Genomic DNA, 71,525 nt, shown 5'->3' with positions numbered 1-71,525 from the left:
GCTTTGCCGGTGACTACAATAGCATAGAGCGTTCCTTTTCTCCACTCAATGTTCCAATTTCTTTGTTTCGCCGTCTATCCAGTTACGCCTTATTGGCTGCCATTTTGCTGTAACACCCCTTCTCAATGCTGGGACAGCAAGATATACAAAAAGGAAATCGAGTGTAACACCGTTCCTGTTTGCCGCAAATCCTCAAATGTCGTCAGAGCTTCCTTGCAACTCGGCGTTCGTCGTGCCGAACGCCTTTTTTCTCTCGAGGTCTTCCGACGTGCGGCCTCATGCGGTGATGTCAAACGCGATTTCGTTCTTCGGCCGCTTGGCATTGAAACTGTGCGCTGCGATCGAGATCCCTCAGCCGGCCACCGTATAACAAGCGGCTGTAACGAATCGAGCACTCACCGCGAGCCGCCGTCTGCTGCTGCCCGGCTTGCGTGCTGCGCCATTGCTGAATAGAGTCTGGCCGGTGTTGACACGTGACGTTGCTGGGATGCGAATCGATCAGGCGCGCGCATCGGCGCCCACTTGCGGCACGCGCCGAATGTGACCCGCACGGTGAGCCAGCCTGGCCGTGACGATTTCTTGGGCTTCTGAAGAGACAGAACATTCTTAGCGAAACAAACGAATGGTGAGCAAGAAAGGTAGCACCGAAAAAAAAAAGAAAAAGGAAACCTCACGCATCGTGAGAAGCCGTGCTGTGCGGAACATTAAGGGGGCATTCCCACCGGGCCTCGAAGGAGGCGGCAGCGGCAAAACTCGCTGAAATTATGCCCTTTTTTTTTTCGTCACCTAATCGGTCGGAAAGCCACGCAGAACGACTTTCAGCGTCACGGGAAGCCGTACTTTGGCTGAATTGCCATACAAACCAACTTTACAATAATAGAGGCGTGAGCTAGTTGAGAGTATTCACTCTAAAAGACAGGCCGTGCAAACACGGGCACGGGAAAGATGCAAAGACACCAACAGATTCTCTGGTTTCCGTACGGGTGTGGTGTGTAAGGTTCATTTTAGCTGCGGCCGCTCCTGCGTTTACGACAGACGGTCCGCAGTGTTAACCGAAGATAAGGGAGTTTTCTAATAGGGGCCCCAAAAAGTTTGGGGCTCCAAAGAAATAGCATCAAGGCCACTGCGCATGCGCAAAACCTGAACCGCGTGGGTTTTGTGTTGGGGACGCAATTTCTCAAGTTTAGCGGGAGCCCCAAATCCCGCCCCGAAAAGTTTTGGGTCAGACAAACGTGACGGCACCCACTGAGGCGATACTCTCGGCCAAGATGCCGAGACACCTCGCATGACAAGACATCTCACGTAGCTACCGAAAAAAAAGTACAACGAAATTTCAAGATCATCTACGCACTGAGCGTATTATATATATATATATATATATATATATATATATATATATATATATATATATATATATATATATATATATATATATATATATATATATATATATATATATATATATATTTGAGAAGCTCCCGCCTGCTGTGGGGGCACAAGGCGCGCGCAACGATCAGCGCGCGCCTTGTGCCCCCACAGCAGGCGGGAGCTTCTACGGGCTGCCTTCTCAGTACGAAAGAAAAAACGGTGCCAAAGTGTATCTGGAGCGGCCGTGTAAGCGCGTTTACACTAGAGAGACACGGCACTGATTTTGGTCTAGCGATTGTCTTTGGGAGTGTCTTTTGTCTTGTCGTCATATTTACACTTCAACGACACAAACAGTCCGCCGATGGTCTCTGGAAGACTACGTCCGTGCGTTAATTGTCGTGTTGACAGCCTTTCGTTGGCCAATTCTGTAGTCACCCTGGAGGCACACGCAGTGACACCAACCTGCACCTCATTTTCAGCCATGCTCCCTGCTCTGCCGTTGTCCCTCTTCGGCTACGCAGCGCAGCCGCCGTCATAAAAATCCATGGCGTCGAAGAACGGGCGTGGGGACACACGAAATGGAAGTGAAGAAAATACTTCCGTGGGGCGCCCAAGATGCCTATTCAAACACCGTGGAAGCCCCGGAGGGAGCATTGTTATCTCCACCAAGATTTCCTCCTCCGTGGTCGTTTGAAGGAAAGACATGGGCAAATTTTCGCTCAGCCGCAGATCTCCTGACGACAGGTCTGTCGATGCGTTTTGCTGGTGTTTTTGGTCTGTCGTTACGTTACACTACGACGACGTGCTGTGTTTTGATGTGGCGTCATCGTTGTCGTTGGCCCAGTGTGACCATGGGGAAGTATGCGCGCTTGTCGGGGCAATGATCAGCGCGCGCCTTGTCCCCCACAGCAGGCGGGAGCTTCTACGGGCTGGTCTCTGAATACGAAAGAAAAAACTACTTCGTAGGCGGGCGACTCGTCGGCCGATGGTATGCGTCTGCCTCGTGTCTTCATCGTGGTCGTGTCAGTGTCGTGTCGTTCTAGTGTAAACGCGCCTTTACACTAGCGTTTTGTAGAGTTACGTAAAATCAGATGCTAGCCGTTCTCCGTAACACGTTCGAATATGTTGCTATCGCATTCATTGCTTCACCGTTTTGGTGAAACTGACTTTTTTAAATAGCGTATCTCTTTTGTTAGTCTCAGTGTAGATATCCTTGTACATTTTGTGTATTTCATTTACTCTGTTTGAGGAGGCATTCTGTAACTGCCTTCTATGCTTGCACTTCTAGCGTTTTATTATTACTTGCGTTTAGTTTCTTCAGTTCCCAGTTTCAAAGTATGTTGTAGTTTGAATTTATTTATTTGCCATTGTTGTTGTCGTTGTTGTTGTTTTCTGATCGAATGTATACCAGCCAATTGTCAAGATTGTATTTTTTTACCTTTACTCTTACTCAGTTATTTTTCCGATTTATTATTATATGTCATCCTATGTAATACCCTCGTCAAGGGCCTTTAGGGGTATTTTGAAATAAAAGATAAAATAAAGACTAATCAAAAACTTTTCGCTCCTGCTTGACCCAAAGCGTCCAAACGCAAATAGTTTGCTTTTCGAGAACTACCTGTTATTGGAACTCGAGATCGCTACCAGGAGGCGTAACTTCTAATCCTTCTTTAGATTCCCGAGAATGTTATTGCACGCCAAAGTTCGATGAATTCGTAGTTCTGTACCGGCACAGGAACGAATAAACACGTTCAATGGTTGATGCATGCCATATCGACAATAATTGTGGCGCATACGTGAGTCAACCGTCAATCAACTGATGCAAAAAGAAACGAAATGCCCTAACAGTTATCTGTCCCGTCAGTGCCTCTCTTTCGGCGCCATCCAGATGCGCCTGATCCAGCCGTTCACCATCCTCTCCTCTAGCCATTTTCTGCTCTCGCCCATCGCCTAGTCTTCACGTGTGCTTTGCGGTCATGAGGGAGAGAACCCATCATGGGATGTCTCACGACGGAAATCATATGAAGTAATTTTTTGTTCGGTTGTGTACAGATCCTTCGGGCGGCGTCTTGCACTCCTCGTGTTCAAAAGTTGGCGGTCACGCTGGCTGTTGTAAGAGATACGGCGTTTTGAGATAGCACGTCGCCGTTTGTGGCTTTATGCAGGCCGCCTATGGGGAATCGTCAATGCGACGCTGCTGCATGAGCGCTGTGAGGCGGCGGCAGCATTGATTCGAGCCACAAAGAAGTAAGAAGAAACGTATCTGACAGACGTATCATTTTGGAGAGTGAAACACGTCTATCGCATCAACGTGGGAAAGCACTCCGACGCACGTGTGACGCAAGCATACTCTATTAGAGTTACTCTATATGCTACCTGTACCTGTAATATGCTACCTGTCCCTGCTACCTCTGCCTGTACCAGAGTTGCTGTATATGCTACCTTAAGGTAGCATATACAGCAACTCTGTACTCTATATACATGTGGCGCCGCGTCACGACCACTTCCTGAACTAAAGCGGACTGACGGTTCCCGCGTTCGTGAGCGCGCGTTTGCACTGGCATGGAAAGAAATGAAGAAGGCGTTTGTCACGTAGACCCACATCGATCCGTGCCGGATCGATAGGTTCGCCAACTACGTGAGCATGCGCGGATACGTTTTTGTTTGTTCTTTCTTTACCGCAGTTGCGCGCCTTGCAGTTGTTAGTAGGTACCTGTGGTGTTTCGCCATCTTTGTTGTCTCTGAGTCTCCACGCCTTGTCTTTCTTGAATAAAGCACGTGATGTAAACATCTGGTCGCACATTAAAAATGGCGTCCAAGGAATCGGCGCAATTGAAAACTACACGTGCTGCGCGTCGAAACTTGCAGCATACACAAGGAAGTGTCCTTCAAGAGCCTGATTTGGATTAAGATTGCCGAAAAGACTTCAGTAGTGAGTTGTGACCCCAACATACCTGTTTTTTGCACACAGAGAAGAATCCTATTGTCGCCACCTCGCGTTTTGCTCATGTATAGGTTCTACTATGTGTATCTCTAGAAACAACGGCTTAAAAAGGTGAAATAGAAGAGAAAAGTTTTTATTTACGTGTCCTACATGTTTAAATTGAAATCAGCATACCTATTAAAGAGCGCACACGTTCACAAATAAGAAGCGGCAGCAGCATTACTGTGAACGTGTCCAACGCGCGCGCTAATATGGTTTTCCAGCCGCTCTGGCGTTTTCACTCTTTCCGCTTCTCAACTGTGAATAAAAGCTTTATATGCGCAATGTTTTATGCAAGTGTTAAATGAAGTGATCGCGTCATTGTATAAGCTGAGTATAAGCTTACCTCGGCTGCGCTGCGATGAAATCCATTTCACCGCGTCAGCAGTCTCATTCGAGCTCTGACGTTACTGTCACTGAGGAGAGCTAGGGGCTCCATCGTGCAAACGTGCGTATAACAAGCGGCGTTCGTTAGCGCCTTTCTGCAGGGTCGATTTGCGCTGGACAATAAGTGACTCAGCCGGAGTATTGCGTCCTCATTATAAACCACCGTAAAGGCCCCTTGCATGCTTTTCCAATCAACTGTGCTTGCGGCGACCACGTTATTTTCGCAAACTAATAAAGATTGACAGCATAAATTTTGACCTCCCCTTATGGCGCGATTGCCTTCTCTTGCAACGCACTATGTCCCTCTTGGCTCCTCCCTACATGCTTTGCACATGCGTTTTAGATGCGAAGCAGCCCTTTGACTAGTATGTGTATCGTTGTCCATCCGTGTCTCCGTGCCAACGCGCTGCACCGCGTTCCATAAGCCGCAGTTGTTGGAATGATGCCAAGTAGGTCTAGTCGCAGCTGCGCGTTGACATCACTCTCTGATCACCCGCAGCAACTGCCGGCTCCTCGCAACACACCTATTCGTCCGCTCACAAAACACTTCTCTCTCGCTTCACCCTCTCTACTGCCCGCAACGCTCGACCGCGCGTCAAGTGGAAACACTCTTTCGGCTCGTTTATTTGATGATGAAACTTACATGAAGCCCAACCCGCCTCCCGTGTCTTTGCGTTTCAAACAAAACGTTTACTCGCGTAAACGCCATATTACACTGAGTTTCACTTCAAATCGTTCTTCCAGCACCCGCGTCAACGCCTGTTTCAACCGGGTCAACGCCGTGCTCACCGCTGCTGCTTCGCATCCCATCATGCTTCACTTTGGGAAGATGGGTCATAATTTGTTCTTTTTGATTTTCGACTAAGATATCCTTAACGTGTGTCCGATTGCTCATGTATAGGTTCCACTATGCGCATCTCTAGAAACAACGGCTTAAAAAGGTGAAATAGAAGTGAAAAGTTTTTATTTACGTGTCCTACATGCTTAAATTGAAATCAGCATGCCTATTAAAGAGCGCACACGTTATCTCATTCGTTCACAAATAAGAGGCCCATTCACTCTGCTGTCATCTTGTCACTTAATATTACACCTATGTCAGGCATGCTCACGATGACGCTGGTAACGATGAAGAATAAGAGTGGTCCAGACCACGCATTGTCTTTCTGCTACTGATAAAAACGAACGTGAATGAGCTCTCGCCCGCGACAGGCAGCGCCGACGAACAAAACAAGCTATCTTGGAGGCGAGAGTGCGAGAGGCAGCGGCAACGCCAGCACAAGCTGCTACTCCTGAAGTCTAATAGTAAAAATTAATGCTGCAAGTTAGCCAACGCTGACAGTTATCAAATATGAGGAGATAGTCAACAAAAGACGAGACGTAAGTCAGTGCTAGCCACCGAATTAGCAATGTCAACCGGTGCATGGTAGTCGACATTAGCCAAATTATCCACGAGCTGTACAGAAGACCGGACACTCGATTGGTGCACGTGTCACCAGGGAATTCCATGCGTCCGTCGAGCCTTTCTTAGGCAACTTTGGGACGGCCGGTGATGGCCGGGGGCGTCTTGAATGTTTAGTCAGGTGATGCGGCGTCGTTGTCTATAGAAACCAGCACTTCAGGTAGAAAGGCAACGCTTCGAAGCTTGTGAACTTCGCCAGCCCTTCCTTTTTTGTTATCAAGTTGTGTCATAACCGTAGATGCCATCCTTCGCGCACACACACAAAACAGCGGTGATGCACTTTTTTTTTTTTTTTTTATTGGCGCTAGTATGCCCTACGGCATCAGTTAAATAAAAAGGAAAAGTTTTGTTTCCTGTATGAAGGCCAGGAGTTGTCGATGCAGTGGACCGTGCGTCCAGCGCGTCAAGTCAGGTGGTCGGCCGGGGTGGTGGTGAAGGCCGCGTAGGTGGCGAGTGCGAGCCTGGTGAAGGCCCGGGCAGGTTCCCAATAGGTGATCAAGCGTTGCCTCTGTGGCTGGGGCAACGCAGAATGGGCACGTCGTTGGGGGAGGCTGTGCACCAGATGTCCATGTAGCCCGGATTGCAGGAGTCAAGGCGGCGCCCACACGAATCCTCCTGAGCGCAACCTCCTCTCGGCGAGTTAAGCCGCCGGGAAGGTCAGATCCACGCGGAGGAATGAGAGCACGCGTGGAGCGCCGGAGGGTTTCTTTGTGCACAAGCAAGCTGTCCTTCGGGGACAAACGAAGTAGAGGCAGCGGGTGTTGAACAGTCGCTGGATGGCAAGCGGCATCTGCTTCCACTTGAGCCGGTGCAGACCGGCGGGTCCACAGAACGCGGACAGGACAGGCACATGAGTGGATCAGTCGGTGTATATCGGAGGCTATATCGATGGAGCTGGTCACTTTTCGCAGCTCTCGAACTGCCTGCGTGGAGTCCGTATATACAAGCAATTTATCGTGTGACAAAGAATCCATTTTGGATATCATAACTGTTAACCCGTCCCGTATAGCAGTGAGCTCCGCTAATACGGATGGGAACGGTGCCTCTGTTACGTAAGAGCAGATATGTTGGATTTCAGGTTGCGCGGGGCATACGAGACTGGTGTGCAGAACGCAATTATCGGTAGCTGCGTCTACGTATACCGCTAGTGAGTTCTCGGTGGTAGTGACGATGCCCTCCTGCGCCGCTTGTCGGGTGGATTGTCGCAGGCGGGTCAGTGGTCGGTTGTCACTGGCCTGTGCCTTGAGCCATGGTGGAACTTCTGCCACGGGTGCGTCAGGCTGTGGCAGCGTTGAACCATAGTAGTGAGCTAGAGCTGCCGCCGCAGGAACAGCTTGACTCTTTAGGTAGCGAGCGACTCGACGCTGGTGTACAATTTCGTCGATGGTGTTGAGCTGCGCTTCCGCCTGGAGGGTCGTGATAGGTGTCATACGGGGAAGGCATGTAATCGCCCTCATGGAATCTCGGTTGGCGGTTTCGAGCAAGTCCCAGTCTCTCAAAGTCAGTCGTTGAAACTGAGCTTGATAAACGAGCCGAGGTTGTAGGATTGATCGCACCAAGATACGGGCCATTCGAGAACAGGCACCCCCCGTCTTTTGAGAGATGCGACGAATGAGATGGAGGGTATTAGCACTCTTCCGGCGAGCAGAGCGAACCCACGCATTCGCAGAGCCAGATGCGTCCAATTCGACCCCGAGCACACGTATAGTGGATACAGGGGTGAGGGTATGGCCATTTAGGCTCAAACATATCGGCGTCTGCAGGAGGCGACGGCGACCTCGTCTGTTGGTGATAGACATGAATGCAGTCTTCGTGGCAGATAGTGTCAGTCCTATGCGCGCACACCAGTCCGACGCCTTGTCGAGAGCACTCTGGAGTGCCTCCTGCTGGCGTTGAAGGTCTGGATGTAGTGTCCACACAGTCAAATCATCGGCATACAGGAGGAAGAAGGCATCTGGAATGCGTGCTAGTTGCCACGCGAGGGGCAACAGGGCAATATTGAAGAGTATCGGGGCTAGAACCGAGCCCTGCGGTACACCCCGCTTCATTACAAAGTGTCCGGTTCGTTCCTTGCCTACTCTGATGCAGAAGGTACGGTGTGCCAGAAAAGACTCCACAAAGTCGCAGACGCGAGGCGGAAGTTGAAGCCATTGCATTATGTGATTGATCGCAGAGTGGCTGACGTTGTCGTAGGCCTTATGAACGTCCATGGCGAGAAGGGTTCGAATGCTGCTTGATCTTCTTCCCACAAGCACCATGGACGTCAAATGATCTAGGCCATCTTCCGTGCCCAGGTGCGGTCGAAAGCCAATCTGGGCCGGATGGTACCAGGCGTGCTTTTCCAGCCACCAGGAGATGCGCGACGCCAACATGCGTTCAAGAAGCTTGCACAACGTACACGTTAGAGCAATCGGCCGAAGATTAGAGAGGCTGTTCGGGTGCTTTCCCGGCTTAGGTATCGGCACAACTTCGGCATGCTTCCACGATTCAGGCAGCCCTCCGGTCGTCCAGACTGCGTTAAGCGTGTCCAGCAGCCACTGCAGTGCAGGGCCATCCATGTTCTTGAACACTTCATAGGAGATCCCATCTGGTCTTGGTGCCTTGCGTACTTTTGCCTGGTCAATTGCTGCCTGGAGCTCCGCCATCGTGTATGGCGCTTGCATGCCTTCGATGTCCGACGGACTGGGAGTCACGCCAACCTCCGGAGGCAGGTTACACGGACAGTCGAATTGTGGTGGGGCCAGGTTGTAGGCCGGGAAGAAAGCCTTAACTATTTCTGGAGCGAACTGGCTTGGCGTGCATCCAGAAGACAGACACGCACTGGCCGCTGGGTCCGGCGTACGGGCGCCTAGTTCCATACTCCGGAACGTTCGCCATATTGAGGCGGTTGAAGACGATGGACCGAGTGACGCACACCAGTCCATCCACCGTTCGCGGGCGAGACGCTTCTCGCAGCGACGCGCCGCAGCGGTGAGTCTGTTGAGGTTATCACGAAGCTCAGCGGCTGCCGGATCTCGGTTTAAGGCCAGCTCTGCACGACGGCGTGCTGCCCACAGACGCAGAAGATGTAAATTTGGATGTGGTCGGTTCTCCTCTACCCAGCTTGACTGCGTGGCGGCTTGTACAGCTCTGGTTAACACCTGCAATGGATCAGACGATGTATCAGCAATCGAGTCGTTCAGTTCATTGCGGAATAAGTCCCAGTTGGTTGTGTAGCATCGACGTCGGAGGCGGCGCTGGTTATACGCGGCCAAACCAATTTTCAACGGATGGTGATCACTCCCCCAGCAGTCTGGTTCTAGGTCCCACGAAACGTCACACATGCCCAACCACCACGAGAGATCGGGCGCATAAGGTGGAGCACAGGGATGATCCCACCGACGTGTAGAAGTAGCCGGGGCATTCAGAAGGACAAAGTGCGCGTCTGTAAATGTGTCTAGCACGATGTTGCCTCTAGCACTGGAAGAAGGGTAGCCCCACGACTGATGAGGTGCATTGAAGTCTCCCCCAACTAGTACTGGGCACCCAGGATAGGTTTGACGCAGGTGAGCCAGCCACCCCAAACGCAGTCGGGGAGCGCTGCCACTATACGGGCGCACGTAAACTGAAACCACAATCACGTCAGTACGCGGAAGTCTAACGAGCACTGCCACCACTTCTTGCCACTGGTTACACCACTGCAGCAGGGGAACCTGCGTTTGAGGATATGTAGTCACAACATACACTGCAGCCTTGCCTGGAGGTCCCAACGCATTGGTGCAGCGTCGATCAGGGATGGTTGGGGAATCATACGCAGTGAATCCAGGGATGCGTGGAAGCGAATTCGTTTCTTGTAGAAGCAGGCACCAAGCGGGGAGCTTCCCCAGCGCAAGGCGATAGCGAAGCTCACCAACTTTATTTGCAAGTCCCCGGCAGTTCCACTGCAGGACACAGTGGTGGCGCGTTGCTTTCAAAGGAGTGGTCATTGCGGTGGAAGGTTGGCGAGCACCACCTTTGAAAGCTCTTGCAGTTGCCGGGCAACAAAGTGGAGGAGCTCTGCCGGAGTCATCTTGACTGGTGCTGACGCGCTTGCGCAGGATAATTCAGGCACAGAAGCAGCGTACGGCACGTCTGTACCGCGCATCGCAGTTGGTCCAGCGGGTCGAGCGAGATGGGTTCTGCGTTGAGCGAGGCGCTTGACTTCCATTTGGAGCTGCTGTATCTGTTGGTCAAGCTTCGCCAGATCGTCTGTACCCGTAACGCTCAATTTAGGCGTATTCGCAGGCTGCTGAACACGTTTTTTGCCCCGCTTGACGGCGTCGCTGTACGTGGGGACTTCATAGCAAGCATTTTCAGGTTCTACCAACGCTGGTGTGTCCTCTTCGGAGGGGGACAACAGTTCAAACCGGTTGCTAGTCGGAATGTCGGCGTCCCTTTCTTCTTGTGTCACCGAACGCTGGCGGCGCTTGCGTTGGCGACGGGCTTTGAGAGCCTTCTGTTTAACTGGACAATCTTTGGACGTTATTTCATGATCGTCCGTTTGGCAGAGCCCACATTTGTACGTGCGCGTCTCGACGGACTCCATGGAGGTGTCTGCGGGTTGGGGACAAGAATCTCGCATGTGACCGGTACGAAAACACCGATAGCAGTGTACCACACCGGGCTTGTACACATGAAAGTTCAGGATGCATCCATAGTACGTAATGCGGCTTGGTGGCGTTCGAGGCCCTTGGAGAGTGACAAGGCACGTGCGTCCACGGCCCATATAACGAGCTGTTACAATCTTGTGTGTGGAGCAGGTCAAAGCAGTGATAAGGCCCTCCGGCGATTCCCCTGGGTCAACCCCAGAGACCACATACCGACGCAAGTCCGAGCCGGAACTCAAGTACGCTTGCACCTGTACAGTACAATCAGCTGTGACTGGCAGAGTTTGCAGGTGGGTGAGGCGGTCAACGTCTGCTAGCGAACGCACCCATACGGATACGCTGTTGGTGGGATGGTGAATGGAGAAACCTTGAAACGCGGTGGTGTTGAGGCAGGTGTCGAAGGCTGACTGAAGGAGGCGATTTGACAATTTTGATACATCGAAGCACTCACGAGGTTTTACGACGACTTTGTACTTAGACTCGGTGCCAGGCGAGGCGACAGCTGCCGGAGAGGGGCACTCCCGCTTGCTTGCCGGTGTGGCTGAAGCAGACAAATCATCTATTCCCATTTGTGAGTCAGCCACGCGTTTCGCACTGCGTTTCGGAGCGGATGATGGTTGTGATGGCTGCGTCTTAAGCTCCGCTGCAGCCATCGTTACTGGTTCACATGAAGAACACGGGAGCGTTGCCGCTGCCAGATGCAACCGGCGAGACGCCGGAACTGTCCTGGCGAGCGTCCCACGCACAATGTTGAAGTGAACGGCACCAAGGGTGGTTAGTCCATGTCGTCGATGGTGTCCGGAAGAAGAGTGCTTGGGGGCGACCCCACGGCCTCGTCCAGGGCGTCCGGCAGGTCTGTCCTTAGCCGGTGGGGCCAGAGAGCTGGGCGGCGTTGCGTTGAGCCAGGGCGCAGAGAGTGGGGGAACGCCGGTGGGGCGATCCAGCGGTGATGCACAATCACTGAAAGATAGCATATGTCCTCTGCAAGCGGAGCCATGCAATACAACCACAGACGAATCGTAATCAGTTTATTACATATTTTATAATGTATGCGACGCTGCCATATCGGCTATGGTCGAGCTCCTTATTCAGGACATCTCGGGAAGGATCTGATCGAAGTCGCCCATTTCAGCTTCCGAATGGCCACTGCGTGTACAAGGCGCGGTTTTCAACATCAATCGACGGTCAAAGAATAGTAATAGAAAACGTTCATTTGATATTTCACAGTGCTCCTTTCTAGGAAAGGAACTTGTAAGAGTATATATATATATATATATATATATATATATATATATATATATATATATATATATATATATATATATATATATATATATATATATATATATATATATATATATATATATATATATATATATCGACTAGAACCCACAGCCAGAAAACGGCCCTTATATTGCGAGAGGTGCACAAAACCATTTAGTGAGAAAAGAAAGCCTACACAGACTGGGCAGCCGAGAAAAGAAATACGTCATCGCATTTCACTAATCCAGTAATAAATGTTACTGCTGGCAATTAAAGCGAGGCTTTCTGTCGGTGCAATTAACGTGGTCTCGGAATCGGGGTCTGCACGACAACCTAGCAACGCTTTCTGGCGAGCCTAATATAGAGCTATCTTGGGGTGTTTTTGTTTTCCAATCCGCATGAACTTTTTCGTTGCGTCACTGTTGTAACACAAAACTACGCGCCTTTTTGACCTGCTGCACTGTCAGTGTAGCGTTATTTCGGTTTGTTGTTTTCAGTAAACACGAGACCACCTACCTGTGTGGCGGAATTGACAAGTGCAGGGTTGTGTACCGTATAGATGTTAAATATATTAGAAATTCTCAAAGCTTTTTATTGAATTTCTATGGCATGATAAAACAGAAGATCCGATATCGACCCATGTCACGAGACCTGCGTCTTTCGTGTCCTTCTTGTCTCTGTGTCATCGTTTTGTTCTCGCGCTATAACTATCGTCCAGAATGACGTCACTGAGCTGACACGCACGTCAACACTTACAATTCTAAGACGACCTTGATATATATATATATATATATATATATATATATATATATATATATATATATATATATATATATATATATATATATATATATATATATATATATATATATATATTGCCACGCTGTGTTGGTGGCAGAAGACGAGAGCGAAGAAGTGAATGGCAGCTCTGGCTCAGTAAACAGTCCTCCACTTCGAGTTCCTGCCTATCGTTTCCTCTCGCGACAATATATATATAAGAAAAAAGCGGATGCTTAAGGGCTCGTTTTTCCGTGTTTTGACACAATGTTAATGAAAGCTAATAGACAATAATGCCAAGGAAAGTATAGGGGAGGTTATTAGACCAAATTGTAAAGTAAATGCGAAGAAAGAAAAGCGGGTGAAAAGATAACATGCCTTGGTCAGGAACCGAACCTGCGACCTTCGAATAACGCGTTATTATTTTTGTCTGTTAGATTTAATTGATATATATATATATATATATATATATATATATATATAATTTTGTGGTAATTGGAACATTTCATTTTTACGATTCATTTTACTTACAGTCTGGAGATAAAGTCCAACTTCAAACTTTAAAGTGAATTCTGTACTTCAAGCGCTCCAGTAACAAGATATCCGGACGGCTCTGATCGCTATTTGTATACTAGCTAATCTCAGTTAACATAACCACGGTAGTTAATTAACCTTGGGCTAAAAGTAATCGCAATGTCGTTTTGTTAAGACCTCTGAACATGCTTTTCAAGTTCGAATATAATGTTGCGCCATTGTATGGCTGTTGCGATAATGGCTTCCTTGCTATTTGAAAACTGTTTTAGCAGTGCACAATTGCTATTCGATTTGGTTCTGTAATAATTGTAGGGGTTTTACGTTGCAAGACTATATTATTGTGAAAGACGCTGTAGCGGAGGACTTTGAAGATTTCGACCACCGGGTGTTTTTTGACGCGCACCTAAATACAGGCGTCAAGGATTTTCGTTTGTACCAAAAATGCGGCCACCGTAGCTGGGATTCGATTCCGAGCGACCTTTAGGTCAACAATCGATTACCCTACAATGATTAGACCACATTACCCTACAATGATTAGACCACCAGGGCGGGTTGATTCGGTTCTGAGTAAACAGGTTTAGTTGAGCATCGACAGCCTGCGAGTTATTGCCAATGGCGGGCTGCGTATACACAAATCTGTTACCAAGGTTCTTTTTTTTAACCACTTTGGCCGTTGTGGACATTGAATAAAATCTATATAGTCATCATCATCATCAGCCTGACTACGTCCACTGCAGGACAAAGGCCTCTCCCATGTTACGCCAGTTAGCCCGGTCCTGTGCTTGCTGCTGCCAATTTATGCCCGCAAACTTCTTAATCTCATCTGCCCACCTAACCTTCTGTCTCCCTCTAACCCACTTCCCTTTTCTGGGAATCCAGTTAGTTACCCCTAATGACCAGCGGTTACCCTGTCTACGCACTACATGCCCGGCCCATGTGCATTTCCTCTTCATTTCAACTATGATATCCTTAACCCCCGTTTGTCCCCTAATCCACTCTGCTCTCTTGTTGTCTTTTATATAGTATTGGTATTTTATACACTTGTACTTTAAGCTGTGCACCAGCTTCTGCTACGTCCAAAATTTATTTTATTTCCGAATTAGCTAACCTTGCCGGCGGCTTGCCGGAGGGAGCGACAAGCCTGAGCACATCGTCGACCAGTGCTTGCTTGAGCAGGGCATCGGCACGCGTACTGGCGGTCAAAGACGGTGACGCATTCACCTCCAGGAGCCAGGGGCGCAGCTGTTCATCCAGGAGAACGTCATAGCTACGCATCGTCACATGTTCGTTGCACCTCACAGATCGTTTCAACTGGAACACTCCAACCACTCGTTTCTACATTACTTAAGTACAAAAAAAAAAGGAGAGTACATCAACGACGCTGTGCGAATAAGATTTTCTGATGCTGTCAGTGAAAAGAAACAATATTTACTGAAGTAGCACGCAGTTGAATTTGTGTTCTGTATCGGACGAACCCCTTTTTGTGCCGAGGAACTGTTCACTTCGGCGAATGTCATTTCACGAAGCAAGTCGTCTTTGAGTCGCCAATGCAACTCGCGGAAGCGCTGCACAAGGATACTCACCCGTAAAGTTCGAAGCAGTGCCTGTCGGACATCATGGACGGCTGCGGGTGGAGAGAGAGAGAGAGAGAGATAGAGAGAGAGAGAGAGAGAAACGAGAAAGAAAGGAAGGCAGGGAGGTTAACCAGATGCTAGTATCCGGTATGCTACCCTACACTGGGGTTGGGGAATAGGGGGCTGAAAGAGAAAGGGAGAGTTAAAAAAATAAATAAGAGAAAAACACCGGCACACACGCACACACAAAATCAGTCCACTCAGAGGCGTTCCGACTGGCCAGTAGTTCGCAAGAAGCCCAGTAGCGCTTGTACGGCTTTCTTGTGTGACGATGAGTCATGACGATGGCGCAGTATACTTTCTTCTGACAGCGGCTGGTCATCTAACCTGTTTAGTTTATTAGAAAGGCTGCGGGTGAAATGCAATAGTAACCTTAGCCAATGCGTAAACGTATACACAGAGCAAGAAAACTGAATTGGAGTGACCCATGGGCAAGTAGCAACAACTCCAGTGTTGTTGCGCGCTTTTTTCGTACATTGCCATAGATGCATGTAGTTATTGGCTTAGTAATGCGCATAGAATAAACCGAGGAGGCTTAACTGTGTTTTAATTTTAGGCACGAATAGTTCTGCGCCGGGACAACAGCACACTATCTATACAGCAATCGGAAAGACTCATTCTGTAGATTTCTGTAAGTATGTCTGTCTGTAGCGACGGCCTATACGCACCGCAACGGCAGTTAGCGAGTGCGCCACCAGGTTCTTGAGGTCTTGGCGCAGTCGAGCAGCGGACGCAGAACCCCGCGTGCCCCTCACGAACATCTCTAGGCTGGACAGGCTCCACTTACCGCCGTGTGACTGGTTGTAGCGGCCCTGCAGGGAAATGGTTTATCAATGCGGGGCACTCTTACGGGTGTCTCTCGGAAGATGAGTATAAAGACGCTTTATTCGCTCTCGGCGCTTATTATTCTCGTGGCACAATTCATGACGTCATCAGCTCGTTCACGTGACGTTAGAATGAAATAAGCTCTCGATTGGTCGATATACGAGAGATCTCATTCGTCGATTGTTTCTGTGCTTCAACATGCGGTGTTATGTCCATTCTGCCTTGTGTCGCATGACCATAGTGCGCGATTAAGTGCATTTCACTTCTTTTTCTGCCTTTGCTACTGCGAAAGCAGATATAGTGGCCTGTAGTGAAAAGCGTCAAATTTTGACAGGCTCAATGCTCAGTGCTTGAATTCCGCGTGTCTGATGAACAAATAAGTGACGGGTAGGAGATACCGCTTGAAGAAAAGGTATTGAAGGCGAGAAAGCAACCAATGTCGTCTATAGGCCTTTTAACAATCATTTCTTCGGCGCCACACTAGACAATCTCGTGCGCATGTTTTCTTTCACATTTCTTGCACTACCGGCTTTTATTATGCATTGTTAATATTCTCATCCATACATAAGTTTTTAGGTTGCTAAAAATACAGCAGGTGCATCATGTCTATTCGCCCCAAGCCGCCATAGGCACATCGTTCAGAACTATAGCAGGCTCAACGAGAGAACACAATGCAGCTAAGCAGGATGACTGCCCATTCCATGGGAGCCTGTCGAAGAGAAAATGGTTTCAACTGCTGATGTGCTATTCCTGAGCATCACTGAAAATCAGACAACCCACGTCACAACCCTTCTGCACGGCGCTTCACGATTTATTATGTGGTACTGCGGAGCATTTTAGCATTGCCCAGTTATATATTTGCGCGAAAGAATACGCAGGCTTTAGCATGAACAATTCGAGAAACAATGGACTCGCTTGCTGGGTTCCGTGCCGAACGGTTGTGCCCTCGCGATCTACGACTTCAGCGCAGCTCTGGCCGACTGGGCTGGCTCTACGTCATCTCCTGACGCCGATCTCCGACGACAGAGTAGCTCTGACCCACTGGACTTGTCCTACGCCACCTCCTGACGCCGACAAGAGCTCTCGCAAGTGGTGCCCCGTGCTCGGACTCCTGTGACCGTGTTTCCATCTTTCCCATATCTCCTATCCTCTCGATTTGTCGTCGCTCTCTCTGGCTTACCACCTCGCGCTTCTTCCTCTTTTCTACACGTTTACTCCTACCATTTTAATCCCTCCTGACCCCTATCCCTTCTGAGCTACTGTTGAGGTGTCGCTCACTGAAGCAGACAGTTACGGGGCTCTCTTTTCTCTTCCTTTCTCTATTAAGAACCACTTTTTTTTTTAAATGCACTCACTTCGTGTGCCAATAATGCTTTTGTTTTTTCATTTGCAGCGAAATATTTCGCTGCGTTTCTTTTCGAATTTCACCGCAACATGCATTGGTGGCATCCTCGTAGAAGCGAAGTATACATGCTTCCGAGTATTTCACGGCCGATGCATGCAATTCTGATTACCGCACTATTCTGAAATGCCTCGTTTGATGCAATAATGTCAGTCGAAGTGTGCGATCGCCACGTACCCCGTGCCTCTGGACAGAGACGTTGGTGAGGTGCACGAACGGGTTGTCCAGCCCCTTTGTTCTGTAGTGCAGCTGGCAGAAGCGGCAGAAACCCTTGCGGTACCTGTGTGCCGACAAGGCTTCAGATGACACGTACTCGACTACTGGTTTTCGGAGAAATCATAAACCGAAGAAGACGGCCAGATTGGGCGAGTTGGTTGGGTTGCATGATAAACATATACAACAACGCCAATAGTTAGACACGGGACGAAGAAAGTGACACACACGGCACTGTGGGCTATTTCACATCAGCGCCGTCTGTGTCACTTCATTATTTCGTCCTGTGTGTAAGCGCTGTTTTACATTTTTATCATGAGAAAAAGTCGGCATATCCTACGTACCTTGGCAATCGACGTCATTGAGAAGCATCCGAAGGAAAGGTGACCGTGTTGTAATTTTTGTTATTGAGCAACACGTTACGAAATGACACTAAGTCTATGTAAAAATCTACGCACAGACATATGTTGAACATAATAAACCAGCAGATCGGGCTAGTTTGTATGAATCCATACTCGTGGGAAGCGCAAAATTGGTGCAGCTTAATTTTGCGCCTCGCACTAACATGCATGTTGAACGATCGCACATGTTTTATGTGATTGTTTATACAGTTGTGCAACAATGTCAACAGCAACATAAGTATTCGCAACGCGAGACGCAGTACGCCGATATGTATAACGCTTGTGCTCGTGAGGATGGTAGCCCTGGACTACTGCTAGATAAGTTAACTTCAGTGGATCGCACTTAACTACAATTGACGTTAACCCGAAGAGACGGCAGTATCGTTGGAGTACACATGTAGTGCTTATATTATTGGGGCCAGCATTGCTACCAAAATAGATGTTTCACCAACATTGCACCGAACGTGTATTTTTCCAAAGCAATACCGAGACCTGGCGTGGCTTTGTGGTAGAATACTTGATTGTCACGGAGACTGCTGGGGTTCGATTCCTGCTTGGACTCTGATGCTCAGTTTTTCTTAAAGCTCTCGCATTTAAATTAACAGTATCTGTTGTCGCCGTTTCTTGGTACTTATAAACTGTAAACCACCTGAGGCGCATATCCGAATACCAGTGGCACATACCCACTCACAGGTATGTGCCATTGTCTGGCGGATAGTGTTTTACGACGTATGCGACGGGATTATGACATTATTCAAGTCTTAACCAGCACGTCGTATTCGTCGGACCATCTTAACCTCTCATGCTAATTTCAGTCCATGCCAAGTTAGGGGGTGACCATAAGAGCACCTAAACGTAAGCGGATATATATATATATATATATATATATATATATATATATATATATATATATATATATATATATATATATATATATATATATATATATATATATATACACGCTCAAAGTCACCGAAGTTGGCTAAGAAATGTTTCCCATTTAAAAGAGTAGGGAAATATAGATATAACTAAACAAGAGCAGATAAGGTCACCCAGTTCCATGTAGGAATAAAGAGAACCACAAGAACACGTTGCCCAGCTAGCATAGACGGGCCCCTAGGACTTCATTTTTCCGAGATTTGCACGACTTAATTTATGCAAACTTTCAGAAATTTTGTATTCATTGTCACTTATCAGAGCCAATTGTGTTAACACCTAGCAACCCTTACACGACATGTTTGTTTATTTATTCTTGTGTATTGAGTATGTTTGCTCTTAGTGTTCATATCTATTGTAGTTTTGTTTTTGTGTATTCGTGCAACTTATATTGAATGCATAGCACCGTTACTGTAAAATTCTAATGCAACCACGGTATATAGTCTTGTTACGGAACCGCTGCCGGGTCACGCTCTTTTCGGACAGCTCTTAGCATATATATATATATATATATATATATATATATATATATACTTTACTGTAAGTAACATACAAGACAGTCGAGAAACCAGTTTGTCTGCTCACAGGTATGCGCGCAGTGGCTGGAAGAAAGTGACGAGCACGTAGAGGCGCAGATCAAACTTGCGCCCTCCAACCAGCAGCGGGGGATCCACGTAGCGGCAGACCACATGCGGCTCCCGGTTGTTCTCCCAGCTGCTTGTCGGAGAGGAGGAAACAATTCGCGAACAGTGAATTCTATGAATGCATAAGCACGCACACACACACACACATGCGCGCGCTCGTTATATAGTCACTTAAGCCGATGTTGACGGCAGATTATGTCTGTCTCTGTCTGTCTGTATAAAGTTCTTCTATTTCCTTGATTAACGAACGACGCCCTTAAAGCGCTGCTTCAGCCACGTCCAATGAGTTTCAACTGCGGAGATTGATTGATTGATTGATTGATTGATATGTGGGTAACGTCCCAAAACCACTATATGATTATGAGAGACGCCGTATAGTGGAGGGCTCCAGAAATTTCGACCACCTGGGGTTCTTTAAACAGTGCACCCAAATCTGAGCACACGGACCTACAGCATTTCCACCTCCATCGGAAATGCAGCCGCCGCAGCCGGTATTCGATCCCGCGACCTGTGGGTCAGCAGCCGAGTACCTTAGCCACTAGACCACCGCGGCGGGGCTCAACTGCGGAGAAGTTCGAGAGTCCACCATGTCGTCATCTCGTGTCTCGCGTTGGCGACATGCGGGTCCCACGTACGTTCGATGTATACATAAGCATTGCAACGCTGCACGTTTTGAACGTCAGCGCTTGCACGCCTGACAACGCCAGCATTGCGGAACGCCAGCATAGATACAGATGAAGAGAGAAGTCGAGGCGAAACGCCAACAGTTCTGAAGTCCTCCGCTATGGCGTCTCTCATAATCATATGATGGTTTGGGACGTTAAAGCGCACATATCAATCAATCAATCAATCAATCAATCAATCAATCAATCAATCAATCAATCAATCAATCAATCAATCAATTAATCAATCAACCAATCGAAAAGCCAGCAGTGGTAGTTACAGTGCTCGGAGCATCAAAAAGTAGAAAGGAGATTGCAGAAATAAAAAAAAATCGCAAACTAAATCACGCAATCAGGAAAAAATCAAAAGAATGTAAGATACCACATGATCGAACGAAAAAAAAACAACATATATACACAAGAAAAAAATCCCAAAGAACAGAAGAAAAGAGCCGATGAACACTAGGGAGACACAGGAGGAAGAAAGCTTCACTTTTCGAACAGCTTTCACTCTGGGTGGAACTGGCTTTAATCTGTTGTACACATTACCCATCCGTATTTTAAAAGCATAGTGTAACTTAATTCTGTACTAAAGTCTCTGTTTCGTTTTCTGAGAAGCTGTCTATGAGGAGTCATTCGAACATTCGTGGTCTTCGGTCATACATAATCTAAACTGGGTCACACGTACCACAAAGACATATGGCCCATTGTGATCAGAAGCACGCTTACGTACCTGTTGATGAGTGATTTCACTTGCGATGGCCTGTCCACCAGCTTGATCCCAATGCCCTGTGCTGATTGAAAAGAAGAATGATTTGCAGTACACCGGACAAGTCATCAGCTATTCGGCCGGCAAAAATAAATGCTGCTTTGGTTACCGCGTAACATGTGCTGGTCACGAGTGTGAGAAGTTCACAGCGATAACCGGGAAAAGCAAGGGAAGCTATAATTATTCTTTCTTTTCATGAAATAAGCTGTCAACCAAATCATGTTTTACCTGCTTTATTTAATGATGCCTAGGCCGAAAGCATCACTACCAACGTGGAGACACATATACATATGTACACTATTTTGGGGAAAAAATGACAAGCTGCCTAACTCGCCACTTTAAAGGGCCCCTAAACAACCTCTGAAGATAAAAAGAGGGCTTTATTTTCTCCCGCCACTGTGCTCCCGGCGTCGCTCGTATTAACAGCACAATTCGTGACGCCAACAGCTTGTACCCGTGACGCCAGGACGAAATAAACTGCAGTTTGGTTGATATACGTGCGATATCTGTTGGCGAATTGTCACCTACCGGACATTGCTACGCAGTGGCATGCCCGTTCTGTCTGGTATCGCGTGACTATATCGTGCGCGATAAAGTGGTTTGCCTCGGTTTTCTGCGTTTGGGACTGCGCAAACGGAAATCGCAGCGTGTAGTAAGAAGGCTTAGTGCTCAAAGATTAGTGATGACATTCCACCTGTTTTATGATGAAGTAAGTGGCGAGGAGGAGATACTGTATGAAGCGTATATTAAAGCTGATAAAGAAACTCGGTGTGGTTAAGGGCTTTTTAACAGTCGTTCCACTTCCGAAAGTGTCTTGCGACATGTTCTGACCGGGAGTAGGCCCTTTAAAGGTCAACTCCGGCGACCAATTTTATTGCCTAGGGTCTCAATAAAATGATCTCACGTGCTTCCGAGTTGTCGATGAATTCGCCCTCGCGTTGCCGTTTGCTAGCTTCCTGGTTAGCTCATTTCGTAGTGCGAACGGCCCGGAAAAGGCGTTGGTCCCGGGATCGATTCCCACAGCCGGTACCAACATTTAGGCAACTAAGCTTTCTTTCCGAGAAATCCGCACGATTTACGTTGTGGCGGCGGGCTATGAACACGGGTGGTTGTCAGTTTTTCTCTCCCTCTAGTTTGCAGGTTAGCTATGAGTAATCTTGCGGATTCCCAGGACGTTTCAGACCTTGCATTCAGTTAACATGATGCATCACCCAGCGTATATGTCGTCACAAAGCCCGTATACGTGCGTTTTCACATCAGAGGAGCGTAATAACGTTGAGCGTGGTTCCTGCTAGATGGCTCGAAAAATTCCCAATGCCCCGCCACGGAGGTCTAGTGGCTAAGGTACTCGGCTGCTGACCCGCAGGGAGCGGGATCGAATCCCGGCTGCAGCGGCTACATTTCCGATGGAGGCGGAAATGTCGTAGGCCCGTGTGCTCAGATTTGGGTGCAGGTTAAAGAACCCCAGGTGGTTAAAATTTACGGAGCCCTCCACTACGGCGTCTCTCATAATCATATGGTGGTTTTCGGACGTTAAACCCCACATATCAACCAATGATCATCAGAAATTCCCGCTACAAATTTGACACACTATTGCGACGGTCACCCTTAACAAAGCTGACCGGATAACTTTCCCGTAGGTGGTATAATTTTTTTGGTTTAATTATAATATTAAACGGTGATAAATCTTTGAAACGGAAACGTCATTTGAAGCAGCACTTCGACTGCGCCCACTCGTCTTTGGCCTCATCGTTTTCCTTTGGTCGTGCTTGTGTGCTTGTGCACTTGCCTTTTCCGCAGGGCTTGACGATCCAGAGGCCCCCGACTCGCTTGTACTCATCCACGAACATGCTGTAGTCTCGGGGTAGGACGTACGTCGACGGCACAATCGCTGGCGGCTGTTGGCTTTTCCCGCGCTGGCGTTGGTAACGCTGCATGTGCTTTGCCAAGAGGTCTTTGCGGCTCAACTCGTAGTGCGTCGAGAAGTGGTTCACACGCCTGCACGGCGAGACGCGACGCCCTCTTTGCTTGCTGGAAGGCGAGTGCCTTGCCCAGCCTGGACACAAGCTCGATGCTGCTAACCTTGTCTGAGGAGGTGACCGCCGGACACCGCCTGACCGTCACCTCCCAGCAAAATATCTGATTTCGTTAAATGAGGCGATCTCAAACATTTACTTCGTTGTCCTAGCCTGCATGCATCCCAGCATGCAACTGTAGAAACTATAAACGCCTTTCTCTCACGGATGGAACTGACAAGTGATGAGAGCAGTCGTGGGCGACTGTGCGTCTGTACGACACGTGGAAAGTAATGTTCGATTACGGTAGTTTTGGTCACATGTTACTGACTGAGAATAGCGGCTCTGAATCGACAGCGCATTTTTACATGTGTGCTATATATGCCCTAAGCGATAGGGGTGTCCGTAGGCGGAACGGGGCCTCTTGGATGAATTGTTTCGTCATTAAGCCACGTGCTCACTGCGGGGCTTTTACGTCACACTCTCGTGTTGATACTTGACACTTTCTTGTGTCATTGCACACGTTCCCTTTCAATTTTTGAGTATACATATGCATGTCACGAGCGCAATTGATTGAATAAAGTTCTTAGTACGCAAGGTCCTAATCTGTTTTGCGTTCTTGTGTCGTTAGTCTCTCAGCATCAGGACAGCGCATCATTGTACTTTAGATGAGGAAAGGGATGTCTGGGTATTTCACTTCTGAGAAACTTGAGTTGGACAGCGCCTCCCTCTCAGCCTTTCTGTAGAATAATGAGGAAGGCGTACCAATTGTGGGCAAGCAAGCAGTTTGTGACGTCAGGTTTGCGCTATAGTTTCCGACAACACACGTACCGAGTGTAAAAGGGGAACATCTTTTTTCGTGCTATTCGCTGTGACGTCACTTCTATCCTTATCGTGAATTTTCACCCATATCACCTGCGTGCTTACTAAGACGCGTTACACTTTACATTATTATTTTCCAATGCTGTCTTTATGAAACAACGTCGCGCTCTTTAATCATTCAGTATCTGTCACGCTGCTGTCCACGTAAAAGCTGGCTCTGGAGTAAGGGTGGGATGGCACCAGAATAGAAATATCCAGAAACACATGCACAAAAGTCGATTTTCAATAGAGGCTCTGAAAGAGTAGTCACCCACTGGTTGTCGGAGAGCCTTATATTGGAATCAGGGCCCAAGAGACATCGAGCGTTGGCCACGGACGTCCTGCAAGAAACAACGACCCATTTGTAGAACATGGACGATGACAGAGTGCTGGGGGATAAACGAAAACGAGGCATTTGGACGCTGGATATGCACCGAGACGTCCTTCGACAAGCTGTGTTTAGCCGGCAGGCTGTTGCAACACGTCCACACACGATTCTGCTAACGTTGGGCCAGTTTACCGCTATAAAAGAAGGTATGCGCATGAAAACACGGACAACACAAGCGCCAACTACTAACTGAAAAGGCGCTCGTGGCGGGAAAGAAAGTATACGCAAGGACTTATCGGCTCATGATCCGGTAAGGAGTGCCACCTGTAAATCCAGCACACGTGGATTCTATACGTGAGAGATAACTCTGTCAGAGATTTGATTTCTTCATTACACAAGTTTATCGGCAGCTTACCCAAGCATGCCCTTGAATCGCGTGCCAGAGGGAGCATGCGTTAACTGACGTTAGCGTTGCCGTGATCACTTCTCTTTTGTCCGCGTTCGCAAGCCTTGCATTTAAAGTGAATTCTTACCAGCTATATATCGACTTTCTTCCCGTTCTGTGCTTACCGTTCACTTCGGAATTACGAATCGACACGATGCCTCAGGGCATGCCAGAAGAGCTTGGTATGGATGCCGAACAGACGCTCACCAGTAGATGTTCCAGTTTTGATGTGGTTCCACCCTGGTCCAATTCAGCTTGGCAAACGCTTTGTGCACTATTGGAATGTCGATGTCGCAGCAGTACCTCATTTCTATCCTGACCCGGGGAGCAAGATCTCGTGGAACGAAACAGTGGTTGCCAGGGCAGCTCCGCTTTTTCAGTGAGCGGATCAATAGAGTACGGCCTTCGCAGGCAGGGTCACGTGCATGCGAAGGTCGTGCGTGGACATTTGCAGTAACCAAACGAAACAGAAAACACTAGTACCTAACAGATAGAAAGTTATGCGCTGTCTAATCGTGTGGTTTGCAAAAGGATATACAACTTTTTCATAGTAGTATTCTGCCCAGGTACGTTGCTTTCAAATTTTGGTAATTAAAAGAAGTAACTCGCAGCACAGTCACAGTGAAAGCTGGAAGAGCGGCCTTTCTGAGGCCTTTTTTAATTACTATTGGGGCAACTAATACAAGCGCACTTGCGTGGTACCCACTACAACATAAACCCTTATAATATTGGTGGTGAGAAAGCGTCCGCAATGCCATTGTTTGTCATTCCTAGGAAAAGCGTGGCACCCGCTACATACTTGTGGGGAATTACGGGAACTTTAATCCTGTGACTGACGACGATGAAGGCCTTTGTAATGGGGTTCAAGCATTCAACGGCCCACTCGTTATGTAATTCGCAGTGTGTGGCACCTTGTTGGTACGCTACTGCATGCATGTCAATTTGTGAGAGGATGGATGGATGGATTCATGTGGCTGTACCCTTTAAATCGGGCGGCGGCTAACGCCACCTAGCCGTAATACTTAGTGAACCAGCAACTAGATTTAGCTATTTTTATCCTTTAAATAATGAAGTTGAGGATTGGTATTTTGAAGTGAAGGGTTTAATTTTCACTCGTGCCTTGACTTTAGCCACCAAGCAAGACAGTTTTAAGCATCAGCGCACCTCAGTGGTACAATAAAAAACTGAAATACCTCCTACTGTTTGTAACAATGCGGGTGTTATGTACGTTAAGGTAATTATAATATGACGAATTATATGTCGTGCGTAGTTCACAATTGCTGGCAAAAAAAAAAGCGTAGCTCAATGGCAGAGTACTGGGCTGTCCCATTTTGTCCTATTACCTGTATGACTGCCGATGACAGCGGCTATCGCGCAAATGCAGAATTCCCGCATTTTGTAGCCCCGCCACGGTGGTCTAGTGGCTAAGGTATTCGGCTGCTGACCCGCAGGTCGCAGGATCGAATCCCGGCTGCGGCGGCTGCATTTCCGATGGAGGTAGAAATGTTGTAGGCCCGTGTGCTCAGATTTGGGTGCAACTTAAAGAACCCCAGCTGGTCGAAATTTCCGAAGCCATCTACTACGGCGTCTGTAATAATTATATGGTGGTTTTGGGACGTTAAGCCCCAAATATCAATCAATCAATCAATCAATCAATTCCCACTTTTAATACATGAATTGTTCAGCCTCGGTGGTTACAAAAGCTTTTTTTTTCTGTAATGTATAAAAAATGAAAAGCGTGCGTCTCACTAAAATCTTCACGTCCCAGACCTATGTTCTTTCATCCGGGAGCTTGAATGACATTTAGAGAACCACCGGCAGGGTAAGAAATAGGCTACTTACGAAATGTCCAGGTGCATTGGAAGCGTTGCCAAAAGGACGGATAGGTGTAGCCACTAGTCCCCAATAGAGGTCAGTGGTCGTCGCCAGGAGGTAGAGTTACTGTAGGTAGCATATACAGTAACTCTATACCAGGAGAGGGGTGGGAGGGGGGTGGGTAACTCTATATCAGGAGGTGAGTGGATTTACCCCTCCACGCTTGAATTTAAAAGACCAAAATTTTTCTCTTGATACTTCGACGCAAGACTTTTGGTCTGTCTGTCTGCCGTTACCCTGTCATACCGTTCAGTCACACGGCAAAAGTTTAACCCCTTGCTCAAGGCCCAATTCATCTTGATCTGGTGGCTGCGTCCATAGTTGTGCACATTGTCAATTAAAAAGCAAATATGACGCATATTTGAGGCACAATGTCAATACGTAAGAGTTAGGCGGTGTCTTTTTATTTGGAAAATGCACAAATATTCAATTCTATAGACCAAAGTGTTTATTACGCTGCACTGGCAATGCGACGTAATGAACAAAAAAAGTGGGTGTTTCCTACGCTTAGCTGAAAATTTCAGCAGCTTTAACTGAATGGATGGATGGATTGATATGGCTATACCCTTTAGATCGGGCTGTGGCTAACGCCACCAAGCCGTAATACGCAGTGAACCAAAAACTAGATTTATTTTTTACCCTTAAACAGTGAGGTTGAGGACTGGTACTTTGCAGTGAAGGGTTTAATTTTCACTCGTGCCTTGACATTAGCCACCAATCTGATAACCTCATTCTAGTTAATTCTACCCAATTAAAGCCTATTTTGCCCTCCCTGTCCCTAAACCCCAGTGCTTTGAAACTCTACGCCATCATTCTGAACTATAGGGTGAAGCCCTTTACAGATCGTTATCAAGTGCTCGGCAGTTTCCTCTTCGTCTCCACATGCACTGCATACCGTGTCTACCCCTTCGTATTTGGCCCGATATGTCTTGGTTCGCAATACTCCCGTCCTGGCCTCAAACAGTAGAGAACTACCCCGAGTATTATCATAGATCCTTTCCTCGGCAATTTCCTGCTTATACGTAGTTCGATAGATCTCAAGTGCGGACTTCTTAATCATGCCAATTCTCCACATATCGGTCTCGGCTTCCTTCGTCCTCTTCTTAAGCGATAATTCTTTTTGGTTTGGCCCCCTGCTGTTTTCCAAGTATTTACCAGTCAATTTTCTGGTTCGCTTCCTCTATTTGGTATCGACATTCTTCTTGTACAAGTAGCTGAATACCTTCCTAGCCCACCGCTCCTACCCCATTTCTCTCATTCGCTTCTCAAATTTTATCTAACTAAAACAACCCGGGGCTGCCACCTACCAGTGGCTATGCGTTTTAAATTATTTCGTTTCTTCACATTACTGCCAGATAGCGCCATATTTCAGGCAGCGCCTCCAGGCAGAAGAGCTTTTCAGTGTCTTTTGCTGCGACCATTTTTTAAGGGGCGAAACTCTTTAGGGTCGAGCCATGTTCTCTGTCCGTCGGTGTGACAAGCTAAGGATATCCATAGGACATCCATATGGATAATCATATGAGTATTTATATGAATACCCATATCCATGTGAATATAGATATTCATATGACTATCCATATGAATGTCCACATGGACATCTCAACACAATATGCACATTGTGATTATTAAACAACTTCGTATATACTGTACACACGTGTTGTCACGTCTTTTCATAATCGAGTGGCCAATGTATTACCCTCGTCAAACTAAACCCGAACATCCGCAAGCCTTCACCGTCAACTTACCACATTGGACAGGCACGCATATATGCGCAGAGCTGTCGAACGGGATGCGCGCGCCTCTCAATGGTGATGACTGGGCGGTATGCACTATATGCTATCGCGAAGGCTTGCCGCTGTTTTGAGTTACATTTGACGAGAATAGTACGGGGGCTAATGATCCCCCGGAGCTTCGCCCACTCATCATCATTCACTTCGTGGATATGCTGTGATTTTTGTGGGATATCAGAAGCAACGAATTTCAAATTAATGGACTTTGTAACTTAATGATTAAACAACATAATCATTATTAATACACTAAGCATACAATCACCAATTACTGTAGTTACATAGAGTAATGAGCATAATGTAATGATGCAGTCACAGCAGGAACATGGGCACAAATGCAAGAAAAACTACAAAACATCTCAAATGAAGTAACTAGTTATACTAGTATAAAATTATGTTGGAGTCGCGGAACATCATGATTATTTACTCACATTTACAGGAAATTTATACAACACTTCCGCATCCAGGGGAAAAATCATGTTCTTTATCAATCGTTTAAATTCTCAAGTTGTTTTACAATTTTCGATTATTCCCACAACAGAAGGATACATATTACATAAACACGTAGATTTATAATCGATGGTTTGCATGCCATAGTGTGTCCTGGCTGTCTTTGTAAGTATTGATGTATGGCGTAAACTGTATCGTATGCCTCGGCTGAGGTACTGGTTTCAAAATATCTTAAAGTTGTGAGATACTTCTTTAAATGGCTGTCACGGGTATGACGTTGTGAAATATATAATACCAGATTGCAAAGAAAGAAAAAAAAAGGAGAAGCGTGCACGCCTTCACATGGCATGGTCAAAGTGCGCATAGATGCGCTCTGGAAGTGATTCTCAGCCTCTCCAATACGTTAGATAATTTTGCACTACAGCTGCCACCAGAGAAAACGCAAGTGCTCGACGTAAATGGGAAACTATCAACAAATCGAAGCAAACAGATTACGCTACACATCGGTGAAAAAGATATCACGTCTTGAAATTGACAAATTAAAATTCTTGGGGCACAAATTGTTGGCTGCAATAGCCCCCAACGTTGGATCTGCACTTTAAAACGCAACTGGAATCCAATGTTGCACATGATCCGACGCATATCAAATAAATATAGCGTGGCACGGCAGAATGCATGCGAAACGCTTGCAAAAGCAGTGGAAGTCGGGCGGATTCTGTGCAGGGCACCTGTGTATGATTTCTCCGATCGAGATCTCAGAGACATTGAAAAGATGCACGGAGCAACTCTTCGAACGGCCACTGGACTGCAAAAGCACAATAGGAACGAGGACGTGCTCAATCTAAAATCTATACCTACAACACGAAACATCATAAGCCAAGCACAATTTCGAATGTGCCGTCAATTAGAAAACACACGTAGTATAGTATATAGGTGTTCTGTGAACACACCACAGGGAAAACGTCGTGGTATATGGATAACCGGGTTCACGCGGTGGCAATGGCTGAGGACCTGCTAACAATGCCACCATGGAAGGTGCCTCTAGGTACTCGGAGGAAACAACGTCCTATAGCCAGACGAGATGTGAAACCCAGGAGACGACGTGTTCGTGCTGCCACAAAGTGAGGCGGCTGCCTTTCTTCCGTCTCAGCACCTGCGACAAAGGGTGGATAGCCGATGGCAACAATACACACGCACACACTAATCCCTGCTATTGATGAACATCAATGCTGTGCGCTTGCAACCTCGTTCACTTTTTTTAAATTTTGTTTTGCGTGTGATCAGTGATATCCATGCAACCACAACAAACATCGCTCTTAAGGAGCAAGGGACGGAAATAACGATAGGTGCCATATAATCGTTTTACATTGTCATCCTGTGTTAGCACGTTGAATTTGACATCCCATCATTCACTACTTTACTTCACGTGTGGCTGTATAGTAGCACTGCGAATACTTACCGGGAGAAAAAGAACAGAACATATATACTCTGCTTGCCTGGCCACTTGGGTGCAACGCCACCTCCATTCATATTCATAAGATTAAGAAGAAGAAAAAAGAACGCTGACGGACACGTTTTCTTTCGTTTCTACATATTGTGGAATACGCAACAGCACCAGCGTGTTTCAGCGACGTGCGCCCATACCGCTTTTACCAGTCGCCGCTCTCGTCTGCGGGAGCGACTGAAAAGTACGCGTTTTGACCACCAAAACGGCACTGTTCGCACCATCGAAGCTTACAATTAAAACTGAAATTTAGGCGCCCGTTAAAGAACAGCGGGAGTCAAAATTTCCGGAGCGCCTCTACCGGGGCTTATATAATCATGCCATGGTTTCGGGACGTAAAGCTATAACATCCTATTATTACAGACTTAAACTACCATGAACCGGTATATAAATTTATTATAAATGCCTTGGCCATCCAGATGGTCGCCTTTATCATAGGCAGAAATTTCAGCCGATCTAACTTTTTCAAGTCAAGAGTTCTCCTTCTTTGTGTGACAATAATTCCCTTGTCAAGTTTCTTTCAAGTGACAAATATATGAGCTTACAGCTATTCCCAACGGAGCGCACGCGAGCTACCACTCTCCTACTAATAGCAAGACACCGTTATCTTGCTCAATCTTTTCTCTTTTTTACCCGCGACGTTCCAAAGAACGCCGCGTAAAGCTGACACCCCGACCACGTGACGCTTCATTCCCTAATGCCTAGATTGTGCAGCCGCTTTTCTGATGATTCCAAGACCTCCCTTTTATCAACGTGTGTTGTCTGGGCGCGTTTTTCTTGACGCGTCGGGTGTCGCATTTCGGTAACAGCGGCGACGCATCTCGTGGTGGCAGACACTTCCGCTTCATGCTTTGCAGCAGTGACTAAGTGCAGTCTGCCAAGAAACGTGAAAACGGTTTTGTGGTCGGTGCCGCAGCGTCTCTATAACACCGTCACGCTGCGTTTGGTTTACGAGGGCTCGCGAGTGTTCTTGTTTTGACTGTCGCGCGACGACGTTTTTTGGCATGAGAAGGCGGGAACTGGTTGGCGGCGTCCTCTTAGCCGCCGCGTCCTTCCTCCTACCGAACGTGAGGGCTTCGCCGCGCTGCGAAAACACCAGTCGTGGCATGCACGCCAGCTACACCTGCATCGGCTTCACCTCGACGCAGCAATTCGCCGACCAAGTCGAACGTCCTCTCCCCAGTCCGATCACCTTCGTGCTGACTGACTGCGAGCTGCCAGAGCTGCCCGCCTTCAACGACATTGCCGTCCACGTACTGGAACTGAGCAACGTCACGGTCAGGTCTTTCGGATCCGACGATGCTCTGATACTTGTGGCAGGCGTCGACGAGACGCTCGAAAAAATCGTCTTCCGCGACCACAGCAGCCTTCCCGCGTCGTGGTCGTCGCTCAACAACTTGAAGATGCTCAAGGTACTCAGGCTCTTCAACATGGCCGCCCTAAATTTGACGACAGATTACAATGCGCTTGCGGCCAGCTTGACCGTCGTGGAAGTCGTTCAGTCGAGCATAGCACACATCGACGAAGATTGGCTCGCGCGTGTAACCGGCCTAGAGTCGCTAGTGATTCGTGACTGCAACCTCAAGCACTTCCGGCGATCCATGTTGCCCAGGCCAGCGCCAAACCTCTGGAATTTGGATCTAGTGTAAGCTAATAGTTTTAACATCGTAAGTTGTTCTTTTTTACTCGTGAGCCCAAAGCAAGGGCGTCATCATGGCGCACGTCTTGGAAAACAGTTAGACAAACTGTAATATGGGTAGTAATCCTTAGTGCCAGGTGGTGTCACTGATCGATTCTCATGATTTATGGGATCTGCAGAATTTTTTTTTGAACCTAGGTGCGCTGACAAGATCAGTCCTTCAAAAAAAAAGGGGGGGGGGGGGAGGGCTTGTAGAGATCGAGTTTATGAGCTAATGACAGCTGAGATTCGTGTGCTTTATAGATGATACAGCATTTACTGCAAGGGATCTAGGAGTGGATATGGTGGAAAAGTTGTGTTCACGGATGTCTATGAAAAGAAAAATATCTTGTGAAAGAAAAAAAAAGCCATTGGACTGCAATAAAAACCAGGCAGGTGTTATGTAAAATATGGTATTAAGTTTGCAGAATGTCCCAGGAGTATATAATTTGTCAAATTGCGTTTAACTGCTTTTTGGTAAGTTAGACATACTGCACAATGATGTTTGTTTAAATTTATTTCTTGCTCACTGAAACAGAAAAATTGCCGAATATCTTCACAAACTGTGAATCCATTCAGTATCACCACAGTCGCAAGCTAGAATGTTAACCAGTGGAACTTTGATTATTGGTTATGTAGTCGTTTTCGTTTCTCGGGAAGATAATTTCCGCCTCCAACTATTATCGGGGTAAAGAAAAATCGTTTTGCCGAATTCCACTGGCTATTGCTAAAACTTCTGCTACCCGTAAAAAAAATAAAGAAATTCAGGCAGAGGAAAAATTGATTGGTCAAAAGGTGCTCATTTGCACAGCCAATGATGCTTTCCGTTGCAGCCAGACGCGCTGTACACCCTGCGCGCCAAGTGGTGCGTGCGCGCCAACGTCGTATAACGGCAACGCCTCTCTCTGCAGCTGAGGACATGCCCTTCCTTTTCATTTTTTTCTTCTAGCACTACGAAACAAAACAGGGACAATGGACGGTGCGCAAAGTCTCAATTCATTCCTCTTGCGACGTGAAATAGCACAATCATACGGGAGGGAGATCAGTTTATCGCTGCGGCAAAATAATGAACACACAACAGATAACTCGCGCGGAAATCCCACGTCTATAACACGATACGCATTAATTGATTGTAAGTTTAACTGGCCCACGGGCGAATGCATCAACTATTTTTTGGTTATTTTATTCCTTTCGCCTTCACACCTCCAATCTAAGTGTTGTGAAGGAAGTATGTTTATTTACAGAAAGGCAGAGAGGTCGGCCTGAGCGATAGCTTGCTCTAGCCTGCTACTCTACACTGGGGGAAGGGAAAGGGGAAAAGAAAGATTAATGGATGACGATGGTGAGATAGAGAGGTGAGTATGTAGTGTTCTTTCTAGCTGAGACACATTTTATAGCCGCGCACATAGTCCAGTTGTTTCTAAAAAGGTAATAACTGCTCTTGTGACCGCAGTTGCACTGTTGGTGTCTGGCCAAGGGCCCAACATGGTCTCATCAGTTAATGACCTATTGCGATAATGTTCAGTAGAAGAAATCAGTGTTTGTCGTTCACGTGCGTATGCTGGGCAGACACAAAATATGTGCTCAAGTGTTTCTGGCACATCACAGTGTTCACAATTAGGACCGGTGTCACTGCGACCGATGATATGTGCGTAACGTCTGGTGTACGCTACACCAAGACGAATGCGGTGGATCATACTTGTGAGTTGCCGTTTCAATTTAGGAGGCATGCGGAACCTCATTTACGGGTCCCATTTGTGAAGTCGCTGGTGTCGCCGTTCCGGTTTGGTCCAGTGCTGAAGTGTGTAGCTGCGCATCACGCAGCGAAGCAGGGCGTTCGTGTCAGCTCGTGAAAACGCAATGCGTACTTCAGGGGCACTGCTTAAGGCATTTTTAGCTTGAGCGTCTGCCTCTTCGTTTCCCATCACGCCGCAATGAGCGGGAATCCACTGGAAAGTTATAAGATGGCCATTTGTTGAAGCAACCTGAATAAGTTCTGTGATTTCTATTGCCAAGCTGTAATATGGACCTTGCTTCATGATGCAATTAATGGTTTGCAGAGCGGGTTTGGCATCACAGAAAATCGTCCAGGCTCGAGGTCGCTCTCCGGAAATAAACCTTATTGCCTCTCGGATAGCGACAAGCTCTGCGGCAGTTGATGTGGTTTTATGGTCCACTTTGAATCGTCGAGCGATATCCATGTCTGGGATCAATCTAAGTGTTGATATCTATATGACCCGTCGCAAGACAAACTGGTTGTGAGTCTGCACACCATCCGTTGTCAACGTGTCCCCGTTTTAACGGGATAGCAATAATAATTAAAAAAAACCTGTTTGTCACCGAGTGAAAATTAGAGATTAATTCTGTATCACGTTTACTTCGACTTTCTACTTCCGGGCTCCTCATCCACTACTTCCTATATCTGCACTTCTGATACGAAGCGGCAGCAAGCCCTGCCGCGGTTGTCTAGTGGCTAAGGTACTCGGCTGCTGACCCGCAGGTCGCGGGTTCGAATCCCTGCTGCAGGCGGAAATGTTGTAGGCCTGTGTGCTCAGATTTGGGTGCACGTTAAAGAACCCCAGGTGGTCGAAATTTCCGGAGCCTTCCACTACGGCGTTTCTCATAATCATATGGTGGTTTTGGGACGTTAAACCCAACATATCAATCATCAATAAAGCGGCAGCAAGACTGTAAAATCATGGCCTTCGTTCAATATAATTTTTGTGTGACAAAAGTGGGGTGCGCTAACCGACAATGTTCTCGCATTAAATACGAAGAAACACAGCTCGTATACGGCGGCGGATGGGCGAACGGCCACATGAACCCGAGGCTTGGAGAGGGAAGTCGGATTGGCATGAGCGATAAGAAAGCTCTTTTTTTTTTAACAAGAAAGTGCTTTATGCTTTGGCAGACCACGGCTCCGTTGACGTATTTCCGTCACGGATATGACGTTGTAAAATGTATACAACAGATTACAAAGAAAAAAAATGGAGGCGTATCTGCGTGCTTCGCGGGCAAAGGTCGCCGAAAGACGAGTTTTATGTCAGGAGAGAGAGAGAGAGAACGTTTATTCGACGTTTTTTTTGCAAGAAGATCAGTGAGTAGCCGCTTAGTTAAAGCTATGGACGCCAGCTAGCTGTAATTTGAAAAAACAGGTTTTTTCTAGAATGTAAAGCCACTGTTATGTGGCAGCACCGTGTAGTTTTAGTGAAGCGTATAGAAAACACTCGCTTTTTCGTTCATAGCGTCGCGTTCTCAGCGCAACATAATAAGCACTGCGGTATCTATGCATTTTAAATACATAGCAACGCACTGCATAATACTCACGTTTTGATGTTGCGCCCAAATGTGCGTAATATTAGCTTATTAGGGGCGAAGCTCCTTATAGCGACGACCGTTCGTACCTCGTAGCCGTTGTAGTATGTAACAAGTATAACATTCTCACCTCCAAGGTGGTGCCGGTGAGAGATTTCTTCTGCGCGTTGTTGAACAATAAAAAATAATGCTCAATGTACATGCCGATGACTGCTAATGGTGAATGAGAGAGCAGCATTCGGCTTTTAATTAACGCGCACGCTGCGATCCTCATTAGCAGCCATTGGCATGTACATTGAGCACTGACAGGAAAAGGTTGCTACGTTATACTCACTGGGTGTAACCTCCTTAGTTTTAGAAAGGTTTAAGGAGCGTTGGGCCGCAGTGCCATGAATACAGTGAACTAGTATATACCATGAACTCGAGGTGGTTGAAGGTGGGAAATAGACCCGAAGCGCAAGCCGTAAAAAAAGTGTGCGTGTGTCACCTCTCGTTTATTCCTTGGAATGTACGCTGGATGACGTTGCTTCTATATGGGGAACATATGATGAAAAGATGTGAGATGGTGGTACTTGGAGTGTTGAATAGATGGACGAACGCAGGGACGGACGCACGAACAGACGCACGCACGGACGGGCGGATGGACGCATGGACGGTCACACAGACGGACGCATGGACGGACGGAAGCAAGAACGAATGGACGGACGAACGCTTCGCCCCACTCTCTATCATTCACTCCGTGGATATGCTGTCATTTTTGATTGACATTGCTCACTAGTATGAAGGCAACCAGGAGATCAAGATGGGTGGTCGCTCAGCAAAGGGTTAAACTATCGCTCTGGTGGCTGGATCGATTAACAGACAGACCGACCGAAATTCCCGCGTCGAAGTATCCCAAGAAAGACCATCGTCTTGAAAAAAAAAAGAAAAAAAAATGGCAGCATATCCACGGAGTGAATGATGGAGAGTGGGGCGAAGCATCCGTCCGTCCATTCGTTCTTGCTTCCGTCCGTCCATGCGTGCGTCTGCGTGGCAGCCCGTGCATCCATCCGCTCGTCCGTGCGTGCGTCTGTATGTGCGTCGGTCCCTGCTTTCGTCCATGCATCCGCTCCTGCGTCCGTCCATGCGTCTATCCGTCCGTGCAGCCATCCGTGCGTCCGTCCATGCATTTGTCGTGTGTCCGTTCGTCCACCTATTCAACACTCCAAGTACCTCCATCTCGCATCTTTTCATCATATATTCCTCATATAGAAGCACTGCCATCCAGCGGACATTCCAAGGACTGAACGGGATGAGGCACACGCACACTTTTTTACGGCTTGTGCTTCGTGTCTACTTCCCACCTTTAACCACCTTGAGCTCATGGTATATACTAGTTCACTGTATTCATGGCACTGCGGCCCAATGCTCGCTAAACCTTTCTAAAACCAAGGAGGTTACGCCCAGCGAGTATAACGTAGCAACCGTTTCTTGTCAGATAGTGCTCAATGTACATGCCAATGGCTGCTAAGGGGGAATGAGGGACAGAAGAATTCGGCTTTTAGTTAACGCGCACGCTGCGAATTTTTCATTGTTCAACAACGCTCCCACCGGCACCACCTCGGAGGTCAAAATGCAAGACTGGTTACACACTACTACTACGACCACGAGGGACGAACGGGTGCCGCTATAGCGCTGTAGCGTAGCGTCGAACCGTCAAACAGGTGCTTCGCAGCATGCAATGCGAACCACTGGACCACAAAGCGCACGTTGTCCAGCTTCGTAACGGCGAGTGATTTATATACACCGTGTAAAGTCCCCAGAGCTCTGCAGCTTTGGCGCGTTTTCGCCATCAGAAACGAGATGGCAAGAAAGACTCGCGTTGGGTGCGCTGTAGAAGTCATCGCCTTTCACGCTTCAATAGCGCGCGCCTCCACAAGCACGGTTTCTCTCTTGTGCGCGCTTTTCAGACTCGATATTCGGGAGAGCACGAAGGTCATTTCGCTCGCTGCCGCGGCCGCGCTACCGAAAGGAGCGCGCTGCTCACACACGAAGAAGTAAAGATTGTGACAGTTGTTGACGCTCAACCTGCGTATGCTTGTGCGTTCGTTTCGTGCGTCTGTCTTTCTGTTTGAGCAGCGTGCTTTGAGAGTCAACCTGTGAAAGTTTTGTCGACGCTCGTCCTGCGTATGCTCATGTCGTTCGCGCTTCAAGTTCCGAGCTGCTTGCCGTTCTTTGGGTCACAATGCAATTTGTTGCTGTAGCATTCATTCCTTCGCCCTTGTGGCCAAACAATGCACAATAAACGCTCAACTAGCTCTGTGCCGTTTACCTGTCGTGTTATACTGATTCCTAAAAAAAGGAATCAGCCAACGCTTTTTATAAATGTGAAGCAGCTCTTTGACTAGCCTGTGTAACGCTGTCCGTCCGTGTCTCCGTGCCAACGCGCGGCACCACGCTCTCCTCGCCACAGGTGTTGGAGCGGTGCCAAGTAGGTCACGCCTTCCTTGCAGTGCGCGGTGACGTCACTCTCTTCATCGCCTGTCGTGCGCTTGCCGCGTGTCACCTCTCTATCACTTCACGCTCGCAACGTTCAAACGCACTTAGTGAATACTCTTTCGGCTCGTTTATCTGCGATGGAGAGGACGCCGGAAAGCGAAGCTCCTTCGCCCGCCGAAACATGCGCCGAAGCGATGTGGCCTAATCCGACCGTCGCCGGCGTTGAGAGGGTTAGCAGAGCCGATCGCGTTCGCGAATGGGACGTCGCGCCTGCAACACCCGAGGATGCGCGAGCCAGGGAAGTCGAACACAAGCGTCGGCAGCGGAAAACCAACGACACTGACGAGGTGCGAGTCAAAAACACCGACCGTGTCCGTGCGCAACGCTGCAGCTTCGCATCCCGTCAAGGTTCCCTCTGGGAAGATGCTAACTTTTTTTTTATTTCACTTAGGATAGTGAAATTTCTCTAAAGCTATACTGCTCGCCAATGAGCCACGACATGCTCTGGCTTCATAGTTTTCGTGAAGAGCTTGGAACAGATATAACCCTAATGTTTTGTTCGGGTGTATTCAACAGGTGTTTCCATGCGAGCCCATGTGAAGTTTAATGCGGTGTCCTAAGAATTATGGGGCACTAATGTAAAGAATCATCAATCAAAGGGAAGAAAAATGCGCATGCGATACGTATAAATCTCTAGGATGGAATTATTTTTGGCTGGGGCGTGCGACCCGGCACCTTGTCTTCCGTAAAAAAAAAAAGCCAAGCAGCACATTTCAGTTAGACAATTGCTGGAAAACGATATTCCGCATTTTGACACCGTAGAGTGTTTTCGAGAAACTGAAAATATAGACAATCGTTCTCTCGCCGCAGTGGGAACAACTTGACTTCACTGCCCGAAGACTTCGGCGAGGACTATCCGGCCCTGAAGTTTCTAGATTTGGGCAGCAATTCTCTGGCCACGGTAACCAAGGCTGGCTTGGCGCCCCTTCTTGACGCACCCATCGAAGCCATCGAGCTCGGCGGTGAGAGAAAATGACGTCATAAACGCTGCCCTTTCTGATGACTGTACGTACGCAAGAAATGTGGAGTCCAATCTTTATATCGCACTAACTAGAAAAAGAAAAGCACTTGCCACTTAAAAAGAGTCGACAATGTTTTTCAAATCATTCCCATTTGTATTCGTTCAGCAAACTGGGAGCGCCGGAACAAGCAAGCAACAACCGCACAGTGTAACCTCTCACTAACAAATATAGTTTTTATTACACGTTCGAAAAACACATTTTTGCACAAAAGTGAGCACGTTTTCTAATGTCCAGTGAAGACCAGTCATTAGAGAGCGCTCTGTTGTGTAGTTCTTCCTCGCCCATTTTCGCACTTTCTATTTAGTGAACGAATATGAATTATTAATTAGTCCACCTGATGATCTTTTTTCCAGCTTCCAATTTCTGATTCATATTGGCATAAGGGTAGCGCAAAAAAAAAAAAACGATGAGGACAAGAAAGTGAACATCACAAGTGCTCTTGTCTTCGTCGTTTCTTTTTTGTGTGCTACTTCTACGCCAATATCAATTAGTACCAACTAGGTGGCCTTTCCGTTTTGCTCCAATTTGTAAACATCAACCTAATTTACTGCATGACAATGCGGCTCATTCTGTTTTTCAAGTCTGGTCTATAAGTTACTGCATTGCAAGTGTGAGGCAGGTTTTCGGCTCCAAGTGTTGCAGAGTGCACTATAGACTGCAGAACTTTTCATCTTTCATGAAAAGCTGCAGTCTGTGCATTGCATGGAGATCTTTCGACCCTGTCAGGTTGTTGTTTCATGGACCTGTATGCGGGTGCCATCTTGGTTGATGCAGGCAATCCATTGATGTGCAACTGTTCGGTGGAGCACCTGCGCGCCTTTCCGGTCGAGTTGCTGAGTGCCGTTTGCTGGGCACCTGAGGCGCTGTGGCGGAGGAAAGTGCAGGAGCTCACAGATGAAGACCTCCAATGCTCGTCATGAGATCCCTTCGTGTATGCGTCTCATTGCAGGCTAATCGCAAACTTTCTTCAGGGTCAGTACAATCAAGGACACTACGACTACACACAAGAGCGATGCAATTGAATGCGCTACAACAAAACGTCTCCTTGGTATGGTGCTCTGCCCCACATCTGCGTGAATCAATAGTTGTTTCCACAAGATAGGCTACTTCGCTTGGTGTCATGTTTACGTCTTTTCAGAGATAACTGCAATAGTTATCAATCTTATACCAACTGAAGACATGGCAAGTGTTGCCATAAATTAACATACATATAGTAAGCGATCACGCATCGGCCTATACCTGAAACATCATAAACATGTAGCCTGGATAAAATATAGTTAAATTATGTCATTATTTATTAATAAGACCATGTGCATTATATATCAGAAGCCAAACACAACACATGAATACTCTATCGCAGACCATCGACTGCATTAAAATTATGCCGCTTGAGACTAAGAAGCGATTCTATATAACCTGCCCTTTGACGGTTCATGGGGGGAAGATGCTATTAAATTAAGAAGGCAATACTGCCCCATTTCGACGTTATATGCAGCAGTAATACTAAAACAAGTGACAAGGAGTTGTATGACATGCATGAATCGCTGCCAAAAAGCCCACGCTGGAACCTCATGCTGACATGCTCTGCAGTGAAGTTGAGACAAAGGCAGGCTTCCTGCTACCTTGTGGTTGTTCATGGAATTCTCTTTTTCTCCCTTAAAACAATAACTACTCTTTTGAAACTTTCTGCTTCTCCTACCAACAAACTATAATGTGAAACAATATAAAAGCTATACATTTACTTGCACTGCTACATTGCAAAATTTAAGTTGCAATATGAGTCAAAATTGTGTTTTGCCCAACTTGGACACAATATTTTCATGATATTTTCGCTTCATTTGCTCCTAAAGCATTTCAGTCAGTAATATAGAAATATATAAAACAGAAAATGGCATATATTACTCGAGAAGAAAGTTGTGCTTTTTATAAAAAATGCTAAACATGCAGCATATTGCAATATATCGCCAAAGCGAAAAAGAAAGCAATTTAAAAGAAAAATGAAGAAACTATCATAGTCATGAAAGAGTAGCACCTTGAGATAAACAAAAATTATTTCGTGTTGATTACTCGCACCTGTAATATTGTATAAAGTATCTAGAGTGAAAAGGTTTCACTTGGGTGCTCAAAGTTTGAAGCGCACACTAGGCCACACAAATTTTTTTCGAAATTCTAACGCACTAATACCTACCTCTCTAATTGACATTTACGTGCACAATTTTTTCATCCTAATCAGAGATGGTTATAATTGATTGGGTTGACCGAGTACCCTTGATATAGAATGACCCATATATATACACACACACACATATATATATAAGGTATTGGATATGGCACAAGGGGAGCGTTGTCAACAAGGATAAATAAACTTACCAACAGTTTCGGGAGGGGTCCTCCCTTCATCAGGGGATGAGTTATCAGGGGATAACTCATCCCCTGATGGAGGACCCCCCCCGAAACTGTTGGGAAATAAATATATTTATCCTTGTTGACAACGCTCCCGTTGTGCCATATCCCATACCTTCACGAAGACTACCTGGCCCACTGAATTATTACTCATATATATATAAATAGATGATCCGAGTTTCTTCTGGCTACCGTAATAAAATTGATAAACATTAAGAATAGCGCAGTATAGAAAACAAAACAATAATTTTTTATTTAATCCTATCAGTTTCAACTGGTGGACCAGCCTTCTTCTTCGGAGGATATAAGCGAAATATATATAGTGCACTCTGTGGCCCAATTTTTCTGGATTTTGTTAAAAGAAAACAGCATCATATTAACAACTGAATCTTTTGCGGAGTTGCATATAAAGGGCTTCAAGGCGGAACCAGTTGCTGCAGAGACTTGTTTGTCTAGCCCACTTTGTGCACATAGTGAAGCTGATCGAGTTAAAAAAAAGTGTAGCGGTTAAAAGCACGAGGTATGAGTGTCGTAGGATTTCGTCTTGGGGACGGGTGCAAACGTGTTGCATCGCGGCTGAAGAAGAGGGAGTGGGACAACTGTTCATGAGGCTCCAGGGGGGCAAGTGCCCAGCTTGCACTCTCCTACAGACGCCCATGAGTACAACCTCCAAGCGGCAGCAAAAGAACTCTTTAACACATTGCCTGCCCGGCCCCACTTCAGATTAAAGCGGCACCCCCCTCCCGTTGAAAAGCTTTCTGCCTATGCCTAAACCCTGTGCATAGATGTCGACAAGCCTTTGTCTTGGGGGTGCAAATCCGCATTCCGTCGTGACAGGGGGAGGAGTGCTGGATTACCTCGGTTGGGGGCAAGCGCTGCAGTGGCTTGAGGGTAACAAGTGCCCCCTTGCACGCCCTGCCGACGCCCGTCGCTCTGTGTGTAGTTCCTAATCGGTAAAAATGAAGTCCACTGCTTTCTGCAGAGCATCACAGACTTAGCATTCTAATATCTAGTAAATTTGGTGGAGCCCAAGTCGGCAAAATACCAAAAATGCACTTTGAAATCAACAACGTTGTGCGCGGAGACTACGACGTGAAATTTAAAAATGAAACATTCACCTTGATTTTTTTCTCTACTAATAAAGTTATGATATTAACAACATTTGAGTTTTCAAAGTGATCATTATCCATCAAATTGTTCCTTCAGGCCTTGGCTGCTACAAACAGCGGGTGGCAAATTTTTCACAATGTCACATTTAACGACAACTGCCCTTCCAACGAAGATATGTAGTGCATTAAATGATCGTTCAATCACCAAGCAGTCTGAGCATGTCTACTTTCTGCTAGACGGGAATATGATAAACTGCCCCCTCTCAACAATCAAGTAACTCGGTCCTGTCACAATCACTTCATGTCTTTGCATCATCTGGAACATTCAACTGCTTTGTGGCTATGCTACAACTTAATTCCAACCAAAAGAAAAACACTAAAAACAAAACGACTTCACACCTTCTTCATGTGGTCACACATGACATGAAGATATGAAATAGCAACTGGTCTTTTGTTAGAACGTCTCTGTTTGCACAACAGTCCTCATTTTCATAATCAACAACTTTTCAATCAGGAGGGCCACTGGATGATTCGCCTGCTAAAGTCCGTTGATCGACAAAAGGTTCTGCTACTTGATGTGGGCTTTTTCCTTTCAACCAGACAAACTAACTCACACATAGCCCCGCCGATGCCACAATTAGAAGTGCCGGGAAGCAGAATACCATCACTGCCATTGATACGTGTCATGTTCTTGGCCTTAAATATCACAATGATCAAGACACCAAAACCTCTCCGCTCAAACATCACATTACACAGCATTTTGCGATTGCTGGTGCACCTTATTTTATATGCCACCTAGCCATAGAGCAATGGCATTATTGACTCCATCGAGTCAATAAAGTTATGGCATTTCGATGGCCATCAACTGGATAACCTTCCAAAAGAGTTCATATGACACAGGTATTATAATCCTATGCCCTATAACCTTTCATAAGTTTCATTAGTTTTGTACTCTGGAATTTTAAATGGTTCAATTTTGCTTCAAGACGTTTTGTGAATACTTTCTTTTTGACAAACTACATAGTCTTCTGCATTTTTTTGCTCTTCTGTTCTTCTTACGTTGTAACCCTTCACTGCCAAAATTCCCAAAAGAGATTTCAGTATCTATATATAAAATAAAATAATAAATTACACAGAAATTGAAAGAAATGGACGAGCACACCTTGGAAAAAATAAGAGATGTTAACGTTGCTCAATCTGTGAATCTAAATGTTGTGAAGTGTGCAGCACAACAGATATCCAGCAACACATATTTCATCAGACCTTTCTCAAAACATACCTTGAATTTCAAACCTACAAAGCACTTTGCTTTTACAAAACAATGTAACTGTGTCAGCAGTTCCTCTAAACGATACCACAGGTGCGCCCGTTTTTTCAAGGTCGGTGTTTCTTTGTGCCATTTGCCTTGGAAATGGTTCTTTGATGGATGCGTGACATTCAAACAAATGAACTTTTCTTCACTTGTGCATTAGAAACTAGAGGAACGACCAGTAAAATAAATGCTGTTCTGTACAATTCAATTTTTACGTTCTTTAAATGTTTCTTTTCGAAGTTTAGGAAAAAGTACCTCAATGTGTGGTACCCTTCACTCAAATAGAAAATAGACTCCCTAAGCAAACGAGTGTGAGGAAAGCTGTATATGATGACAATGATGGTGCTTTAATACACGAACTGATGGCAGCTGCAACCTGGATGAGTGCTTCAGTGGCACGCTCCTGTAGCTGTGTTTGCCTGAGCAGAAGCTCGTGCGTGCGTCGCTGAGAGTCTTCTATGCTCAGCCGAAGATTCTTCTGCTCTTCAAGGATTTCTGTGCAGCAAAATTAACCAAACAGGTACTACTGTTATTCGTACCACATGACGATGTTCAAAGCACCACACACATTCTAAACATCGGCACTATAAAGAATGCGTACTAGATTCCCTTTGACAAAAAGATTGCTTAGCATTAAATACATACTCAAATATAAACATGCTTACACTTTACTCCAAATGACCAATAAATTGTGAGTTTTAAAGTCATTCAAAGCTGCAGAGTGTGTTATAGAGAGTACCGTAGTGAATTGTTATAGCTAAATCTATCACTATTATTCAACATGCAATCACTAAAGCCTGACAGTAGTTGCTACACAGTACACTGTAATGGGCTTTCATCGGAATGCAGCAAGCAGGAATTGAATGTCTGAGCTTTTGTTCATATATACCACCATTGTGAGTCTCCCTAAAATGACATTTTGATAGCAGCCTTGTGCTCAGCTGAAGCAAAGACACTGACTTTGTCCTTAGTGCTCACAGGTTAAAATGTGACAATTTTGAGCTGTTCTTTCGTTTCCCCAAGCTTCAGTTTATGTCATATTGGCATAAACTCTGTTGGAACTCATATACTTCAGAGCCAACATTACCTTTAGTGGCCAGATTAATAGAGACATGGTGCAGTTATCTCGAGCAATTGTACATAATGGTCGTCATAGAGAAAGTATTGTTGTTGCACTTCAATTACAGAAAATATGCAAGTTTTCATTTCTTGCTTCTCTGGGCCGCAGTGACATCATACAAAGCTCTGAATGGTTGCAGTAAAGCTTTTACACGCAGGCAATCGTATATACTGGAGTTCGTAATTTAAGTGCACATGTTTAATCACAGACGCACGCAGAACAAAATCTGCTGTGAGCCTCTAAATAAAGTACGGTAACTTTTTCCAACACCTGGCACACTGCACTTCAAGATACTGTCAAACGGTGAAGCTAACTTTGAGTGTGCTGCTGTGTGATGCCATTCTGAGTTCCTTGTCAAGATAATAATCTGTCAAAGAGTAAATGTCGATGGCCACACACAAACAGGGTGACCTGCTTTTCCCATACATAGGTCGAAAGGGGACAGTGTACTGTGGAAAGCCGTCCCGATTCCTCAAGGCCAAAATGTTTTTAGAACAGTTGTCATATGTTATTTTCACTTGGGCTGGTCGCATATTGGGATAATTCTGGCAACACCCGTACAATCGGGAGGACTGGTCAGAAGTGGGGAGCCTCACGAACGAATCCTGAGGGTTTGCAGGTATGATACTCCTATCTTCTGACTGCTGCTCTCAGATTTGCGTGTTCAGATTCAGTATGTTGCAAAATTTTGACGACGGACTAAAAGTCAACGTGTTGCTCTAGCTTAAGTTTTGAGTAACTCACCTTTCAAAATGTCAACAGTACCCGTTGATGCAGATTCAATGAACTCTGAGGCCAGTCTGTCTTCGTGGCGGTGCCTGAAGTGGGCTGTGATGCCACCATTGGCTTCCACCTGCCCACCTACGCTCCTTTCACTCGCATCTTCATCCCGTAGCTCTTGCTTCAGATGAACATCAAGCTGCATAAAAAATGCCACAGTTACCACCGAATCAGAAACTTACCCCAACCTGGCTACAGCGTTAGAGTGCAAAGCTTACTCAACGAGGAAATACAAATTTCTCGATGAAGCAAATGAATGCAGCATTATTGACCATCAACGAACTAAGCTTCTACATTCATTGCACATGCTGCATTAAGTTTATACTGTATGCATTACAACTTGCTTATCCTCTCATTTTGATACCTCCTGGTAGTGAACTACATGTATGAATGTGTGTTTCAAGAAATGTGTCCAACATTTTTTAAAAGTCAGAAAAAAGCAATATATCTTTTTAATAAGTGGGGTAAGGCAGTTATGTAAAATGGAACAATTAAAGTTCTTCATGCAAATAACCCATTCCAGCTTTCAGATTCTGAAAAAAAAAAAAAAAACTGCCTCTAGTGAAAATTGTGAAGTCGCGGAATACACCTAATTCAGCGGCAAAACTGAATCCAAAATGTGGGAGAGTGCAACTGCCACATTCTTCCGAGACGAGACAACCAAAATGTGTGAGCATTGTTATATCAACCATGAATCAACTTCGTCAGTAAACTTTGTTTTGTGGTGTGTGTCGTTTGGGCTTGTAGTTGCTGCCTGCATGATGCACACACACTGAAGAATGCATAAAATTACACCTCTGTAATCACCGTCTTCTGCAGTGACGTCTTCCTGGTTGTCTGCTTGTTGCACTTATCGTTGTTTCTGTTTTGCCATTAATTTTGGTTGAGTTTCATTAAGCGACAATAATCACTAGAGGCCCCTTTTATATTTAAATCCTAAGATGGGTTCTGTCACATGAAAAACTTCAATTCTCCATCCACATTTGACATAGCTAGCTAGCTCCTGAAATTAAAAAATTAACTTTTTAATTACTGTCATAAATGATGTTTTTAACTATCTTGAGATGACGGCAGTTACAGAAGGATTCAGTATGAAGGCATCAAACATATATTGCATTTTGCCAATATTCGAGGATTTTAAACACATTTCTTGAAACACCCAGTCTGTGCATGTATGCGACCAGTGTGTGTGTGTGCATCTGAATAGCTAAAGGGCATAGCCATAACCGATGTGTCCCTAAAATGGGCTGTCCGATTTGGCCGCCACTGATCCACTCGAGTTCGGCAAGTGTGCATGCGTGCATGTGTGTGTGTGCGTGCACGAGCGAATAATATACATGTATAGCTGTTCCCAATGCATCACTAAAATGGACTGCCTGGTTTGGCCACCACTGATTCGCTCGAATTTGGCAAGCAGTGCGTCCTGTTCTTGTTTCCTTCACATCAGTACTTTGACGAAGCGCTCACAACTCCACAAGAACAGCAAATTTCAAAAACTTCACATATTTTTCAGGTTATCACTGTCATTCTACCAAAAGTCAAATACTGTTACTATTCAAAGTTGTTTCCACTCTCTATGAAACAAAAAGAATGGCATTTGCACAGGTCTTGTTATAATTAAAAAAGAAATACTGTGCAGGTTAGTTGGCATGACAAATATGCCCACTTTTTTTAGAATATGTGACACATACTATTCAAATTCGATTCAACATTATTCAACCAAAATCACTTTCACTCCAAATTCACTTTGAACCTAAAATTGACTATTCGCAGAAAGCTATCAGTGACATTGCTTCCAGTCTGAAGCATGGTCAGAGGATTTGGCAGGCAAGTAATTGATGCAGCAAATCTTTCTCTTCTACACCAAAGATACAATAATTGTTATCTTAAAGTAGGGACGTCTGTCAGCTCCTTCCTTGCCTCTGAGACTAAGTACGGTTGAGCGATACATAATGAATGACTAAAAAAAAAAGGTGGTAGGGGAAATTGGGAGCTGCATGATGCATGTAATAATTTAAGAAATTCACCGAACTCACTTGACGAATGAGATGCGTGGGTGGCGACGGTATGTCAGGCAACAAATGCTCGGTTTCAGTAGGCCCAGGAAATGCCTCATCGGTCACTTGTTGCACTGTCTCATCACTCTGCATTGGCACAGCACGTTGTTCCTGAAGAAGCAAAGCAAAATTTTTTAATATTGGCAATTCTCTAGATAATACAATTTAATTTGAATATGCTTATTGTGCTGAATGTTGTTTAATTTTATAACAGCCACTGGAGACTATAATACATTGCTTTTTGTAAAGCTTCATTCCTAGAGGGTAAAGAACATCACAGCTAAACAATTTTATGAGCATTACAGTTAACATTCATCATTTGAGAACTTGCAAGAGCAAAAATATATGCCTAATGTCTGGTAGGTACAACAAAATAGATAGGTGAAGAGATGCAAAGGTATACGGCTGGTTATTTGTCAGTATTGTGAACATTTTCCAAAATAAATATGCACGAGATTTTTACATGCTCAGAGCGAAAACTTCATGTAAATGACCCTACAGTTGGTGCCGAAAGTGCAAAATAAAGAAGGGTAAATTTTAAAAGCTGATTTTCTTTGTTAGATGCAATATTGATTAGAATTGACAGACAATTACGCTAACGAAAATACAGGGGATGTTGTTCGAAGTGATTGTAATGTAACTGTGAATAAAGAAAAGTGGACGAAAAGAGAACTTGCCATAGACAGGGGGCGAACCAGTGACATTCAAATAACGTGTTTGATGCTCTACCAACTGAGCTCCCAAGGCGGCTATCCCCCCATCCACTTTATGGGGTAGGTATGTAAATTTAAATGTGAGAGCGTCAGTCAGCGCCAACTGTTGGCATTGTGGCGAGTGTGGGACACTCATTTTTTGCCTCTTAATGGCACATAGCACGTGATCTTACAATGAGCTGGCAGCTGACCAATAATCCATCCCATTCCACCTGAAGGCATTAGGTCTGGCAGAAATAGACTCTTCATATGAATGAAGAAAAGGAAAAATTTTAAGGGCTCGTTTTTTTTCATTAGACACAATATTAATGAAAACTGACAGACAATTATGCCATGAAACGGTCTGTCAGTTTTCATGATGTTTTCATTATTGTGTCCATCAAGGAAAATCGGCCCTTAAAATTTACCCTCCTTTTCCTGACTAAAGTAAATTATTATAAGCAAATTTAATACCGAATGGAATACGAATCAAATACTATTCGAATAGTTTTCAAATAGTGAAATAACCATTTTCAAGACAAGCTTCGAATACAATAACTTTTTATTTACAACAACCATTGACAAACTTTAACAATGTAACATTACTACTAGATTTAACCGCAGAAAAGATGCCACAATTATGTAGACTGAGGTGGCAAGCTTGTATACAGCAGCGACTAGAGTCTTGAGGGTATTTTTTTAAGTTTAGGTTTAATAAAGCAGTTACTTTAGTATTTTATGTGGTACTTTGTCAACACATTTTTAATAACACAAAGACCTAAAGAGGTAATATTTATAAAACAAACATCATGAATCTCATTACAAATATTGTGCATTAAGAACATTTGCTTGGCATCACTGAAGTTTAACGCAAAAGCCCTTCATCTGTTGATGAGTAAAGCTTGATAGTCCTGTAAAAAGTTGATCTGTATGCATATTGGCAACCTTCTAATTAAAACAATACAAATTATTTTTTGCTCTTCTAATGTGTTGTGCCTTTGAACATTTCCCATTGCTGCCGATTATTCGAAAATATTTGAAAAATATTTAGTATAATTGGAATATGCATTATTTACTTTATTCGAAAATTTTAAATAACTGCATGCCCTTACAAAAACACATGAAATCTTTTGTTAATAAAAATGCTGTTTAACCCTGATAATGGCAGTCACTTACACGTGGCACAGTAGGGCCGTCTCAGAACAATTAAATATTCCTGGTTACGTTCACAGTGGGTTTGCTACTCCACAATTCCCAAACAAACCCACAACAATAAGAAATAAGATGCTGACCCCCAGCGACCTTTCAGGAATGATGGCATGCACAATGCTGTTCCTGGTGGCATACGTTAAATTGAAGCTCTGATATGTTCAAAAAACACTTATATTTAACTAACAACGTTACACCAGCTTGAAATTGCTCCTCGGCTCCTGGAACGCAACATCAGAGGTGTAGCGTCTCTACAATCATGAAAAACCTGTGTACCCATAACCCTGTTCTTTGAACAACTGCAGTACACGTCTAAGAAAGTAAAGTTATGGCGCAGACTTGGTGCACTCGTCAAACGACAAGGCAAGGGAAGGGGGCCTCCTCTGTCTGCTTGTGCACATGGCTAAGTTACTAATGTAAGGACGAGAGTGCCGCTGAGGTGCGGTCGCGTGCTAGGGAGGTTAGATGGCAAAGCAGGGGAAGAGGAAGGGGATAATAGAACAACCGGTCAACGATCAGGCATTGTGTCTATTTCTCGTCATTACACTACCTACATCTAATTAGCAGGAGCGAGATCTACTTGCATGCATCATCGTGACCCACCTCAGATGCTGCAATAACCTTTGGTTTGAACTTTTGCATTAACCGGTGGATGGGCCGGTAGAAAGGCCAAATAGGCCGGACTGGCTTATTCCCTCTTCTTGTCCACTTCCTGCACAGCAAGACACCAAGCATTACTCAAGCAATGCTTTGAAATATGTCAGGACTGAAGACAGACACACAAAACATATGCATAACAAAGCACAGCATGCTATGACTAAACGATGGAATACAAGCAGGGAAAAGAAATCCTCGAGGTTTGCTCTGTATGTTGCATGGGGCAGGGGACATGTATTAAGGCACCCATCTTTACAGGCCATTACTGTACGATGTCAAAAAATAATTAAGTGAAGGGAAACATAGGGGATGTTATCTGCAATTTTTAAAAATTGAAGTGTGTAAATTATAAGATAAACAGAAATCAAAATGGATGAAAAAATAACATGCTCGCCACAGGATGAAAACCCACAAACTTTGCATTATGTGCAAGACAGACAACCCATTGTCCTGAGGCAGCAGGCATTTTTCTTGTCACTTTTTTGGGTATATTTCTTTGTTTGTACAACCTTGGGAGTACTAGCCATGACCGTGTGTGTTGTATTATTCAGCAGTTTTATGAAGGTCAGTGCACGAAACAAATCAAGAGAAGTATGGTCAGAAGTGACAAATTTTCAGGCAGGTGACGTCCTTAGTGTTATTGAGACATCAAGAAGAGTTGAGTATGCCAGATATGATGCCCAATGAGATGCCCTTTCTCTGCTCCACTTAGGAGGTTTTATAACTACAGAAACAGCAGCAGAGTGGTGAAGCCTAGCAGGCCGACAATAAGCAGTCGTGACAAAGGACTATGAATGCTCATCGAAGTCTTATGAACAGCAAATATGCATGAGCAACCACAGTTCTTAATTCCATTGTGTGAATAGCAGCGACACCACCTTATCTTACCATTCACTTCTCCTGTGCCCCAGTGTAGAGAAGCAAACGGGATAGTCACATTTTTAAAAACAATAGTCTTTCTTGGGGACCTTCGACGCAAAAATTTTGGTCTGACTGTCTGTCTGTACATTGTCTGTTTGTCCACTCTTACCAGCATCGGATACTTGAAACGCCCGACCCCATCCGCAGCGACCACCAATGTTGCTCACGGTTGAGCGTTCATGCTTGTGCAATTGTCAATTAAAAAGCAATTATTGTGCATGTTTGGCGCCCCATAACAACACGCATATATTCTGTGTAGGCATCTCTTACTAGAAAAACACATACATAAGTAATTTTAAGGACCGTAACGCTTATTACGCTGCCCTTACCATGCAACGCTTGCACAGAACGGGAAGTGCTTCCAAAGCTTTGCTAAGATGAGATGGTGGTGGCACCTACCCGTCGCCTCGCGTTCTACACCTTATCACCTCTGAGATGGGCGCGCACGGCCACGCGCTTTGTTTTCCAAAAGAAACTACCAGATGGCACTCATGGCTCATGTATGACATGACTTGATGCCTCCGCTGCCCGCTCGAGGCACTGTAGCACAGCACCTCCGTAATACCATTCACCGATTTTCTTGTGCAGAACATAAAATAAATGTTTTTTCACTCCCTCCACACGCAAGACTATCGTCTTTCGACAACATTTGCAGATTACATGCAGATACGGGGGCATTTTTTTTACCTCTCTCCTTCAACTCTCTCCATCTCATGTGCAGCTGCTTTGAGCTGTACAGGGGGCACCATCTATGACAGGGTGGCAAAAATTAGATGCGTGATGCCCTTGGAAGTCTACCACTGTCCACCCAGTCCTCCCTGTTTTTGCGTTAATTTTCTGATTTTAGACATAAATTGTAAATATGATACTGCTCCATTAGACAGCCATGCTATTTACTATATTTCATTTTACTTGTTTGCAAATTCCTATGCCCTACATTGTGCTGTGCTGCACGCTCAGATGCACGCGTCTCACATTGTTGGTAGCTGTGCACATGATCTGTTGGTTAGCACAGATGAAATATTTTCTGCTGCAATATAAAACAGTTTTCTTGTTTTAGTCACCTTAGAGAATACAAATCTGCATATTATAGTTTTACGCCTACTTGGTGAATAGTCAAAATTGCTACAGAACACGACCCTCAATCAAGGAAAGATCTGTGGCACGTCGTTTATTCCACCTCAGCATGGAATCAGCCAAGCGGAGCTCGCTCGTAGCGAAAGCGTCACGAGCATGGCGAGCCATGCTCCTTGCTGGCAATGATGATGGTAATCTTCGTTGCCACAGAAATGCACACATCTTTATTTTGCACAGCACTTACAGCACTAATCTATACAACTGTCCATATGAAGAAAACCAATTGTCAACTTTCTGAACATTTTGACAGGCAACACAGCTGCACAATGCATGTGTGGTAATACTAACACAAATGGACAACAAAAAATCACAAGGCACTTTTTTAAAGTATTTTACAGAATACATTACAATCACAAGATACTTCAAAGTGTATACCATAACTTGTTTCTGAAAAAAAATTCGATAAATTTTTCTGTTCAACAAGTTACGATCCTCTATCATCTGTGTTTTCAGTTATGCATGACATCACTCAGAATTACATATGGTAAAACACGCATAAATATATTTACAACATCTGACCTTGCATTCCTGTTTATATATTGCTTTCATATTAAGTTATGTTTTTGCTAAATGTTACATACCTGCCTTTTTTTTATCATTTTTGTAACTACCAGTTGCAATTCCCACCTAGCAAAGATTCTTTCATGGGATTGCAGTATCTTTAAATAAGTTTACACAAATAAATACACCGAATGGGCCTTACGCACCCCTGATACAGCACGCTGATGGGCTCACCTGTACATCTGGGTCATGTTATCTATCTTGTGCTGCACTTGCTTCTTGCTTTTGTTGTAGCCGCTTTCACGCAGCCTGAAAGCTATCTCCAGGTATACTGCTCCATTGTGCTTCGTCTTACGCAGGTCTTCAAAGTATGTCTCCCACAAGTCAATGAGCAGCATAGTCTCTCGTTCGGACCAGGCACTACGGGAAGTCTTGGCAGTGGCTGATGCAAATACACAGGAGATGTGTGACTAAACTGTCATGCGTAATCACATGAGAGAAATCGCAACAGTCGGGATGTCATTGAGGTTATGCCCATATCGAAGACGTTGGTAACTGCACATTAGCTGCCCCTCTGCAGTGGTATCAAACTGGGAGATTTGTTCACCTCGATGCCACTTAACAACTTGGCACATGCATAGATTATTACATTAGCTATCGTAAAGCCATTTTGCAGGTGCATACCTCTTATCGCTTGTTAAAAGCTTCTCCTGCTGAACATGTGTTACATATACGTAATTTGTTTGTGGCATCACCTAGACCAAGCGACTGATTTGCTAAGGAATGATGAGTAGTAGGGCGGTGGCTGGCACTCAGAAGTTCACCATAAAGAACGTGTATATCTTTGTTTTCTTTATTTTTCAATAACTTCTGTTGCTGATAGCATGTCATTTCTGATTCGTTTCTCCCTAATGTATTTTTACCCACACTTAATTTCATGTTTACAAGCTCACCCAGCTGTTCTTATTATTATTTCATTAGGATTGTCATGATGCCAGTGTCTGTAGTACATGAGCACTTTTAATATTTGGAAAACTCGAAAAAAAAGCACGGTGTTTGAAAAGGCTGAAGAGAAAAAAAATATTAGACAAAAACTTATCTATTTTGGTTACACATACCTATAGAGACATTGTAGCTTGGCAGACATCAACGTACTTGAAGGGTATAGCAACACCAGATAACACATACCATACTAATAGAGAGAGATGGAGGTAACATATGGCTAGCTGCTATTTTCTGAAGGTGAGCACACAGAATAAATGAATGGTAAAAAAAAAAAACGGTAAGAAAAAACTGAATAAATGCCATGCTTACATGGTAATTGCAGTCAAAGGCTTTCTTTAATATTTCTGCAAGCCTTCAAGTACATATCTCAACATAATGCTAATGGCAGTAATTTTTAAAAGAATGAAATGAATATTAAATTTAGATCTGCATAGTTCTCTGTAGCTCGATGCATGCTCAGATTTCATTTTGTTTGCTTCTTTCTCCACACATCTCTTAGCAGTCGACTTCCTCACTAGTTTTTCTCGTATGCTTAAATGTTTGCACACTGGGTTAACTCTCCATTAAAGCACCTGTACTTGTTCCGTCGTGCTGCCAACTCAGCAAAACGGCAGTGTCGTAATGAGACGCATATGCGTTGTGCTACCGAATAGGACGTGCGTGCATGTCAATGAGGATTAATAAAGTGCGTGTTAAAGAACCCCAGGTGGTTGAAATTTCCGGAGCCCTGCACTACCGCGTCTCTCATAATCATATGGTGGTTTTGGGACGCTGAACTTCACATATCAATCATAAAATTACTAAAGTGCGTGCATTATGCAATCGCTGAAGCTTGCCGCTGCTCATGTTTCATTTGACACCGATAGCACATGAAACACCTATTTGGGACATCTTCATATCACAAACAATAATCACCATCTACCTTGAAATCCTTTACCTAAGTTATCAATGCGTGCCCTGTAATTCTATTCGTGACTTTCAAGTATCAGTAGGAGGCGGCACTTTTCATAGGAAAGTAGCAAGCACACAGTGTTCAGGAAAAGAAACTCAAGCAAGTCGCATGACAATTAACAATGTATCATGAAAAGGTGCACCAAGAAAACCCTCTTTTTTTTTAAAGTGTATTGATACCACCCGGCAAAGGAGGCCAGTCCTTCTCCTCGTCTATATGAAATCCTTGTTGCATACTCGAAGAAAGATTTTTTTTATTTGAAAATTTATCCAATGGCACGAACAATTAAATATATAAATGAAGGCTGGTTTATGAAATGTGCGTCAAAGGTGTCCTGTACCAGAAAAACTGAAAAAAGAAGATAGGATGCACAGAACGCCATCTTTTAGTCTTTTGTCTGCATTTATACGGCAGTAAAAAAAAATTTTATTGTGAACCTCTACCGACTAGCCTAACTTTGCTCTTCACCCACTTCTACCTCCTAGTGGCTGCCTATAAAATGATCAGAACTATTGCCTGCTTCCTCACCGGTGCGCACCTAGAAAAGCATGCATATGTTTTGTTTTTTTCGCGCTCGCCAGTCCTTGTACCAGCATGGTCTTTAACCCTATAATCGTTTTGGACAAGCACAGCTCGTTCTTGCCAAACTATGCTCAAATGACTTTGGACAAGTGTGGTTCGTTCGTTTGAGATGACATCTTCCCACAAGACTTGCTGTTGCCAAGGTAGTTTGTGTGTCACTTCAGAGATGGCTGCACTTGTTTGGAAATTACTTTTATTCTAATTGCCATCTGAAATTTTTTCGCGACTTGAGTTTAGAAAATATCCAGCAAAAGTGATGCTCGTGCATTGTCTCAGCAAAGAGGTCTTCTGTCATCGTACAGCTACTCAGGTACGTGCTAATTATTCAGATACAGAAGTTTGCTTTCATTCTGAAAGTTAGAGCGATGGTCATGTTGATGACAGGATTAGAAGTTCATAAGAGGAGGTGCACTGCTCAGATGCAACAAGAGTGGGTATCATTGTGAGGAGGTTGAAATGAACAGCATCCCCCTCAAGACTCTTCCATTACCATTTCTGGCTGTCGAAGGTAAAAAATTCAATATAACACTGTTTTGGTAAATTGAGGCATATTTTAACCAATTTCTCTATTGAATTGTTTCATAAGTCATGAAAGCCACAAATAGGCCGTCGAAAACAAACTTTGTTATGCTACTTATGTCTTTATATATGCTTATAACTTTTACATATAGATCAAAGCATGCTTTTTAGTAGGAATAGACTCAAATATCAAATACTTAGACAGAAATAAACGAATAACAAGACTGTTAAGGGGCCAATGGTCACTTAACTATAGCAATGCTCAGAAACAGACGCTTCAAAAAAAGCTTCAAAGACCATGATGCGTTTATCATGGTAATGCGTGTGTATTGCTCAAAAATGAATGATCCGACTACTAGCCGCGGCTAGCAGTTCAAATGTATAACCTCGAATAAAGCCTAAAAAGCTTGCATAATTTTAATATAAACGTGTTGAATGACAAAGAAAGATGTTTCTGTACCTTTAAACTAAAAGCTGGCTCAGGTTCTTCACTTATTACATGCACAGACAATTCAGTAAACATTGCATTTTGCCACAATCGGGTTGGGACACGCTGCCACAAATTGAACGTTGTGCTCAGCATCGGTGTGTCACAGCCACTGTAACATACCATTAAAAATTTCAGAAATACTGCGCCCGTGTCAACATCAGTATGAGCGTCTGAACAAACTGACCAGTACGTGCTTTCACTGAAGGATGAATTACATTGATCTTTCCATTCGTTTCAGATAGGTAACTTATTGCGACGTCCCGGCCCACTGCCTAAATTGCCGCAAAATACGACGAAATATTCCAAAGGCAAGGTCAAACTTGATGCGTTCTCCTATTTGTAGCAGAGAAAATATCTATGTACTATCTTTTCTCACTATGAGGGCCTCAAGGGCTCAGCAACCACAATAAACTAGCAGTGTTTCGATAGAAATTACTGTAAACGAAGCGTATGCAGCTACGCCGACGAATATCAACTAGCATTCATAGCCACAAGAATCACAAACTGAACTTACAACCGAGAGAAATATTCCTTGATGCAACGTTCATTTTCGCGCAGAATTCGGGCGCCACTTCACGCCAAGCCAAAACTAGTCTAGGCACTATACCATTACCGAAACCGAACTATGCCAATCTGCAAACTGATTCAATAAAAATGTCCATGAAAAAGTGATGCGCAGTGTTGTCAGAGTCGTTTTCTGACAGAGCTCTCATGATTTTTTTCGTTTTTTTCATTGTAAAGTAGTGACAAAACTTCCCATATTCAACGTATCAAAATTTGCGCACAAAATTGGTCAATTTTGCAGCAAATTTGCGATTGCACTGTTACTTGTCGGTAAAAAAAAAATGTAAACATATTTGTTAGTTCATGTGCATTAGCGTTGAGTTCATGATTGCGTTACGGTAGTTGCGTTGTTCAAGCCCATATCAGGCGCCAGAGCCTCTCAAGTTTCAGAAATCGCTGAAGATACCGCCGTGCCGCAGAGCATTGAATTCCATTGTAGGAAACTCTATGGGCCGTCTCAGTCGCTGCGCTTTCCAGCCATGACCTCTGCCGCACATCTGCCATCTCAGAGGCCGAGCCCCAGCAAAATGAAACGACTATTGCAACGGCGAGAGGGCGCGGACTTCCGCGGCGGCGGAGGGCGCTGAAATTGAAACGCGTCTAGGTGAGAAGGGGAAAATAACCAAAACTAAACACCCAATATCATTTTTTTTTCAAATAGCCGTGATTTTATATATGTCAAAGTTAACTCTAAAATTACTTTACGGTGTATCTGACACTTGGCTAAATTGTTGATTACCTCAATTTTTGGTCGAGTTTCTTAAATGTGGGCTGGGGGGTATCCAGGCAATTTGCCATCGGAGCTTGTGTTTAGCTCTGAAGAAGAATGGCTATTTGGGCTAGTTGGTTAGAATTCATGGTAATAAGGGCTGCAGCACGAGCACGAAGGTGCTAGAAGAAACAGACGAAAGGCGAGAAGCAGAACAAACTGACGCGTGAAATAATCGAATCTGAAAGATTACTATCTTAGGTGATAAATCTGCGTCAAAGCTGTCGATTGCTCTATCTTCCAAATATTTGCATTACGTGCGACATCAGTGATCGTGTCATATTGTGCCCCTGCGCAGTCGTCATGTAATGTCACGTGTACTCATACTTCTTTTCCCTTCCCGCGGGTATCAATGAAGTGTTGAAAGATAGCGCCCGTGCGCCTTACGTGTTCTTTTCAGTCCTCGTCCGGCTGTGCCCCTGAAACTTAATGATCATGTCCTACAAATATGCCCAAAGGGCCGCTATTTATTTTGTATATATAACGTAAAAAAAACGAACAAAAAAATCGAATGAATAATCAGCCAACGCATAGCGCCGGCACCTGCATGGTCCCCCACCGCGGTGGTCTAGTGGCTAAAGTACTCGGCTGCTGACCCGCATGTCGCAGGTTCGAATCCCGGCTGCGGCGGCTGCATTTCCGATGGAGGCGGAAATGTTGTAGGCCCGTGTGCTCAGATTTGGGTGCACGTTAAAGAACCCCAGGTGGTCGAAATTTTCGGAGCCCTCCACTACGGCGTCTCTCATAATCATATGGTGGTTTTGGGACGTTAAACCGCACAAATCAATCAATCAATCAAGCACCTGCATGGTGGCCTCGTCAGTGTGCCCTACGCAGAGTGCGCAGCCGGTTGGAGAGGATTTAAAGAATAATATCGCTGGAGTGGAGGAGCGTTTGCGGCCACGTAGCTCATGCATCTTTTGCAGGGTGTTATTTTGAAGATTAATAATAATTGTTGTGGTCTAACGTTCCAAAATCACCATACGATTACGAGAGACGTCATAGTGGAGGGCTCCGGCAATTTCGACCCCCTGGGATTCCTTATAGGGGCCGTGCAACACTTTTTGAGCATGGTCAGAAAACGCTGCAGATCGGAAGTAGAGTCTGCCGAGAACACGCGAGCCAAATGTTGTAGCGAAGCACGTGGCCTGGAATTCACAATACATTATCAAAGTCAGCTGAAAATTGCTCTATTTTTCTTCGACAAATGACGGAAGACGCTCGAAATTCACGCGTAGATTACCCATCTATCAGCCATTGGCTGATTTGAACATGGCGTGCTCGGTTGTTACAGAGATCGTCGCTAGAGGCCGTCACTTGTCCATGCGCGCGCGCGCGCGATTTCACTGAAAAAGCCGCGTATTCGAAGAAAAACAAGAGTGCTCAAGGCCACGAGGCGTGAATGACGTTTCTTTGTTTGCCCCTCCTATATCTCGTTGCTTATAAAACAAAAGCAGGCAGAGATGGCATTCTCTCTTTTCTCGTCGGAACGAGAGAAGAGAGAATGCGATTGCAGCGTGTGACAAATCTTTGTAACTCCGCTGGCACTGCACGGATTCTTAAAATTTTTGCGGCGCTGAATTTGTGAGGCAATACGCTTTTGCAGTGAATTAATTCCATGGTTACCCAAAAAAAGTGTTTCAGGACCCCATTTAACGTGCACCTAAGTCTAAGCACACGGGCCTCAATCATTTTCGCCTCCATCGAAAACGCGACCGGGATTCGATCCCGCGACCTGCGGGGTCGGCAGCCGAGTGCCTACGCCACCGCGGCGGGTCATCTTGACGGAGGTATAGATCTGAAAACGCATAGATCTGAAAACTCATTCCAGGCAACCATACAAGCAAGAGGCAACGTTACAAGGGAGGCTGGACTCTCCAGTGTACCTTGAATAGACTCGATGACCGGACATTTAATGAAGCAAAGATCTTAGGAGCCTGGTCGCACAGCACATCAGCACAGAAAGCCACACGAGCCCTCCTGAAATACTTGTCAGCAACTTCATTGAGGGACCGCCTGTGAAACTCGGCATTGTGTGTGTGATGTGACATGTGTCTATTCTTCTCTCTTTTTTTTTACTCCCCTCTCCCCCTCCCCATGTGTAGGGTAGCAAACTAGACGCATAGTCTAGTTAACCTCCCTACCTTTCCTACATTCCTTCTCTCTCTCTACAAGGGAGGCGAGAATTAGCAAGAGATCGCAACGCATACTTTTTCGAGATCTTTATTAAAAAATTGGCTAAGGAACATTTCATTTCAATTGAAAACACGATCACACAAATATCACCGGATCGTCAATGAACACAAACGGCATTAAGGCAGCTCGGCCCACGTGTTGCAACAAAGCTCGGTCCGTAATAACCGTCATTTTCCTAAAGTAAAACTGCTGCATAAGCACACGATGGCAAGATATATGCCCCAATACTTAACATCTACATGTCTCCATTGGATCAACACGGAACACCGTTTAGAAAATCTAATTTTACAGCCATTTGACTACAAACAAACCTTCGCTTCTCTAGAATAGGTCACACATGTCATACCGAAGGCGGTAATTATGTGTCCCTTGCGGCAAATGTTAGAGCTCATTTTTTCAAGCTCGAGGCACTGACAACTCATAAATTAGAACGGACAAGCACATAAAAAAATCGGCGAATTCGATCACAGTGTATACAAGAAAAAGTTTTTATACTACCGTTTCTATATACAGAATTTGTACATAATATAGAGAGAACATGTCGAGGATAGCACGGCCACAAAGGCAAGGTAATTAAATAATATTTCCCATCCGATAGCTTCTATAAAGAAGAGTAAAAACTGAAACGAACGAATGAAAGTGCACAGAACCGACCATATATCACTGACTGCACCGACAAGATGTCAATAGAATGAGGATATATTGACACCGAATGAATGGCTGTCCCTGTAGCAATTCTTTCACTAATTATTATCGCCAACAGACAGTACATTGCTATGCTGACAGCTCGCCTTTGTGAGCAGACGACATCCGGCTACGTGAACAGTTTTTTTTTTTTTAATAGGAACTTTTTCCGGACGTATGGCACTTACTAATCAAACTTACTTGGTTCGGTGAAACAGATTTTAGTCACTTGCTTCTGGCATTTCTGCTACTTGATACGTACAATTCATTACGTTATGGAAAAATTGGCCACATTAATTGTGCTGTGCGTGTGTGAATGTCAGTTAGAACCAACACGCACAAAAATAGTTTTATGGTATTTTTTTTACTTACAGAATTTAAGTCTCACCGTCCAAAGTACACCGTCAAGGCAGCAGCACCTGCCATGCAGAAACATCTCGTTCGAAATGCGTAATTTGGTGAATTCTTCAGTGAATAATATCGAAAAGTGTGAAGCGTTTTCCAGTGGTTTGAAATAACTATAGGAGACGAAGGCCACATTGATCGGTGCTTCGATTACTGTTTTGACGTGACTGAACATGCGAATTTCGTTCGAGACGACGTGCGTTGGCACTGACACTTCACGCTGTTTGTTACATGCGTGAAATTTAAAGAATAAATAATTAGTGGTCTTGAACAATATAAGATTGGGCTCAGTGCGTCAGTGAACAGTGGGAAACGCAACTTTCAAGTGAAGATTCCTTGCCTTTGTGAGCGTAGCCCGACAAGGTTTCGAGTCACGGTCACACGCTCCGGATACAAACGGCCGACAAGAGCGGTCGCTATCGTGCACAGAAGATGAGTCTCGTTTTTAGCATAGAACCGCGACTGATTATCGGCTCGGCATGCTCCCTCTGTCCATAACGCCTTCAGCACACGTCGCTCAGTATCCTCCGCTGGTACGTGGCTGCTGATGAAACGCTCCGCCGCCATACACCTGGGCAGCTCCAGCCAGACCGGACGCTGCCCCGTAGCCTCCTCCGGAGCTGCGCAGAGGAGTCAAAGCGCTCAGCCATGAAACGCTTAAAGGAACACTAAAGTCAACCATTAAGTCCACGTTGATTGTTGAAATGGCGGTCCAGAAACCTCGCAGTGCTACTTTTGTGCCAAGGAAGGGAATATTTTGCAATAAAATCACGTTTTAGTGGTCCGCATTGGGTTAGCGCGCTTCAAATTACCCGCGCCTTCAGAAGCGGACCGACCGGTCCGTCTCACGTCACTGTTGCCATGCACAACGTTGCCCGGCTTTACTGCGCTAGTAGAAGCATACCGAAAGTAGTTGGAGGCACAGCAGCAAAAAACGGCCATTGACCAATTTACCTCCATTGGCTCCGAGATTTCAGACGCTTTTGTTTGAATTGCACCCCATTAGACGGCACCACATGTTCCGTGTAAGCACGTGAAAATTGAATTTTTGAACATCTCGCGCCATGCCCCATAGTAACGTCCGGTGGTTCTTTTTTTTTCATGAATCAAACATAAACAAACAAGCAGTACTTTATTGCGTCTCTTGATGCACGGAAAGTTCTTTATTTAGTGCAGTTAAATCGATTACTAGTGATTAATTGTAGGCGGTTCCTCTGATGTCATCGGTATCATTCTGAAAATGTCCTACTGCGGCGCTTGTGTTCTTGTGCATTTGCCTTAATTTCTCGGTAAGTAGGGCACTGTTGTTGATAATATTGTCGTTTAAGTGTTTTCATACATTAAGATTTCTGACGTAAATTGTTATTTGACTTTAGTGTACCTTTAACATTGGCGCAGTGGTCGCATTAGGTAGGACATTTTATCGGTAAACAACAAAGGTTCAGGCCGACATTTTCTTTGGTTGGAGTATGCAGAGAGTTACGCTAATCATAAATGATAAACTCGGTACTTATATACAGGCCCAAGCTGGTGACCGAGTTTTCCAAATATACATCATTGTCTAAAGAGAAATTATGTGAAACATCATGAACGAAATTAGAGAGAAATGAAACTTCTAACCTCACAGCACTGATGCTCATTCACAACTTCGCAGTCCGGGAACCATTGAAGCAGTCTCGATTCGCGCAGATTCCACCTAACGAATGAAGCGGCCGAGGAAATCTTTTGAACTCACCTGCCTCCGTAGCCACCGGCACCTCCATAGCCACCGGCACCTCCGTAGCCACCGGCACCTCCGTAGCCACCAGCACCTCCGTAGGCCGCTCCAAGCCCACTAGTTCCAGCAGCACTGGCACCATAGCCGCCAGCTCCGAGACCAGCCGCGCCCCCGTAGCCGGCACCCTGGGCGGCCCCAGCGGAAGCGTAGCCCTGGGTCGCCTGGGCACCTCCGTAACCGCCGGCTGCCTGAGCACCAGTGCCCGGGCCGTAGCCGGCGTGGTTTACGTTGTTGGTGAAGTCGAAGGAGCCGCTGTATGGACTCGCGGCAGCGCCGTACGCTCCTCCGGCCGCAGGAGCTCCACCGTAGGCTGCCGCGCCGCCCGTTGCGGCACCGCCGTAGTCACCGCCACCGTAGCCTCCTCCGGAAGGAGTAACGCCTGCCGCAAGGGAAGACAAGCCATTGGTCTAAAGAATGCTATTTCCTATAGGAGAGCAGTGCAGTTGACAACTCAAAGCCGGCTGAAGAACCCGCTTACCAGATTTGTTCCCGAAAGCTTGCAGTCTATCTCCTTAAGTGTGGCAGCTTGGGCTAGTTGGTATGGCATGACGATAGTTATAGCGCGAGAACAAAACGACGACCCAGAGACAAGTGTCCTTCGTGTCTCTGTGTGTCTCGTGTCTCTGTGTGTCTCGTGTCTTCGTGTCTCTGTGTGTCTCGTAACACAGTGTCCTTCGTGTACTTGTTGTCTCTGTGTCGTCGTTTTGTTCTCGCGCTATATAACTATCGTCACTCCTTAAGTGCCTACGTTTCATATTTGAAAAGAAGCGTGGCAGGGCCAAAACGGGCCTCTGATTGTTTTGTCTGTATATATCTTGCTTCGGCAACTACGCGTTTGCTATTCTGGTTAAGATTTGAACGCAGCAGGGATACCAAGTGCAGTGGTAGATCGGTCGCCATGTCCGCATATGCGTGATCAGTTAATACAAATGCGATACTCGGTGGCAGATGCCGTTTTAGGCTGGCAAGGTCCTTCCTCAAATCGCGATGCCCTTGAGCCACCAGAGCGCAACGAAAGACGCGAGTCTCGTCAAGAGAAGGCGAACGGATCGAGATACCATCACCGTCACCTCTTAAGACGAAGCGCGACACCAATGACGTGAAATTTGCATTGTTCTGCGCGAGTCGATTACAATTTATGCCAGCCCGATTGCCTATAGTTTCGTCACTCCACATGAGCATCTGTGATCTTCGAACGCTTTTCCTATCCAATTGTATGCATTCTGTCGCTCCAAAGTGACCGCGGTTTTCCTGTCGTCCTCATGACGTGACCTGCAAGGTCAACTTTTTAAAAATGTCAGCTACTCGTGTCAGTTTCCTATACACTCTGCCTCTTTCTATCTCTTATTGCTACGATTATCGTTGCTTTGTTCTATCGCAAGCTGCGCAGTCCTCAGTTACTCGTGTTTCTTTGTTATCCAAGTGTTTTCCCCGTACGTGAGCTGAAAGCCTCTACCGTATGCGCGTCAGCCTATCATTCGGAGAATTTATTTTATACATGAACATGTGGTCCTGCAAATTCCAGGGTCCGCTTATCAATCACGAACGCTCGTTCTTACGCCGGACCACATAGAATATTTGTCTTCTTCATAGAGACGACATCAGGGCACGATGTCGTCTGCAAACCGTACTCTGCTGAGACGTTCTTCGTTAACGTTTATTCCCAGTTATTCCCAACAATTAAGCCGTTTGAAACTTTTTCTGAACATGCCGTGAATAACAATATTTAAACTGTGTTTCCTTGTCTGAGGCCTTTCTCGATCAGGATTTTTCTGCTTTTGTTGAGAAGGAGCGCGGTTGTTGTAGAATCTCCGTGAATGTTGGTTATGGCATTCACGTATACACTTTTCGCCGGCGCAATGCCTCCAGTAATGGTGGTATCATGCGGAAAATGAGACATACGACTGTACCGAGCCTGATGCCTTTTCGTAAGCTATGAATGACATATAAAGGAATTTAGTTTCATTCGGCGGATTTCAGTGATTCAATTGATAACATCAAGGTCATTGCAAAGTACCACTTCCTGAAACCGTGGATCTTGCTTTCATAGTTGATTACTGTGAAGTACATCTCTTGTACTACTCGGAACAACGTTAGTAAATATTTTGTATAAGTGCAAACACGCTTGTTAGTCTGTACTTCAAGTTTGTACGTGTAGCTCACAGAAAATCAGTGAAGGCCTTACTGAACTTTTTGCGTGGCAGTGGCCTATTGTATAGACTATAGCACCCCAGCCCCCCCCCCCCTTTTTTTTTGCGCGCGTCTATTTCCCTCTTCACTTTCTTTCCCATCTTTCTTCACAATTTCCCCTTCCCTTAGTGCAGGGTAGCAAACTGGATTCTCCATTTTCTGGTTAACCTCCTGGCCTTTCCCTTATTTTATTCTCTCTCTCTCTCTCTCTCTCTCTCTCTCTCTCTCTCTCTCTGTATAAGTCTTATTTTTTTGCGTTTTAGTGAAATAATAACTCTTTTCCAGCTCAAACGTATACGCTAAATTATAACACTTTTTCATCAAGTCTGTTGTGTCGTCTTCTCCAATCCCGTGACCTGCGGGTTAGCATTCGAGCACCATAATCACCTGACCATGGTGGCAGGGCGCTTCGTAAAACACACTGACAAATTTGCTTAGTACCGAAGAGGTATGTGGCGTAAAGTTCCTTTTATAGCAGCTGCCGCATCTATGGCACACACGGACAGCTGTGTCAACGAGAGAAAAACGGAACTCAAGAAATCGCTGACCGGATGCTCACCTGCTAATCAATCTTTGCATTATCGAAAGTGCTGTACATGCATATCAATGAAGAGATGCGTCTAATGGTTGAAGGCTCCAGTAGCGTAGCCAGAATTTTTTTTTCGGGTGGAAGGGAGGAGTCCGGCCATATATCGCACATTCGTGCGAGCGTTTGCAAGCGTGTGTATAAACACACCCAAAGGGATAAATTTTAGGTTGGCGGGAGAGGGGGTGTTTGGAGTTTGAAGTTTATTTGCGATTTTGACAAGACATGAAACGTGTATTGTCACGGTGCTGGAGCGAAAGTCGTGTTAGTACACGTCTGACTAGGCTCCTGGCACCACAAGTGCACGAGGTGACAGTGGAAAATTCAAAAAAAAAAAATATGAGAACATATACATACGCTGGCCTGATTTACGTGTTTGGGCGTAAACATAAATGACAGTTATATAGGTACAAGCTCAGTACATCATAATATCATCAATAAATTGAATAAGTACAAACATAAAACTAAATATATATAATATATAGATAAATACACTCTACTTCAATAATTGGAGACGTATTATTTTGACTATACAACAACAAATGAATCAATGAAAACAAAAATATGATATAGCACTCGAACAAAGCAGGTTTTTTTGCGAGAAAGTATTTTTTTTCTTAATGCTGACAGTTGGGAAATGTTCCGTAATATTAAGTATTGTATCTTCATTATCGAGGAGATTGGCAATTCGTCATTGTAATAATTGGTTTCCGTAGTTCAAGATTTTGTTTTAACTATGGGGGGAGGGGGGGAGAAAGTTAAGTCTTTCCACCTTTTTCCCGGGCCCCTGAGGCCTGGCGTATTGGTGGCATACACACGCGTGAGCCGTTCGACGCGATTAACTTGTATAGAGAGAAAAACGAAATGCCTGGATATTTTTCACGCAGATCTTCACGCGTGCCAGATTGGCAGGTATCGCTTTTGCATAGGCAGATGTGTTTTTGTGTCTACCTTCTTTCGCTCGGCGCTTGCGTGGTCTCCCGACTTCTCTCTTGCGTGCGTATTTGCACGCCCCATTTTTTAAGTATGTCAGTTATTTGTACTGTCTTGGTTATCAAACACTTCAGGCATTGTGAACTTTTCCACGCAGACTTTTTTTTATTTTGTTTCCCAGATGCTACCTGCCTTTTTTAAAGACGATAGTTTTTATTGGGGACCTTCGACGCAAAAAACTTTGGTCTGTCTGTCTGTACATTTGTTTGTTTGTCCACCGTTACCGCGAACCGGGTACTCTAAACAGCACCAGCCGATACCCCGAACGGCCGACCCCATCCGCAGCGCCCACCAATGTTGCTCAAGAATCAGCATTCTTACGTGCGCGATTGTAAATTAAAAAGCTATCATTGCGTATACCTGAGGTACCATAGCAACACGCCGATGTTTTTTCTTTACTGATGCCTCTATATCTTTGACTTTAGAGTTTCGTATATGAGTGAGTTTACGTCCGTTGATTAGTCAGCAAATTGTATTACATCTCTTGAAGTAGTTGCTTTCACCTGTTGTCGTTTGTCACGGATTTAAGGGGCGCGATATTTAGAAGATGCAATGAGACGCGTGAAATGGAACAGAACCCATGATTTTATCACATCAAACTGAACGCAGTCGCGGCACCACGCTTTGACTATAAATATACAAAAGAAATCCAAATTGCTTTAAGCAAACGTCTACAAAGCTAACAGCAACTTCTTCAAAACTTATTTCTACCCACTGTATGTAGCATATGACTCGCAGCCGCTGACGGAATAGAACGTCCTTACGTTCGTGCGCAGACTGTGTTTGTCTCCTACAGGACCGGTCTCGGTCCCGTCGCTTCCAGTGCGTCTGGTTTGGAGGGCCACGACGAAAGCCTCCGCCAGTGCCGCACCCTGAAGAATGACCCATTGTTGTCGCCTGTGGCCAAGACGTCCGAGTTGACGTAACAAGTGGGCTTAGAGGGTTAGGTCTGGCGATCTGCTCGGTCGGTATTTTGCGGAACGATGACGTGGTAGACCTGGGGCTGTTTAGTGCGCCGTAGCCGACCAGCCACTGAAGGAGAGTCGCTTCCGGGATCGCCCTCAGATGCTGCAGCATGTCCAACTCACTCAAGCGTCTTCTATGTTGGAAGGCCAACGTCACAGCCTATAGAACCAAAAAGCCTGCCGTTTCCGTCGCCAGCGCGGTGCCGGTGAAATTGCTTTCTTCTACCACGCCCGTATGGCAGTTCAGCGCTGCTTGTTTTGTCTTGAAGCCCTAAAGAAACTGGTTCACAGCTGCGAGGGGAACTGGCCACGCTATGGCATTTTCTCTCTCGATCATAGCTCAGGCCACGCGTTCGTGCGGTTTCACGAAAATGCTCTTCATTATGGTCTTCACTCTCCCTCGTTCTCTGGCTCCGACTAATGACACAGTGCTTTCAGAGCTTGCTTACTTCTGGTATTGCTGCTATGACTTCAATCTCTACCACGGCTTCAGACTATGTATAAGCTACGGTTTTGTTCATATCCCATGTCTTCATTTTCTTCCTGCGCTTAAGTGTCATCCCGAATTCTTCTGTTTTTGCCCTGACTGCATCAAGTAGGCCGAATTTGTAGTTATTAATCTTGTTCCTCACCATAGGTTGAGCGTGATGTTCGCCAAAGAATTGATCTCTATTTATTGTTGATGTGTCCTAGATCTCTGCACATTATGAAATGTGATTTGCTCATTGTTTCGTCCTTAATGCTCTTCCATGTCTAGTTCCTATACATGTGGTAATTTCTACAGGAAAAAAAAACGTGCCTTTTGTGCCAACCTTCTGCACCAATTGCTTTTGAGTATTTTGACTGGCGACGTCACTCGAGCACCCCGCAGCACGCCGGTGATCACTCACCCAGATTCACCCATTTCTGACTACATCAGCCTGCCAATTCACTTTACAGCGTTAACCGTAGGTGCATGCACAACTTACTCTCCCAAACTACAATCGAATACGTTGATTGCATGTCTGTCACGATCGCCACTCGCGTACTCCCGGAGGGGTCCACATGATACGCATATTTGACTCTCGGCTGTCATTGTCGCCCACCTGTCGGAATTCTGTTCGTGCATATACACGTATTCAGCACGTACTATTTCGTACTGTGCATCCTAAGAAATGGAGTATAGCGTTCTTCCCTGTCATAAAATACTAAACATCGTTTTGGAACAGCCTATTCGAGCGTCAAAGGCGTCAATACAACAACGCACTGCCCACAGCATTCTGAGGCGCCAACTCGGCCTTGCAGGTAACGCAATCATTCGTTCGATGGGCTCGAACTCACTGCAACCAGGACTTCTTGCTACGCTGCTTTTATAATAATAATAATAATAATAATAATAATAATAATAATAATAATAATAATAATAATAATAATAATAATAATAATAATAATAATAATAATAATAATAATAATAATAATAATAATAATAATAATAATAATAATAATAATAATAATAATAATAATCACCATCATCGTCGTCGTCATCATCATCAGCCTGACCACGTACACTGCAGGACAAAGGCCTCTCCCATGTTCCGCCAGTTAACCCGGTGCTGTGCTTGCTGCTGCCAATTTATACCCGCAAACTTCTTAATCTCATCTGCCCACCTAACCTTCTGTCTCCCCCTAACGCTTCTATTTTCACCGCCTTTTATTCAGAGCTGCTTGCAGTCTCTCCACGCGTGCACATTACAACACGCAGTTCATTCTCTATCCATTCACTCTGTACAGCCGCGAGTTCTTCGGTCTTTCCCCTTTTCACGAAATGGCGTTGCCAGCCGTATATGCGCAAAGCTTCTCGTAATTGTCTAACTCTGTCTAAGTTAAATATAGGATATTAATATAGCTGCAGTGGCGTGGCGACTAAAGGCTCAGTGATAAAAGTACAAGAAGGTACTATCCAAATATTCTGAGATTTTGAGAAAAGCAGGCAAACTGCAGTATAGTACATTTCCATCGCTGAGTGCAATTAGCAGCATTACTTGATGATAAGTGCTCTGTACGATTTGCCTTAAGATTTGCATGAACGAAAAAAAAGAAGTGTTGTTTTCTGAAAAGCTGTTTCGAAACGCCATATTTCATTTATAGCATTTCTTAGCAACCAATATGGCGGACACCCAAAAGCTCGAGATTTGCATCCAGTTTTGGTCTAGACTTAACAAAACTGCAGAAGGAACCCATCATATGCTATAGAGGACGCGTCAGAGCAAGGTGTTTTTTCATGACATAAACGCTTACAAGAGTGTCGAATGTGTGTCGACAAACGTTCTGAATGCCGGTCAAGGAGCACTACCCAGGAAATCATATATCTAGAGCATGGCCGCTGAATAAAAGCGTGGCTAGAGTTTCGTAGAGCTATCTTTGGAAATTACTGACGAACTCTGATGAATGTCTGCTACAATTGTAAGGCACAGTTCAGCGAAATTCGTTGGATCTTTTGAACGCTGGGCTCATTCCTGGAGAATTCCTGCCAAGGCTGCTCAGTGAAGAACAGAAGTCGAACCGTGTTTCGGTCGGTACTTCAGAACTGAAGCAATGAGTCAGAGACTGTCTCTCATTACTCTCAAGTGAGATAACTGGGGATGATGTTTATTGCCACCAAAGTACATGTTGAGGCTGAAAAGACGTTGGTAGCACTCTGTTGGAAAGATGCAGTCGGTAGTCGCAGGCGGTCTTCGATACACTCTCACCTGTACAGTTACACGAATGTATGGAATCGTGGCAAAAAACGCTCGGATTGGTGTACGCACGCTCAAGCGAAGTTTTTGATGGAGACAGTACTGCCTAAGCATCATGATGAACACATTATTTTTACGAATAAACTTCTGAGACTTTCGGGTAGCAGCTCATATCTGCTACTTCGACAAAGCGATGGTACTCTGTCATGTAGCACTGTGTCACTACATTTTGCGGCTATGTTCGTTCCGTGAAGCCTTTGCTTAGGAATTGGTTATTTTAAGCAAGCGAAAACCAGTGGCACGCATGATACAAACTTCTAGTTGGAATATACCATAAAATCCTTGATTAATGTGGCCAACTGTAATTCTTCGTCAGGAGTTTGGACAGGAAAAACACTACATTATAGTGCACAGCTGACGCGACTCGGGCTTGTTTAAGTCGCAACAACGCAAGCAACATCGAGAATCAGATGATCAGAGCTGTTCTTTCAACAATCTGGCAGTTGAGCCGCGAACTATAGCTTTCATGAGAAGACTGGCGAACGTCATCAGCCCTCCATCCGCAGAACGGTTCCGCTCTAAACGCGGCATTAAAATCATCACAAAGTTTTCATTACTAACTTGAGCCTGTGTAGGAAGCTCCACCCCCGGGCGCTCCGCCTCCGTAGCCACCCAGGCCGCCGAAGCCTCCAGCACCGGCGCCCGCACCGCCGTAGCCGCCAGCTCCTCCGGCACCGCCGCCACCGTAAGCTCCACCGGCGCCCCCGTAGCCACCGGCGCCCCCGTAGCCACCAGCACCGCCGTATCCGTGCTGGGCAAGCACCGCCGAGAAGCCGGCGCAAACCAGCATTATGGTGATGGGATTCCTCTGTGAAGAACAACAGCGGCTTAGCGAAAGTGAACGTTGATTTCCCCGCTGAAAAATAGAATCAAATGAGTTCTCCGTCAAATACGTAGGCGGATTCGTGAAAGGAGAAAAAAAAATTATCACAGCCCCATATGACTACGCCAAGTTTAGCCCAGCCATGCTCAAGCGAGACACTGATCAAATTACTTTGACAATCTCGTATGAATGCTTTGTGTAGTTGCATTTCAACAGCTCCATCTCAAGTGGTTAGAGCAGAAACGTCATGCATGACGTCACTAGAGATGCTGGCAGACACGGACTAGAAGCTGACAGTGCTAAACAGCGATACACGTGCTCACTGTCAGTCGGAACCTTGGCTTACGTTCAAAGTGTACGGTGGCGGTGTGACGTCATAGGTGAACTGGTGTTTGCTCAGGCCACGTGACCTCGATATGTGGAGCTGCAAATGCACTCTTCCACGCAGCACGATGCGCTTCTTATACGCAGAAAAGATCAGGAAGGCCTCGCATTCTGATTGATTTGATTGATATGTGGGGTTTAACGTCCCAAAACCACCATACATATGATTATGAGAGACGCCGTAGTGGAGGGCTCCGGAAATTTCGACCACCTGGGGTTCTTTAATGTGCACCCAAATCCGAGAATGCCTCGTATTCTGCAGATGA

The 71,525-nt window shown here is 45.3% G+C and overlaps 5 protein-coding genes across 5 annotated transcripts in view; 1 reads left to right on the top strand and 4 right to left on the bottom strand.

The window, feature by feature from the left end:
* Positions 1-520, bottom strand: part of LOC119171861 (uridine phosphorylase 1-like) — a 26,625-nt gene extending 26,105 nt beyond the window's left edge. The window contains exon 1 of the mRNA XM_075891843.1: positions 400-520. Within this exon, the coding sequence (XP_075747958.1) occupies positions 400-512 (113 nt within the window). The 5' untranslated portion in view covers positions 513-520. The remainder of the gene's footprint in view (positions 1-399) is intronic.
* Positions 521-11,833: 11,313 nt separating this feature from the next.
* Positions 11,834-24,870, bottom strand: LOC119183927 (polyglutamylase complex subunit TTLL1). Its single transcript, XM_075891842.1, has 10 exons — positions 24,739-24,870; positions 24,034-24,099; positions 22,672-22,880; positions 20,847-20,907; positions 19,393-19,521; positions 17,435-17,537; positions 15,699-15,842; positions 14,980-15,020; positions 14,505-14,663; positions 11,834-11,968 (listed from the first exon to the last, which is right to left on the bottom strand). The coding sequence occupies exons 1-10, from the start codon at positions 24,837-24,839 to the stop codon at positions 11,911-11,913; spliced, it is 1,071 nt and encodes a 356-aa protein (XP_075747957.1). The 5' UTR covers positions 24,840-24,870; the 3' UTR covers positions 11,834-11,910.
* Positions 24,871-30,882: 6,012 nt separating this feature from the next.
* LOC119172576 (uncharacterized) lies at positions 30,883-42,264 on the top strand. Its single transcript, XM_075892508.1, has 3 exons — positions 30,883-31,792; positions 38,489-38,640; positions 39,475-42,264. Exons 1-3 carry the CDS (start codon positions 31,152-31,154, stop codon positions 39,618-39,620), a joined length of 939 nt encoding a protein of 312 aa, XP_075748623.1. The 5' UTR covers positions 30,883-31,151; the 3' UTR covers positions 39,621-42,264.
* A 397-nt stretch (positions 42,265-42,661) lies between these two features.
* On the bottom strand, positions 42,662-56,820 carry LOC119171858 (uncharacterized). The gene is made up of 6 exons (XM_037422719.2): positions 56,661-56,820; positions 52,833-53,040; positions 49,986-50,094; positions 47,461-47,592; positions 45,389-45,563; positions 42,662-44,019 (listed from the first exon to the last, which is right to left on the bottom strand). Exons 1-6 carry the CDS (start codon positions 56,692-56,694, stop codon positions 43,802-43,804), a joined length of 876 nt encoding a protein of 291 aa, XP_037278616.2. The 5' UTR covers positions 56,695-56,820; the 3' UTR covers positions 42,662-43,801.
* Positions 56,821-59,686: 2,866 nt separating this feature from the next.
* LOC119172575 (uncharacterized) overlaps positions 59,687-71,525 on the bottom strand; it is a 15,119-nt gene continuing 3,280 nt past the window's right edge. The window contains exons 2-4 of the mRNA XM_075892507.1: positions 70,614-70,860; positions 62,500-62,920; positions 59,687-61,384 (exon numbers count right to left, since the gene is read on the bottom strand). Coding sequence (XP_075748622.1) covers positions 61,282-61,384; positions 62,500-62,920; positions 70,614-70,860 — 771 coding nt within the window. The 3' untranslated portion in view covers positions 59,687-61,281. The remainder of the gene's footprint in view (positions 61,385-62,499; positions 62,921-70,613; positions 70,861-71,525) is intronic.

This window comes from Rhipicephalus microplus, chromosome 4, assembly GCF_043290135.1.
Source record: "Rhipicephalus microplus isolate Deutch F79 chromosome 4, USDA_Rmic, whole genome shotgun sequence".
NCBI lineage: Eukaryota > Metazoa > Arthropoda > Arachnida > Ixodida > Ixodidae > Rhipicephalus > Rhipicephalus microplus.
This window is presented reverse-complemented; position numbering and strand designations above follow the sequence as displayed.

Coding starts and splice junctions, on each gene's coding strand:
- LOC119183927 (XM_075891842.1), bottom strand. CDS start 24,839: ATGAGGTACTGCTGCGACATCGACATTCCAATAGTGCACAAAGCGTTT. Junction 22,881..24,033: donor ATAAGGCTCTCCGACAACCA/GTGGGTGACTAC, acceptor CTCGCCGTGCAG/GCGTGTGAACCACTTCTCGA. Junction 14,664..14,979: donor CACTGCTTCGAACTTTACGG/GTGAGTATCCTT, acceptor GACGATGCGTAG/CTATGACGTTCTCCTGGATG.
- LOC119172576 (XM_075892508.1), top strand. CDS start 31,152: ATGAGAAGGCGGGAACTGGTTGGCGGCGTCCTCTTAGCCGCCGCGTCC. Junction 31,793..38,488: donor CTCTGGAATTTGGATCTAGT/GTAAGCTAATAG, acceptor CTCTCGCCGCAG/TGGGAACAACTTGACTTCAC. Junction 38,641..39,474: donor CGAAGCCATCGAGCTCGGCG/GTGAGAGAAAAT, acceptor TGGTTGATGCAG/GCAATCCATTGATGTGCAAC.
- LOC119171858 (XM_037422719.2), bottom strand. CDS start 56,694: ATGAACGTTGCATCAAGGAATATTTCTCTCGGTT. Junction 47,593..49,985: donor AGGTTATTGCAGCATCTGAG/GTGGGTCACGAT, acceptor TTGCTTCTTCAG/GAACAACGTGCTGTGCCAAT. Junction 45,564..47,460: donor CCACGCATCTCATTCGTCAA/GTGAGTTCGGTG, acceptor TTTTTTATGCAG/CTTGATGTTCATCTGAAGCA.